Source organism: Budorcas taxicolor, chromosome 11, assembly GCF_023091745.1.
Source record: "Budorcas taxicolor isolate Tak-1 chromosome 11, Takin1.1, whole genome shotgun sequence".
NCBI lineage: Eukaryota > Metazoa > Chordata > Mammalia > Artiodactyla > Bovidae > Budorcas > Budorcas taxicolor.
In genome coordinates, this window is record NC_068920.1 from 74,083,219 (window position 1) to 74,155,307 (window position 72,089).

At 41.1% G+C, this 72,089-nt stretch overlaps 1 protein-coding gene across 1 annotated transcript; it reads right to left on the reverse strand.

Annotated features, from left to right (window-relative positions):
* Nucleotides 1–7,685: 7,685 nt before the first annotated feature.
* On the reverse strand, nt 7,686–54,346 carry SRD5A2 (steroid 5 alpha-reductase 2). The gene is made up of 5 exons (XM_052649622.1): nt 54,066–54,346; nt 26,632–26,795; nt 17,237–17,338; nt 13,453–13,603; nt 7,686–7,752 (listed from the first exon to the last, which is right to left on the reverse strand). Exons 1-5 carry the CDS (start codon nt 54,344–54,346, stop codon nt 7,686–7,688), a joined length of 765 nt encoding a protein of 254 aa, XP_052505582.1.
* Nucleotides 54,347–72,089: the final 17,743 nt, after the last annotated feature.

The following is a 72,089-nucleotide window of genomic DNA, read 5'->3' on the forward strand; positions in this document are numbered from 1 at the left end:
ACCCAACTAAAAGAAGGTAAATACCTAACAATAGAATTTCTGAATTATTAGGTAACCTATCTTTAACATTTTCAGGAATATTTCAGGAACCACCAAACTGTTTTCCAAAGACGCTGCACCATTTTATCTTTCCACCAGCAAATGTTTAAGGGCTCTGATTTCTTCACATCCTCATCAACCCCGTTATTACCTTTTTTATTATCATCGTTCTAGTGGGTGTGAAAAGCATCTAATTGTGATTGTGATTGCATTTCTCTAATGACTAATAATGTTGAGCTTCTCTTTATGTCCTTTTTGGGCATTTGTATATCTTTTTTAAAGAAATGTCTTTTCAAATCCTTTGTCCATTTTTAATTGGGTTATCTGTCCTTTTATTATTGAGCTGTAAGAGGTTTTTATATTCTGGATATAAGCCCCTTATCAGATACATGACTGACAACCCAGTCTGTGGGTTGCCTTTTTACTTTTTGGTGGTGTTCTTTGAAAGAAAAACTGAGCTGAAGAACTGATGCTTTTGAACTATGGTGTTGGAGAAGACTCTTAAGAGTCCCTGGGACTGCAAGGAGATCCAACCAGTCCATCCTAAAGGAAATCAGTCCTGAATATTCATTGGAAGGACTGATGCTGAAGCTGAAACTCCAATACTTTGGCCACCTGATGCGAATAACTGACTCATTGGAAAAGACCCTCATGCTGGGAATGATTGAAGGCAGGAGGAGAAGGGGACGACAGAGGATGAGATGGTTGGATGGCATCACCGACTCAATGGACATCAGCTTGAGTAAGCTCCGGGAATTGGTAATGGACAGGGAGGCCTGGTGTGCTGCAGTTTGTGGGGTCCCAAAGAGTCAGACACAACTGAGTGACTGCATTGAACTTTGAGGTACAAAAGATTTTGATTGTGATGAAGTTCAGGTGCCAATCTTCTCTAATATTCCTTGTGCTTTTTGCATCATATCTAAGAAATCACTGCCTAATCCAACATTGTAAAGATTTATTCCTGTGTTTGCTTCTATGGGGTTTTATAATTTAATTTCTTACATTTAGCTTTATGATTCACTTTGAGTTAATTTTTGTTTGTTGTACAAGGTAAGGATTCGAATCCCTTCTCCTGCATGTAGATATCCAGTTTTCTCAGTATAAATTTGCTTAATGAATGAAAAATTTGCTATGATGTGTCTTCAGCAATCACCAGGCATTTGGGTTTTCCTTACAGTGCTTACAGGCTAAAGCAAGATAATGAATCTATCAAGGCAGATTTGTCACAGGACAGAACAAATCTTTTACCTAACGTATTTCTATGGCTTTTAGGATGGAGGAGAGTGTGTTAGAACAGCTGACAAAGTGTGGTGGTGTTTCAGCTACATTAGGCTCTGCTGGTAATCCTGCTAGTCGCCAAGTTAGGGGGTGGAGAGTTAGAACATCCCTAGCACCTACAAATTTCAGAATAGGAATGCATCACATGTCAGTGAAGAGTAGGCTTCAGTTGCATTTAAGAGGACCAGATAAGGATTAGGTAGAGCCCCTAGAGTCCAAACGACTACTATACGGAAGGCTACAGGACTTGTTTTCTTCTTTTACATTTTTCTATCTCAAATTTTCAGTAAAGTATGTTGAGGGTTTTGCCCATATTTAAAGTTCATCTCTAGTTTCATAATGTGACATAGTGAGGGCTCAGTTGATGTGACAGCCCCTCCAAACCCTTCTCAGGCTCCCCACAAATACCATCTCACTATCTGCTATTTTTCCCTTCTGTTTTCTTTTCCTTTGTTTTCATTTCTTCTACTTTTCCTGTGTTATTTGGGGATTAAGGATTAACTGGTTTTTGTGATTGCTTTTCATTTTTTCTATTAGTTTATTATTTATATCTCTTTGTTAAATTGTTGCCCTAGAGCTTGTACAACATGTATCTTTAACTTAACACAGTTTATGTCTATACCTCTCTAGTGTAAGAATCTTACATTAAAGAATTAATTAACAAAATGAATTAATGGATTAATGAATTAATAAAATTTAATTGATTTTTATGGTACTTGCTTTCTGCTGCTAAGTCACTTCAGTCGTGTCCGACTCTGTGAGACCCCAGAGACGGCAGCCCACCAGACTCCCCCGTCCCTGGGATTCTCCAGGCAAGAACACTGGAGTGGGTTGCCATTTCCTTCTCCAATGCCTGAAACTGAAAAGTGAAAGTGAAGTCACTCAGTCGTGTCCGACCCTCAGCGACCCCATGGACTGGAGCCTTCCAGGCTCCTCCATCCATGGGATTTTCCAGGCAAGAGTACTGGAGTGCGGTGCCATTGCCTTCTCCGACTTGCTTTCTAGTCAGTGCTGAAAAATGCACCACAAAAGGATCGTCTTCTTCAGGACCTCTGGAGTAAAGGAAAACAAAGACAGTGCGGAAGGAAAACCTGCCCACTCTCGTTCCTCTGGCTGCTGTCCTCTCCCCACACTGGCCTCCCAGAACTTGGATGCTGCCACGCGCTTCTCGGAACAGTTCCTTTACCTCTTTCTGACAAGTGACACTGCTCCGCAGACTTAAAACCATCTTTATGAGGTGAGCGGACAGAAATACAATTAAACTATTTATCTCGAGGCACAGCCATATGGCTTATGTTTTAAGAAACTCAGCTTCTTCCCCTATAAAAAAGGAGCTCTGAGAAGGGCTTACTTTCTCTCTCAGAGGGAATTTTTTTTCCCCTGGGAGGGTAAGGCAAGGATCTGGATTATACAGACCTGGACACCAGGGAAAGGAAGAAACCATTCTGTCAGAAGGCCCCACTCCCAGGACCATTTGCCTCACTTCCCTGTCAACCATGCCCCACTTCCACCCCACTCATCCCAGGAAACCCTACCTTCTCCGCCCCCCCTTCGCTTTCTCTCTCTGTTCTCCCCTCCTCCCAGCCAGCCTGCCAGGTGGAGAGGATGATGGAAATCATCCTTCACCTGGACTCCAACTACACTGAGCAAAGCCGAGCCCTGTACCCACGAAGGCATTAATATGGTATAGTACATACTCTGGCCTTTTCCCAAAGAATATTTCACTCATCCAGACCCTAAGCTGTGGGTGTTAAATCACCCAAGCACCTACATGACTGTCTGGCACCATGCCTCCTTTATCATGGGAGAGTATAGATGCTATAAAACAATCAGCAACCTTCTCTAGAAGGTTTTGCTTTACATGTATTGTTACCCTGTGTATTTGCCATGCCTGGACCTCAGCCCACAGCTTAGTAGATAATCAAAAAGCTGGGCAAGAAAGGAAATGACTCCTCACAAATCCGTCTCTTCACAAGCCGAGAGTTTTCTCCCTTGCTTCTTGGCAAGTTGTCGTGTGGTTACCACGAGAAGTCAAGACAGTGATTGCAAAACTGTGGGACAGTAAAATCATAGGTTTATTAATTGGTTTTTGAAAGAGTTTAAACCACCTAAATCACTATTTAATCGCAAACTTCTCATTAGCAGTCTTTTCTCCTTCTGAACAAGGCAGAGCCGATGTTGCTCCATGTGAAGGTAAGTGTAGGGAACGGAGAAAGTTGTGACATTTACTGAACACACGTGTCTTCTCTCCTGCACCTTCATTTTATCAAATAGGTTCAAGATAAGGGCAGCAGCTGGATCCTCCCCACAGAGTGAGGGGAACAGTTTCCCCCAAAGCCCATAACAATCTGTGCATCTGAACTGTGGCACTGCAATTAAGCTCTGGCTATTTTTCTCCTGCAGTAGCTCTTCAGAAATCAGCCCGTAAAGGGCAAGAATAATGTCTAATTCAACACTATGTCCCCACTTCTCACCATTTTCACATCATAAGCATTGATAAGCGATCGCCGGGTATGTTCAGGCCTTAAATCCACACCTATCTAGGAAGGCTCTGCTGGGTCTCTCTTAGAAAAGCCTGCTGTGTTTAACGAAGAAAAAAAGACTTCTGACCCTTAAACGGACAAGATAAAACCACCTTGGAAGGCATTTAACACTGAGTTTTAGTGTCTCCATCTGTAACACGAAGGGGTGGGACTAGCTGATGTCCTAAATATGCTTTATCTCTTTAACTCAGAAAGCAAACAAAACATTACAACACCTCCTACAGGTCAGTAGGAAAACATTGCCTCCATGAACGTTTCAGGAAGAGCAAGACAGAGTAGCTGGTTAACTAAGCCAGTACTATTTTAGCCCTGATTTGAAAAGAAAAAACACTCCACCTAAAATAACCATATTTTTGTTGCACTTCACTGTTAGGAGAGAAGGGAAATATGTTTAGGGATGAGACTTTTATTGTATTCCTTCTGCATGCATATCCTAGACCTAAACAGAGAAAGCGAGTTGAAAAGCACTGAGAATACCTCGGCTGTCAAGAGACTATTTAAAATTACATGAAGCTGGGACTTCCCTGGGGGCCCAGGGGTTAAGACTTCCCCTCCCAGTGCCGGGGGTGCTAGTTCAATTCCTGGTCAGGGAGCTAAGAGCCAACATGCCTTGAAGCCAAGAACACCAAAGCATGAGAAACAGTGACAACAGCAACAACAAAACCAAAGCATACACTGGAAACAATATTGTAATAAATTCAATAAAGACTCTGAAAATGGTCCACATCAAAAAAAATCTAAAAACAAATAAAATTATATGAAGTTAATTATACCCTATATTTAAATTAAGAAATCATTGTAAACTGTAATTATAAGAGTTTCTTAAATTTCAAACATATGTATTAGACCTAAGTATAATAAATCAGAGTTGTCCTAAATAAAATTCTAAAGAACACCCTCTAGTGGCAAGAACATGAAACTGCTGAACAGCAGTTTCGTCCTGAGATTGCACACACTGAGCAAATAATAGCTACCATTTATTGAGCATTTAGGAGAAGGCGATGGCACCCCACTCCAGTACCCTTGCCTGGAAAATCCCATGGACGGAAGAGCCTGGTAGGCTGTAGTCCATGGGGTCGCGAAGGGTCAGACACAACTGAGCGACTTCACTTTCACTCTTCACTTTAATGCACCAGAGAAGGAAATAGCAACCCACTCCAGTGTTCTTGCCTGGAGAATCCCAGGGATGGCGGAACCTGGTGGGCTGCCGTCTATGGTGTCACACAGAGTCGGACACGACTGAAGCGACTTAGCAGCAGCAGCATTGAGCATTTATTACAAATCAAGGACTGGTCTGGGTATTATATATAGTGATAAGATAAAGGATCTCATAAAGGCAGTTTTAAGTGTCACAGAGAGAACCAGAAGTCATTTCACAGAGGCCAAGCTACACCTTAAGACTGACTTCACTGAGTGTGTTTTCCCCACTCCTCTATGTATTCCTAAACACCTGGAGGGGCATCCAGCCTTAGTACATTCTCCTGCACCTTTATTGTACCCGCTTGGAGTTCTCACCTGTAGTTGACAAGCTCTATAAGTCATATTTCTCTTTTATTTTCAGCTCAGGGCCCTGAATTTCAATTTGGCAAAATAGAGAAGGAAAAAAAGGAAGCAACACTCAGGGGGGAAAAAAAACACAGAATAAAAGGAAACAAACACAGCTCAATGCCTTAAATATTTATAAGTTTGGGGGTCTTTTAATTTTAAAAAATTACTTATCCATAATTCAAGAGTCATTTAAACAGCAAAACATGTATGTAAATGATTACAATTTATATTTTTCAGTCATATACATTTTCAGATCTTTTGAGTGTCCTATGTATTTTATCTAGTGAATTTCTGCACTTAGCACTACATCTGATGAAACTGGTGCTCACTTCTCAAAGAGATTTGCTAAAGATTACCAATGCTGGACACAAACCTAGACCTACAGAGACAGATATCATCATGCATTCTGATTAGGAGGGTTCAGTCCCTTCCTTAGAGAGCCCAAAGTTTCGGCATCCACTTGAGGGTGACCCCCCTCCACTGAGGTTGCAAATTCTGATGTCTACCAGCTGACCAGTCCCAGTTCTTGGCAGGCTCCACAGGCCCAGATTCTCCAATGTTCTAAAAGAAACTGGAAAATGAAAAAACCTCCTAATTTTTAAATTTTTGAAACTTTTAATGTAAAAAGAAAAAGAAAACCAAACTATGTTAAAACATTGTTGGGGCCAAACAAAGCAGGTTGTCTGCCTAGAGGTGTCCCTCTGGTTGTGAATTCCAGCCTCGTCTCCCAGGACTTCTAAAGACTGAGGTTCAAGGCGCCTCTTGGGGATTCCTTCTTGAACAGATCCTGGGGACTGTGGTGCAGAAACTCCAGAAGGGAAGAGATGCTGGGTGCTTCTGAGATGCTTCACCATCACTGTACACGTCTGGTCAGGGGAAATAGCGTACACTCTAATTCGGTACTTTCCATTGTCTGACACTCATTATTTGGCTATTTCCACCAGTTTCCAGGGCTTCTCTGGTGGCTCAGATGGTAAAGAATCCGCCTGCAATGCAGGAGACCTGGGTTCAGTTCCTGGGTTGGGAAGATCCCCTGGAGAAGGGTATGGCAACCCACTTCAGTATTCTTGCCTGAAGAATCCCCATGGACAGAGGACTCTGGCAGGCTATAGTCCATGGGGTCACAAAGAGACAGACACGACTGAGCAGCTAAGCACATACACACATCAGTTTCCAAACACATGAGAGTTTGCAGTCTATATGCAAAATACTTTCTCCCTCTGTGGTCAACCAGAGCCATCTCTTCTTCTTTGTGGTCATTAAAACCTGACCTTTGATAAAATCCACATCAGTTATCTGTGTTAGCCTATGCATGATATCTCTAATGGGGACTGTGAAATCTTCAGGAAGACAGAGGCACTAAGACAACATACAAATTTGAAATGAGGTTAATGTATTGTTGCATTTTCAGCAGACGAATGAAGAGAGAGTTCCTCTGCTCAAAGTCTACTTAATCATTTCACATATTTCATAATTAACTAAGGAAAAGGGAGAGGTGAGTAGGTTTTCATTTGGTAGGAGAATTGCTCTGGGTCTGTGCAGTTTCAGAATTTAAATTGCTGTTAATCTGTACAGGAGTTAAATGTGTGCTGCTGCTGCTGCCGCTAAGTCACTTCAGTCGTGTCCAACTCTGTGAGACCCCATAGAGGGCAGCCCACCAGGCTCCCCCGTCCCTGGGATTCTCCAGGCAAGAACCCTGGAGTGGGTTGCCATCCTCCTCCAATGCATGAAAGTGAAAAGTGGAAGTGAAGTCGCTCAGTCGTGTCCCACTCTTAGCGACCCCATGGACTGCAGCCTACCAGGCTCCTCCGTCCATGGGATTTGCCAGGCAAGAGTACTGGAGTGGGGTGCCATTGCCTTCTCTGAGTCAAATGTGCACCTTTAATAAATTCTATAAGCAATGCCCTCAATTCAAAGCTTTCTCGACTGCAGAAAGTCTTAACATTGATATAGAGTAGGTATAAAGCCACATGTACTTGCGTCATTCAAAAAAAAAAAAAAAATTGGAAAGTTTGCACTTTCTAGGAGGGATAGCTAAGAAGCAGATATCTCTGCATTAAAATGTGGGGCCTCATTCTTCAACAGGAGAGCAGCACAGAGACCCCCAGGGGGTTGGGAGGACACACCAGGGGGGCCCATGCAGACTCCTCAGGCCAGCTGCCAGGACGCCACACTACTATTACACATACATGGTGCGACTTAAAGAGTTACAGGTTCAGCAGCTTGATGCTTTTCAACAGGATCGTGGGAGCTTTGTTCCCTTGTTCTTTGGTTTCTTTAAAAGATGAATGGAATGAGGGCTCTTCGAGACTTGGGGTAGTCATCAAACATCTTGAGGTAGAATCTAAAAGACAAAAGAGGAATAATTATAAATACAATCAAGCAGTGGTCACTGGTTGAGGTTTGATCTGTTTGAAGTCCCTGTTACAAGTCAGCCTGCAGTTATTCGGGGCCTAACTTTTCCATCTGTCTATTTTCTTCCTCCCTCCAGCATCCTATCTCTTGCAAATGTTGAAGCTTCTCATGTTGGGAAATAAAAAACAGGAGCCAGAAATCAGCAGTAGTGTCTGTACCACATGGTGAGCCTACCTGATGCCACTGAGTTATAGATTTCATATAGTTAAAATGGGAAATTTTGTTATGTATATTTTACCCAGGAAAGAATATATAATAGCCGGAAAGAAGTACTCGGTGGATTCAACTGAGGCATACAGGAGCAAGAGATCCCAAAGAGCATGGTCAAGGTTAACTCTAGAGAACTGGCCAGGTTCGCAGGTAAAATATCCCTTCACAAGGCCTGGGGAAATGCCAAAAGAAAAAAAAAAAAAATTACCTTGTATTGTCTATTGAATTGTGTGTCCCCTAAAACATAGGCTGAAGTTCTAACTTCCAGTACCTGAGAAGATGACCTTATTTTGAAAACAGGGTCCTTGCAGATATAATTTATTAAGATAAGGTCCTACTGGAGCAAGGGGGGCCCTTAATCCAATATGACTGGTGTTCTCATGAGAAGGGGAAGAAGACACACAGAGACAGACACACTGGGGGAAAGCCTTGTGAAGACAGAGGCAGGGATGACAGGGATGCAGCAACAAGCCACGAACACCAAGGAATGCCTGTCCCCGCCAGAAGCTGGGAAGAGACAAACAAGGACTCTGCCCTCGAGCCTTCAGAGAGAGTGCAGTCCTCCCACACCTTAATTTCAGACTTCTGCCTCCAGAACTGCGAGAGAATACATTTCTGTTCTTTAAGCCGCTCAGTTAGTTCCTCTTTGGGCAGTCACGGGAGACTAATACATCTTGTAAAAATGGCTTTCTCTTTAAGTGACCAGGCTGTTCTCTTAACTAGTTGAAGCTGGTAGCTCATAAGCTATAATTAAACTAATACACTCTGTTCAAATATCATAGTTTGAAATGGCGGACAAACAGTGTTAATATGTCACAGGAGATGGCTGGTTTTCCATGCAGTGATGTGGGGTCTGCTGAGCTGCCTTTCACAAATCCCAGTTAGCCTTATAAAAATGATGCCCTCCAGCCTTCCCTCTGAAGCAGTCAACAGAGCAGGACAGGGCTTCAGTTTGGATTTTGTTGCTGCACTAGCTAGAACCCTCTGGTAGAACTGCCGCCTCCCCTGACCAGGCCCAGCACAGTCCATACTTATCAGTCTTCTACTGACTGCTGCCCTGTCCTTCCAGGGTGGGCAACAGGCCTACCTGAATGGGGCAGAATTATTTCACTGACCCCCTTCCAGGCTGAGGACCCCACCGGTGCCCTTCTCTACCAAGCCCAGGAGGGGGTAGAAATAAGTCATGAGGAGAGTTGCTGTTTCATTCATTTCTAGAAGGTTTCTGCATAAATCCCATTCCAAGGAAAAGAACCCATTCCTAGTTAAGCCTTCAAGACTATGATCTTGATCATTAGCTGGAATAAAATGCCTATGCAGGAGCCTAAAGGTTTCCTTCAGGGTCCTGATTCCAAGCCCGTTCTCCCTTTGGGCATCCTCCCCACTCCCCGCCCCACTATGTGTCCAGGAACAACAGGCTTTCTCTTTTCTCTAGCCCCATTCCAGAAAAGGGACCTGAAACTTGTCTTTAAAGCCTGATAGCAATTTAGTGTGTATTCCTTTCACTTTCAGTGATGCTTAACTTTTTGTCCCCACCCTATTGCAGGTGCAAGGATTCAGAGGGAGGTGGAAGCTGGTAAAGCTTTAGGCTAGACCAGTAGGTGAATGCTAAGTGTCTTCTGTCCAGTTCTTTGTGACCCTATGAACTATAGCCTGCCAGGCTCCTCTGTCCACAGAAGGGTCTAGCTCCTGCAGTTCCCAGAATTCCCCAGCAGATGACACAGTCCTGAAAGTGTCCCACACAGGTATCACACCAAATGGTTGACCCTATCTTCCCAGGAGAAATAAACACGGAAGGAATGAAGAGACAGAGCCAAAGCAAAAACATCACCCAGTTGTGCATGTGACCGGTGATGGAAGTAAAGTCTGATGCTGTAAAGAACAACATTGCATAGGAACCTGGAATGTTAGGTCCATGAATCAAGGTAAATTGGAAGTGGTCAAACGGGAGATAGCAAGAGTGAACATTGACAGTTTAGGAATCAGTGAACTAAAATGGACTGGAATGGGTGAATTTAACTCAGATGACCATTATATCTATTACTGTGAGCAAGTATCCCTTAGAAGAAATGGAGTAGCCCTCATAGACAACAAAAGAGCCTGAAATGCAGTTCTTGGGTACAATCTCAAAAATGACAGAATGATCTCTGTTAATTTCCAAGGCAAACCATTCAATATCACAGCAATCCAAGTCTATGCCCCAACAAGCAATGGTGAAGGAGTTGAAGTTGAACAGTTCTATGAAGACCTACAAGACCTTCTAGAACTAATACCCAAAAAAAGATGTCCTTTTCATTATAGGGGACTGGAATGCAAAAGTAGGAAGTAAAAAAATACCTGGAGTAACAGGCAAATTTGTCCTTGGAATACAGAATGAAGCAGGGCAAAGACTAATAGAGTTTTGCAAGTGAATGCACTGGTCATAGCAAATACCCTCTTCCAACAGCACAAGAGAAGACTCTACACATGGACATCACCAGATGGTCAACACCAAAATCAGATTGATTATATTCTTTGCAGCCAGAGATGGAGAAGCTCTATACAGTCAGCAAAACAAGATCCGGAGCTGACTGTGACTCAGATCATGAAACTCCTTACTGAAAAATTCAGACTTAAATTGAAGAAAGTAGGGAAAACCACTAGACCATTCAGGTGTGATCTCAGTCAAATTCATTATGATTATACAGTGGATGTGACAAATAGATTAAAGGGATTAGATCTGATAGACAGAGTGCCTGAAGAAATATGGATGGAGGTTTGTGACATGGTACAAGAGGCAAGAATCAAGACCATCCCTAAGAAAAAGAAATGCATGAAGGCAAAATGGTTGTCTGAGGAGGCCTTACAAATAGCTGAAAAAAGAAGAGAAGCTAAAGGCAAAGGAGAAAAGGAAAGACATACCCATTTGAATGCAGAGTTCCAAAGAAATGCAAGGAGAGATAAGAAAGCCTTCCTCAGTGATCAATGCAAAGAAATAGAGGAAAACAACAGAATGGGAATGACCAGAGATCTCTTCAAGAAAATTAGAGATATCAAGGGGACATTTTATGCAAAGATGGGCTCGATAAAGGACAGAAATGGTATGGACCTAACAGAAGCAGAAGATATTAAGATGAGGTGGCAAGAATATACAGAAGAACTATATGAAAAAGATCTTCATGACCCAGATAACCATGATGGTGTGATCACTCACCTAGAGCCAGACATTCTGGAATGCGAAGTCAAGTGGGCCTTAGGAAGCATCACTATGAACAAAGCTAGGGGAGGTGATGGAATTCCAGTTGACCTCTTTCAAATCCTAAAAGATGATGCTTTGAAAGTGCTTCACTCAATATGCCAGCAAATTCGGGAAACTCAGCAGTGGACACAGGACTGGAAAAGGTCAGTTTTCATTCCAATCCCAAAGAAAGGCAATGCCAAAGAATGCTCAAACTACCACACAATTGCACTCATGTCACACAATAGCAAACTAATGCCCCAAATTCTCCAATCCAGGCTTCAACAGTATGTGAACTGGGAACTTCCAGATGTTCAAGCTGGATTTAGAAATGTCAGAGGAACCGGAGATCAAATTACCAACATCCGTTGGATCATGGAAAAAGCAAGAGAGTTCCAGAAAAACATCTACTTCTGCTTTATTGACTATGCCAAAGCCTTTGACTGTGTGGATCACAACAAACTGTGGAAAATTCTGAAAGAGATGGGAACACCAGACCACCTTATCTGCCTCCTGAGAAATCTGTATGCAGGTCAAGAGGCAACAGTTAGAATTGGACATGGAACAAGAGACTGGTTCCAAATCAGGAAAGAAGTACATATATTGTCACTGTGCTTATTTAACTTATATGCAGAGTACACCATGTGAAATGTCAGGCTGGACAAGGCACAAGCTGGAATCAAGATTGCCAGGAGAAATATCAATAACCTCAGATATGCAGATGACACCATCCTTTTGATAGAAAGAGAACTAAAGAGGCTCTTGATGAAAGTGAAAAAGTTGGCTTAAAACTCAGCATTCAGAAAACTAAGATCATGGCATATGGTCCCACCACTTCATGGCAAATACATGGGGAAGCAATGGAAAACAGTGAGAGATTTTATTTTCTTGGGCTCCAAAATCACTTCAGATGGTGACTGTAGCCATAAAATTAAAACACGCTGCTCCTTAGAAGAAAAGGTATGACCAACCTAGGCAGCATATTAAAGAGCAGAGACATTACTTTGCCAACAAAGGTTCATCTAGTCAAAGCTATGGTTTTTCCAGTAGTTATGTATGGATGTGAGAGTTGGACTATAAAGAAAACTGAGCACCAAAGAATTGATGCTTTTGAACTGTGGTGTTGGAGAAGACTCTTGAGAGTCCCTTGGACTGCAAGGGGATCCAACCAGTCATTCCTAAAATTCTGAATATTCATTGGAAGGACTGATGCTGAAGATGAACTCCAATACTTTGGCCTGATGGGAAGAACTGACTCATTGGAAAAGACCCTCATGTTGGGAAAGATTGAAGGCAGGAGGAGAAGGGGACGACAGAGGATGAGATGGTTGGATGGCATCACTGACTCAATGGACATGAGTTTGAGCAAGCTCCAGGAGCTGGTGATGGACAGGGAGGCCTGGTGTGCGGCAGTTCATTGGGTCGCAAAGAATCAGACATGACTGAGCAACTGAACTGATCTTCCCAGGAAGCCAGCAATGACCTGGGTTATGATCTATAGAAGGTGGGGGCAGGGGAAGGAGGAGAGTACCAGAATAAACCCTGGTGTATTCGCAGACTCCAAGAAAAGAATTCTCAAGTTTCCAGGGCTCTGTGGTTACCTGAACTGTTAGCACCAAACCTAGAATTAAAAATAGCAGCCACACAAGGCTCAGAGCTAGTGCTTTTCCCCATTGACTCTCCATCCAAACTGTGCCTCAGAACTGCCTGGGAAGCTCTGGAAAGTGTGACCTGGTGTCCCAACCATGGAACACACTTGGAGAGTGTGGCCGCGGTGAACTGAAGCACCCCTTGTACCTCCTGACTCTTACCTGTAGCCCACAGCCAAACAGCAGCCATTGCCAGATAAGCCTGATAGGCGGCCACAGAGCCCGGTCAACTACCTCCCGGGGAAACCAAGTGCTTCTGTCTGGGAAGCCTTCTTCAACAGGCATGTGGCTTCACGAGTCACCTCTGTGCCCTGTCCTTGTGGAACTGTGTTTGTTCACAAGAAGGTAAAAAGTGTCACTGCTGCTGCCACCCAGCTAAATTCCAACGTCAGTGAAAACCTGAGACGTCAGAATTGACCCATTTGGGTTATCGTGTCAACCTTACCTTGTTAAAAAATAAATCTTTTCGGTTTCTACATCTGACTCCGTGTTTTAAGAAAAGCCTGTTTGGAGAAGAAAGCTATGTGGATGCTGCCGCCTTAATTGAAAATTTTACCTATGATGATGAAAAGCTCGCAGCCCAAGGAAACAAAGTGAGAAAAACGCAAATGCAAGCGCTGGGAGGGACCAAGAGGCCAGGGCATAGCCGATCCATTCAATGATCTCACCGAGGAAATTGGCTCCAGAAACGTACGTGAACAAGCCACCTGCGTGCGGAAGAATCAAGTCAGTCACCTGCACTCCATTATTGCCATGTTAGAACCTCTCTGCTTTGTTCCAAAACACATAAGGGCACCTAGGTCAAAGGCGGGGCTGGAAACCGCCTTCAGAGTCAGGGGAGTTTGGTGGAATCCTCTTGGGGAGAAGGGAAGACAGTGTCAGCATCCTGTAGTCCTCAGAACATCCTGGAAGGATGAGGAGTGACCCGAATCACTGGACGGGCTCCATCCGGACCTCTGGCAACTGCTGGACCACTGGCTCGGGGAAGGATGAGAAAGGAGGAGGGATGAGGTGCAGGAGATCCGGGCTTGTTTCATTCTATTAAGTAACATTTCCAGCCACCTCTGACCTCAGTCCTTCCCGGGGCACCCACACTGCCTCAGCCCACAGCAGGTCCACCATCACACAAAGTGAAACAGCACACTATGTGAAAACAATAAAAGCCTGGATTGAAGTGAGCAGCAGTAGAATTCTCCTTTGGTGTTTGCCCTCCCACTTCTGCAAAGCAGTACACTCCGTTCAAGTTTAAGTTCAGAGTGGGAGCTGCAGGGTTTTTCCCTCCTGGAGACTGGTGAAGTCTGTTTCTATTGATTTTAAAGGTTTCCTTTTCTATCCAACCACTATTTCTGATCTCTAAACTGTATCTATAAATCAACACATTTCTAATGATAGGAAATACATTTGCATTCAATATTTCTGCCCCACACTAACCTGGGAAAGCTTCACCCAAAACGATTTTTTTTCCCATACTTATACAAAGAATATTTTGTTTTTAAACCATTATCTAATATAACTTAATATTGGGTTGGCCAAAAGTTCACTCAGGTTTTTTGTAAGATGCTACAGGAAAATTCAAATGAACTTTTTGGCCAACCCAATTGTTGGAAACTAATCTTGACAATCTAGCTTTCAAGAATTTTCTCTGCTCTTCTCTATTTGTCTAGTTACTGAGTAAAGACTTAAAAAATAAAAGACCCTTAAAATTATCTTCCTTAAGGATGATACTGCATCAGCGGTTCCTGGCCTATAACTCCCCAGGCCCCAGGAAGAACTACTGGCTGATTGCAAAGGGTCTATAAATAGTCTGTGAATATAGCAAATAGTATACTTCAGCCTACAGTATTGTTTTTGTTGGATGTAGATACTGAAAGGATGTTGCTGCTGCTAAGTCGCTTCAGTCGTGTCCGACTCTGTGCGACCCCATAGATGGCAGCCCACCAGGCTCCCCCGTCCCTGGGATTCTCCAGGCAAGAACACTGGAGTGGGTTACCATTTCCTTCTCCAATGCATGAAAGTGAAAAGTGAAAGTGAAGTCGCTCAGTCGTGTCTGACTCGTAGCGACCCCATGGACTGCAGCCCACCAGGCTCCTCCGTCATGGGATTTTCCAGGTAGAGTACTACAGTGGGGTGCCATTGTCTTCTCTGGAAAGGATGTTCAGTTCAGTTCAGTCGCTCAGTCGTGTCCGACTCTTTGCGACTCCATGAATCGCAGCACGCCAGGCCTCTCTGTCCATCGCCAATTCCCGGAGTTCACTCAGACTCGCGTCCATCGAGTCAGTGATGCCATCCAGCCATCTCATCCTCTGTCGTCCCCCTCTCCTCCTGCCCCCAATCCCTCCCAGTATCAAAGTCTTTTCCAATGAGTCAACTCTTCGCATGAGGTGGCCAAAGTACTGGAGTTTCAGCTTTAGCATCTTTCCTTCCAAAGAAATCCCAGGGTTGATCTCTTTCAGAATGGACTGGTTGGATCTCCTTGCAGTCCAAGGGACTCTTAAGAGTCTTCTCCAACACCACAGTTCAAAAGCATTAGCCACAGTCAAATTCATTTAAGTGTTGCTGAATTCAAAGTTAGCTTTGTCATTATTTTTTAATCATAGATTAATCAGTGGATATTAGTATGTGCTAACATTGTGTTATAATTCAGTAATTTTTAAATGTAAATAAAGGGTTGTGTTTCGGAGAAGGCAATGGCACCCCATTCCAGTACTTTTGCCTGGAAAATCCCATGGACGGAGGAGCCTGATAGGCTGCAGTCCATGGGGTCACAAGTGAACAACTTCACTTTCACTTTTCACTTTCATGCATTGGAGAAGGAAATGGCAGCCCACTCCAGTGTCCTTGCCTGGAGAATCCCAGGGATGGGGGAGCCTGGTGGGCGCCCATCTATGGGGTCACACAGAGTCGGACATGACTGAAGCGACTTAGTAGCAAAGGGTTGTGTTTACATCAAAAAGGGTAGGAGCCACTGACCTACACAAATATTCATCTAAAAAAGTTGGAGAATCACTTGGGTGAATTCACTCCCACCTGCTTATATGTCAACCTCACACCCTGGTTACTTGGGAACCGTTAGACCTTCAAATATTCTGCACTTTTATCTCTGAAAATGCACTTGTAAGGCTTCCCATCCTAAGTTTTGATGAAGTAAATATGGTTCTCTACATCTTTAAGAACACACAAGTGGCAGGAAATAAACAAATGCTACCCCCTGACTGCTCACTAGTTCAGTCTAGTGAGACTTCTTGAAGAGGACAAATGTGGTGGTTGTGCATGATATGGCTTTATTTGCTAACCTAGGAAAGATCTGCACTCTACATACAAATGATCATTAATTTCTTGTGTCATCTTGACTGGGCCTTGTGGTGCCCAGATACTTGATTGATCATTATTTCTGGGTATGTCCGTGACAGTGTCTGGATCAAATTAACAGCTGAGTCAACAGACTGAGTAAAGCAGATTGTCTCCCCACCCCACGCCCAGACCCCAGATTGAGAGGCATCAATCCTCTGGAGGCTTGACCAAAACAAAAATCGGCTGAGGGAGAATTCGATCTCCGGTTTTGAGCTGAACATTGGTTTCCTGCACTCAGACTGGAACTTACACGGAAGCTCTCCTAGTTCTCAGGCCTTGAGAATTAGAAATTACACTACCTATTCTCTGGGGACTCCACGGTGGAGATGGCAGATTCTGGGATTTCTCAACCTCCACAGCCATGTGAGCCAATTCCTCATAATAAATCTCTTTTTTTATCCGTTGTGTGTGTGTGTGTGTGTGTGTGTGTGTGTGTGTGTGTTTAGTCATGTCCGACTCTTTTGCAACCCCATGACTATAGCCCACCAGGGTCCTCTGTCTGTGAGATTTTTCCAGGCAAGAATACTGGAGTAGGTTGCCATTGCCTCATCAAGGAGGTTGCCATTTCCTCCTTCCAGGCCTAGGAATTAAACCCCTGTCCTCCTGTGACTCCTGCATTGGCAGGTGGATTCTTTACCACTGAGCCACCTGGGAAGCCTATATTCAGTTGGTTCTACTTCTCTGGAGAACCCTAATACAGCACATGATAAACAGCAACTAAGAGACTGCCTACTTCCACCCGACCCCAAACCCCACGCTCCCCACACTGAGGGTATCATGATCATGAACCTTCCTGGGGGCTCTTCTCTTGCTCTTTCAGGTTCAGACCAGGAACACAAATGTGCAGCAGGAGGGGACATGGGGGAGAAGTCAGGGACGTGGTGGGATAGACTGCATCATCTGTGCCCTCTCTTTTGTTACTCATAGTGAAATTCCTGGGACAGGCTCTCAAGGAAGAGTGAGAATCTGGAGGGCAGGGGAGACATTACCTTGTGGAATCCTATAGGTGATTTCTCCGGGCTTCCTGAGCTGGCGCAATATATAGTCACTGTGAATGTTGATTCCCATTCCCAAAATGAATAAGAAGACACCTTGGCAAAGAAGAGAGGGAGAAGTTAACCATGTGTGCTGTTTTTGGTGTTTTCTCACAATCAAAGTGTTTTGTGGTTTGGTTTTGTTCGTTTGTTTGGTTTGGTTGTTTTCTAAAAAGTGAAGGGAAGGGCATTTGACCTCATATTCTAAGAATGCTACTAAAGCAAGAAAGGAGGGAGGGAGCAACGTACTCTGGTCCCAAATTTGAATGAAAGAGCTATGCTATTTCATAAGCCAAAAGACTGAAAATGCACAGTGTCAGGTGATAGAGATGAGTGAGAGAGGAGCAAATAAATGAATGAATAAACAGCAAGCCTTCAGCTCATTCAAAAACAATCAGACCATGGTCAGCAAACTTAACCACCAATTCGAATCCCTCCTCCTTGGCCACCCCCACTCTAGAGGCTGGAAGGCTGAGACGAGGTCTTGTGACCTAGTTCTGCTGAGACGGTGTAAAGGAAAGACTTATGGTGGTTTCCTTGGAACTCTTTTGCTTTTCTGATAAAGGAGGCAGGTGGGACCAGTGCCTCTACTGCTTCCCTCTTTCTTCGTTGCTAGGTGTGATGCCTGGAGCTACAGGAAATGTCTTGCAACCATGTGGTGACTGTCACGAGGACATGAGATAAATATGTTCAGGACAGTGGAGCAGAAAGTGCCTGGGATCTTAGTGACACCAGGAAGCAGCTGAAGGAATGCAGAAACCACCTACCTTTGGACAATCTTGTTATGTGAGAAATATAAATTCTTGATTATTTAAGTTACTAAGAGTTGGTTTAAAGCTCAACATTCAGAAAACTAAGATCATGGCATCCAGTCCCATCATGGCAAATAGATGGGAAAACAGAGGAAACAATGGCTGACTTTATTTTGGGGGGCTCCAGAATCACTGCAGATGGTGATTGCAGCCATGAAATTAAAAGACGCTTACTCCTTGGAAGGAAAGTTATGACCAACCTAGACAGCATATTAAAAAGCAGAGACATTACTTTGCTGACAAAGGTCCATATAGTCAAGGCTATGGTTTTCTCAATGGTCATGTATGGATGTGAGAGAAAGCTGAGCGCCAAAGAGTTGATGCTTTTGAACTGTGGTGTTGGAGAAGACTCTTGAGAGTCCCTTGGACTGCAAGGAGATCCAACCAGTCCATCCTAAAGGAGATCACTCCTGGGTGTTCATTGGAGGCACTGATGTTGAAGTTGAAACTCCAATACTTTGGCCACCTGATGTGAAGAGCTGACTCATTTGAAAAGACCTTGATGCTGAGAAAGATTGAGGGCAGGAGGAGAAGGGGACAATAGAGGATGAGATGGTTGGATGGGCTCACCGACTCAATGAACATGAGTTTGGGTGAACTCCGAGAGTTGGTGATGGACAGGGAGGCCTGGCGTGCTGCAATTCATGGGGTTGGAAAGAGTCGGACACGACTGAGCAACTGAACTGAACTGAAGAGTTGATTTTCTGTGACTTCTTGCTCAGAGTACTACTGACTGATATATCTACTCTTGTGGAAGTAGTTAGAGAGCTTGGCACCTAGCAAACCGATTTTCACACTGCACACTCCTCTTCCCCATTCACAGGCACAGAAAAGTCTGAGATGAGGAGAGCCAGGACTGTGTATGTTAGGTCTTATGCCATAGATCCCCAAGCCCAGCTCTCAGCCAAGTGTACGTGTGCTGATCAAATTACAACAGGCAAAAAGCAAGAACATTTGAATTAAAAGCAGTCACATCTACTCTCACCTCACTTGCTATGATATGAAACAATCATTTTCAATCTTGTCTAGTCAAAAGATTATTATCCTGGAGGGAAGGGACACCAGTGGAGGGAGCGCAGAGGATGGGATGGGGCGGAATAGCACACACAGCAATGAAAAAGCAGGCACCTTCGATCTGAGGTCTGTGTGTCCCTGGACAGGTCACTTAACTTCTCTGAGCCTCAGCTTTCTTATCTGTAAAATGTAGATTCTAATAGCACCTATCTTACAAGGATAATATGAGATTCATTCACATGTTTACTCTTTCATTCATTTATTCAAATAACAGTTGCTGAGTTCTTACTAGGTACCAAGCACTGTCTTAAACACCAGGGATGTAGTAGTGAGAAAAGCAGTCAAGGTGTCTGTTCTCATAGAGATTACATTTCAGTGGAGAAACACAGAAATGAATTAAAATAATGAAAAAATTTAAATCACATATCACTACAAAGCAGAAAATCAAAGTAGGATGATGAAACAGAGAGTGAATTGGGGTGGGGAGGAGGTGTCTCTACTTTAGATGAGGTCAGTATGGAAAGCTTTTCTGAAGATTTGGCATCTGCCCTATGGTTTGAATAATGAGAATACAAAGATCAGTATTTGCGGGGAGAGCTTTCTGGTAGAGGAACTAACAGATGCAAAGGTCCTAAGGATAGTATAGGTTTAGTATGTCTAGGAAACAGAAGGAAGGTGCTGAAGTTAATGCTTTAAGTTAGATGGCGGGAGGTGGGGGATGAGGAGATGAGAATAGGGTGATAATTTCAAAATTTCATTGGGCTCTATGGGCCACACTGAGAAGCTCGGATTTTTAAGAGCAACAGGAAGCCACTGGCAGGTTTTAAGCAGGCGAGAATAGGATCTGATGTCAGTTTATTACAAAAGAAGTACATGTGTCTTTTGGAAGATGAAATGCTTATTAGCAAAGATAAGAAAAACAAGACATTTTGTTCCTACCACCAATAAACACCTTGGTGCATATCCTTGAGATCTTCCTCTTATGTAATACCTCAGCATATTTCAGTTTCCATGATATTCCCAGAACTCTGCTTCTAGCGGTTCGTGTAAACCAAAGTTCAAAATAGGCACACATCTAACATCTGGTCATTACATCCTCTAAGGGCATTTATATTTAGCCCAGATCCCTACCTTTTATTTTTTTTTCAGGACACTGACTTCTTTAAAAGACTGAACAGTTCAGTTCAGATCAGTTGCTTAGTCCTGCCGATACTTTGCGACCCCATAGACTGCAGCACTCCAGGCTCCCCTGTCCATCACAAGGTCCCAGAGCATGCTCAAACTCAGGTCCATCGAGTTGGTGATGCCATCCAACCATCTCATCCTCTGTCGTCCCCTTCTCCTCCTGCCTTCAATCTTTCCCAGCATCAGGGTCTTCAAGGAGTCAGCTCTTCCCAACAGGTGGCCAAAGTACTGGTGTTTCAGCTTCAGCATCAGCCCTTCCAATGAATATTCAGGACTGATTCCTTTAGGATGGATTGGTTGGATCTCCTTGTAGTCCAAGGGACTCTCTAGAGTCTTCTCCAACACCGCAGTTCAAAAGCATCAATTTTTCAGTGCTTAACTGTGGAAAATTCTGAAAGAGATGGGAATACCAGACCACCTAACCTGCCTCTTGAGAAATCTGTATGCAGGTCAGGAACCAACAGTTAGAACTGGACATGGAACAATAGACTGGTTCCAAATAGGAAAAGGAGTACATCAAGGCTGTATATTGTCACCCTGCTTATTTAACTTCTATGCAGAGTACATCATGAGAAATGCTGGACTGGAAGAAACACAAGCTGGAATCAAGATTGCTGGGAGAAATATCAATAACCTCAGATATGCAGATGACACCACCCTTATGGCAGAAAGTGAAGAGGAACTAAAAAGCCTCTTGATGAAAGTGAAAGAGGAGAATGAAAAAGTTGGCTTAAAGCTCAACATTCAGAAAACGAAGATCATGGCATCCGGTCCCATCACTTCATGGGAAATAGATGGGGAAACAGTGGAAACAGTGTCAGACTTTATTTTGGGGGGGCTCCAAAATCACTGCAGATGGTGACTGCAGCCATGAAATTAAAAGATGCTTACTCCTTGGAAGAAAAGTTATGAGCATTCTAGATAGCATATTCAAAAGCAGAGACATTACTTTGCCGACTAAGGTCCGTCTAGTCAAGGCTATGGTTTTTCCTGTGGTCATGTATGGATGTGAGAGTTGGACTGTGAAGAAGGCTGAGCACCGAAGAATTGATGCTTTTGAACTGTGGTGTTGGAGAAGACTCTTGAGAGTCCCTTGGACTGCAAGGAGATCCAACCAGTCCTTTCTGAAGGAGATCAACCCTGGGATTTCTTTGGAAGGAATGACGCTAAAGCTGAAGCTCCAGTACTTTGGCCACCTCATGCGAAGAGTTGACTCATTGGAAAAGACTCTGATGCTGGGAGGGATTGGGAGCAGGAGGAGAAGGGGACGACCGAGGATGAGATGGCTGGATGGCATCACTGACTCGATGGACATGAGTCTGAGTGAACTCCAGGAAATGGTGATGGACAGGGAGGCCTGGTGTGCTGCGATTCATGGGGTCGCAAAGTCGGACACGACTGAGTGACTGAACTGAACTGAACTGAACTTTATAATCCAACTCTCACATCCATACATGACTACTGGAAAAACTGTAGCTTTGACTAGATGAATATTTGTTGGCAAAGTAATGTCTCTGCTTTTTAATATGCTGTATAGGTTGGTCATAGCTTTTCTTCCAAGGAGCAAGCATCTTTTAATTTTATGGCTGCAGTCACCATCTGCAGTGATTTTGGAGCCCAAGAAAATAAAATCTCTCTCTCACTGTTTTCCATTGTTTCCCCATCTATGCCATGAAGTGATGGGACCATATGCCGTGATCTTAGTTTTCTGAATGCTGAGTTTTAAGCCAACTTTTTCACTCTCCTCTTTCACTTTCATCAAGAGGGTCTTTAGTTCTTCTCTTTCTGACATAAGGGTGGTGTCATCTGTGTATTGAGGTTATTGATATTTCTCCTGGCAATCTTGATTCCAGCTTGTGCCTTGTCCAGCCTGACATTTCACATGGTGTACTCTGCATAAGTTAAATAAGCAGGGTGACAATATACGTACTTCTTTGTCGATTTGGAACCAGTCTGCTGTTCCATGTTCAGTTCTAACTGTTGCTTCTTGACCTGCATACAGATTTCTCAGGAGGCAGGAAAGGTGGTCTGGTGTTTCCATCTCTTGAAGAATTTTCCAGTTTGTTGTGATCCACACAGTCAAAGGCTTTGGCATAGTCAATAAAGCAGAAGTAGATGTTTTTCTGGAACTCTCTTGCTTTTTTGATGATCCAGCAGATGTTGGCAATTTGATCTTTGGTTCCTCTGCCATTTCTAAATCCAACTTGAACATCTGGAAGTTCACAGTTCACATACTGTTATGTGAGCATTTTGAGCATTACTTTGCTAGCGTGTGACATGAGTGCAATTGTGAAGTTTGAACATTCTTTGGCATTGCCTTTCTTTGGGATTGGAATGAAAACTGACCTTTTCCAGTCCTGTGTCCACTGCTGAGTTTCCCGAATTTGCTGGCATATTGAGTCAAGCACTTTCACAGCATCACCTTTTAGGATTTGAAAGAGGTCAACTGGAATTCCATCACCTCCCCTAGCTTTGTTCGTAGTGATGCTTCCTAAGGCCCATTTGACTTTGCATTCCAGAATGTCTGGCTCTAGGTAAGGGATAACACCATCATGGTTATCTGGGTCATGAAGAACTTTTTTGTATAGTTCTTCTGTATATTCTTGCCACCTCTTCTTAATATCTTCTGCTTCTGTTAGGTCCATACCATTTCTGTCCTTTATTGTGCCCATCTTTGCATAAAATGTCCCCTTGATATCTCTAATTTTCTTGAAGAGATCTCTGGTCATTCCCATTCTACTGTTTTCCTCTATTTCTTTGCACTCATCACTGAGGAAGGCTTTCTTATCTCTCCTTACTATTCTTTGGAACTCTACATTCAGATGGGTATATCTTTCCTTTTCTCCTTTGCCTTTAGCTTCTCTTCTTTTCTCAGCTATTTGTAAGGCCTCCTCAGACAATCATTTTGCCTTCTTGCATTTCTTTTCCTTCGGGATGGTCTTGATCTCTGCCTCTTGTACAATGTCACAAACCTCCTTCCATAGTTCTTCAGGCACTCTATCAGATCTAATCCCTTTAATCTATTTGTCACGTCCACTGTATAATAAGGTTATGCCTGAATGGTCTAGTGGTTTTCCCTGCTTTCTTCAATTTAAGTCTGAATTTTTCAGTAAAGAGTTCATGATCTGAGTCACAGTCAGCTCCGGGTCTTATTTTCCTGACTGTATAGAATGTCTCCATCTTTGCCTGCAAAGAATATAATCAATCTGATTTTGGTATTGACCATCTGGTGATGTTCACATGTAGAGTTTTCTTTTGTGCTGTTGGAAGACTGTGTTTGCTATGACCAGTGCGTTCACTTGGCAAAACTCTCTTAGCCTTTGCCCTGCTTCATTTTGTAGTAAGGCCAAAGTTGCCTGTTACTCCAGGTATTTCTTGACTTCCTACTTTTGCATTCCAGTCCCCTATGATGAAAAGGACACTTTTTAGGTGTTAGTTCTAGAAGGTCTTGTAGCTCTTCATAGAACTGTTCAACTTCAACTTCTTAACCATTGCTTGTTGGGGCATAGACTTGGATTACTGTGATATTGAATGGTTTGCCTTGGAAACAAACAGAGACATTCTGCCATTTTAAGATTGTATCCAGAACTGCATTTTGGGCTCTTTTGTCGACTATGATGGCTAGTCCTTTTCTTCTAAGGGATTCTTCACAATAGTAGATATAATGGTCATCTGAATTAAATTCACCCATTCCAGTCCATTTTGGTTCACTGATTCCTAAAATGTCGATGCTCACTCTTGCCATCTCCTGTTTGACCACTTCCAATATACCTTGATTCATAGATGTAACATTCCAGGTTCCTAAGCAATATTGTTCCTTACAGCATCAGACTTTTGTTTCCCATCACCAGTCACATCCACAACTGGGCTTTTTTTTTTTTTTCATTTTGGCTCCATATCTTAATTCTTTCTGGAGTTACTTCTCCACTCTTCTCCAGTAGCATATTGGGCACATACCAATGTGGGGAGTTCATCTTTCAGTGTCCTATCTTTTTACCTTTTCATACTGTTCATGGGGTTCTCAAGGCAAGAATACTGAAGTGGTTTCCCATTCTCTTCTCCAGTGGGCCACGTTTTGTCAGAACTCTCCACCATGACCCGTCCGTCTTGGATGGCCTTGTAGGGCATGGATCATAGTTTCATTGAGTTAGACAGGGTTGTTGTCCATGTGATCAGTTTGATTAGTTTTCTGTGATATTGGTCTTCATTCTGACTGCCCTCTAATCGATAAGGATAAGAGACTTATGGAAGCTTCCTGATGGGAGAGACTGACTGTGGGGGAAACTGGGTCTCATTCTGATCGGCAGGGCCATGCTCAGTAAATCTTTAATCCAATTTTCTATTGATGGGTGGGGCTCTGTTCCCTACCTGTTGTTTGACCTGAAACCAAAGTATGATGGAGGTAATGAAGATAATGGTGACCTCCTTCAAAAGGTCCCGTGCAAGCACTGCCACACTCAGTGCCCCTGACACTGCTGCAGGCCACCCCTGACCCACACCTCTGCTGGAGATTGCTGGACACTCACGGGCAAGTCTGGGTCAGTCTCTTGTGGGGTCACTGCTCCTTTCTTCTGGGTCCTGGTGCACACAAGGTTTTGTTTGAGCCCTCCAAGTGTCTCTGGTGGATATGGGGTTTGATTCTAAATGCGATTTCACCCTTCCTACCATCTTTCTGGGGCTTCTCCTTTGCCCTTGGACATGGGGTATCTTTTTTTGGTGGGATCCAACATTCTCCTGTCCATGGTTGTTCAGCCGCAAGTTTTAATTTTGGAGTTCTCGCAGGAGAAGATGAGTGCATGTCTTTCTACTCCACTATCTTGGATAAACTCCTCAAAGACTGGACAGTGGTCCCTCAAATGTCCTCCTTTCTAGATGAGACTGGCTTATTTCCTCATGGTGGCATTTAACTTATTTCTTTATTCTCTATATTTCCTACAAATTGGCATAAATCACTTTCCTGTGTGGTTATGGTACCAGTTTAATAACCATACAATTAGGTACATTTATTTATTTATTTGTTCTCAATGTTGAGGAACTTCATGTGGATTTTTAATTAAGTTATGAAGTTTCATGATTTAAAGGACAAAGCTATCTTAAAAGAAGATTTCTGCCCACCATCCCATTCTCTTTACTCTAAACCCTAGAGATACTCTTTTTAAAAAATAGTTTCTTTTTTTAATCAATCCAATATTTCCTCTTCCACTTTTAAATACACAAAAACAGTGTCCTATTTCTACACAAAAAGCAGCATGGTGTATACACTATGCACACTTTATTTTTACTTAACCATGTGTTCTAGAGATGTCTCCACATGAAAAAGAGACATTCTTTGCTTTCGTTTTGCTTTGGTTATTTTTCTGAGGCTTCAGAATATTCCATTGTGTGCAATACCAGTATTCATACAACCAATGCTCTGGCTATTCATGTGTTCAAATGTTCGCTCTGACTGCTGTGTGGAGGAGGGGCTACTGAAGGCCAGGACTTGAAGTAGGAAGGTTAACTTAAAGGTCACTGTGGCAGTCCAGGCAAGAGGTCATCCTTGTTCAGACCAGGATGAAGTTAGTGTGGTCATGGAGAACTGAGCTCAGTTGACACATGTTTTAGAACTAGAGGGAGCTGTTCTAAGCTGATGGAGAGAAGATGCGTGATGTAAAGAGAAGGACTAAAGATAATCTCTGCCTTTTTTCCTTTGAGCAAGAATAATGCACAAACAGTTGAACCTTTACTTCATTTAAAAAAAAAAAAACTTTAGTTCCTCTTGCAGATAATGAAAAATATTCAAGGATCATTGTTTTCTACTATTTTAGATAGGTGGTCAAGAAAGTCTCAATGAAGAGATGTGAACTGACAGAGACCTAAATAAAAGGAAGGACAAGTTCCCCAAGTATCTAGGGGTTGAGCATTTCAGACAGAGGGTGTAGTCTATAGAGCAGCTCTGGGCCAGGACAAACCTGACCATTTCAGGTCCAGCAGGAAGGCCACTGAGGCTACAGGACAGTGAATAAGATGGATGGAGATAGGAAACGAAGTCAGGCCAGGATCAAGAACATTTGGGTTTCACAGGCAGTGGTAAGGAATTTGTATTTTATCTTGAGAGTAACAGAAATGCATTGGAGGATTTTGAGATGGGGAATGCCATAGTGTTTTTAAAAGATCTCTCTGGCTGCTGTACAGAGAAAAGACCAGTGTGGAGATGGTCGTGGTAGGGGAAGGGGAATAGAATCCTTGAGTGTTCATTATAATAGGATGTGGAGAAGTGATGGTGATATAGCCTGTAGAAAGAGGCATTAACTAGGGTGTTAACTAGGATGTGGGTTAGAAGCAGTCAGGTTTACTTACCCAGGCTAAACCGTATGTCTGTGTACCACTCAGCAGGGTATTCAGCACAGTAAACCAGATAGTAGCCTTGGAGGAGTCCATTTCCCATGCAGAAGACAAAGCCTCTGAAAAGGAATACAACTGGAAACGGCCTCCCTCTAGTGAGCAGTGAATAAACAAATGTCCTGGGGTATACAGGGGAGAAAGGTCAGGATCCATTGTTAAAAAGATATCAAGCAATGAGATGAAACAACAGGCAATCACATTAAACCCATTTTTAAAAACCATTTCCCTTAAATGTATGCAATGAGAGACATTACTATTAATATCTAGTTCTGTGTGTGTTAGTAGCTCAGATGTGTCCAACTTTTTGTGATCCCATAGACTGTAGCCCACGAGGCTCCTCAGTCCATGGATTTCTCCAGGCAAGAATACTGGAGTGGTTGTCATTCCCTTCTCCAAGTGATCTTCCCAACCATGGATGGAACCCAGGTCTTCCACATTGCAGGCAGATTCTTTATCATGTAAGCCACCAGAACTTGCAATAGCTGGTTCTAGAGCAATCATCTATGCTATGATTTGTCTTGTTTCATTAAAATTCATAGTAGCCATCATTACAACAGCTTTGAAAGGCAAATTTCATCTTTATAAATTAATAAATTCAATCCTGTAAGCCCAGAACTGGAAATCATCTTTGTATAGATCTAGAAGTGAAATCCAGATTGTATTGGAGGAGGATAGAGCCAGGCTTATCCCATGCAGCAGTGCAATGGAATTTTTATAGCAGCCATACAATCATACGGCTTTCCATATGTCTCTCTAGTATTATTTAACTCCTGGTATTATAGCATTCCCCAGAAAGTGGGCTGCAGATCCCCTAGAGAAAAATAAATAAGAGATTCCTCTAAATGCTAGGAACTGTGAATATAGGGGAATCCAGGAGGACATTAAAAAATAAAAATAACTTCAAAATAAAAATTTGACCAAGATATAATGCTAAATACCAAACATCAAACTACATCATGCTTTTTATTTTTCTCCCTTGATGGTGCAGTATAACCATCATACAGTTTATAAACCTATATTAATAGATTAATGAGTTACTATCAAATATATACCCATAAAGTCATTAACCGAGTCAAGAAATGGAACATGGCCATCACCCAGAAGCCTCCTATAGGTCCTTCCTGTTAACAGTACCACCATCACACAAGAGGTAACCACCACCCTGATTCCTGTAATAATCATGTCTTTTGCTTCTTTACAATTTTGCCTCATTTGCATGCACCCCTAAAAATATACTTTGCTCACATTTAATTCCATATGAAAGGAAACACATCATTACGTTTCTAAGACTGAAGCACGTCATTGTGTGTAGCTATAGTTAATTAATTTTCATTGTTGTATATTATTGTCATGTGTGAGAATATATCACATGTATTTATCTATTTTACTTTGATGCATATGTGGGTTGCTTGCATAGTGTTTTATGTATTCAAAGATTATTTTCCCATTATTTTAATGATTTTTCACTTTATGTTTAAACCTTTGGAATTTATTTTGTTGCAAGAAGTTAGATAAAAATCAAATGCAATTTTTTCCTCTAATGCTAGTAAATATACTAAATATCTCTTTCCCACTGACACACGTTGCCATTGGTTGTGTCACACATTGCCATTGTTGTTCAGTCGCTAAATTGTGTCTGACTCTTTGTGACCCTATAGACTGCAGCACACCAGGCTCGCCTGTCCCTCATTATCTCCCAGAGTTTGCAAAATTCATGTCCATTCTGTCTGATGATACCATCCAACTATCTCATCCTCTGTCACCCCCGTCTCCTCACGCCCTCCATCTTTCCTAGCATCAAGGTCTTTTCCAGTGAGTCAATTCTTCGCATCAAGTGGCCAAAGTACTGGAGCTTCAGCTTCAGCACTAGTCCTTCCAATGAATATTTAGGGTTGATTTCCTTTAGGATTGACTGGTTTGATCTCCTTCTTGTCCAAGAGACTTCCAGGAACTCTTCTCCAGCACAACAGTTCAAAAGCATCAATTCTTTAGTGCTCAGCTTTTTTTATGATCCAATACACACATCTGAACATGACTACTGGAAAAACCATAGCTTTGACTATTATGGACTTTTACCAGCAAGGTGATATCTCTTCTTTTTATTATGCTGTCAAGGTTTGTCATAGCTTTTCTTCCAAGGAACAAGCATCTTTTAATTTCATGGCTGCAGTCACTGTTTGCTGTGATTTTGGAGCCTAAGAAAATATATTCTGCCACTGTTCCCATTTTTCCCCATCTAGCTGCTGTGAAGTGATGTCCCATCACTGGGGAAATAGTGGCTGACTTTATTTTTTTGGGCTCCAACATCACTGCAGATGGTGATTGCAGCCATGAAATTAAAAGACACTTACTCCTTGGAAGGAAAGTTATGACCAGCCTAGACAGCATATTAAAAAGCAGAGACATTACTTTGCCAACAAAGGTCCATCTAGTCAAAGCTATGGTTTTTCCAGTAGTCATGTATGAATGTGAGAGTTGGATTATAAAAAAAGCTGAGCACCAAAGAATTGATGCTTTTGAACTGTGGTGTTGGAGAAGACTCTTGAGAGTCCTTTGGACTGCAAGGAGATCTAACCAGTCCATCCTAAAGGAAATCAGTCCTGAATATTCATTGGAAGGACTGATGCTGAAGCTGAAACTCCAACACTTTGGCCACCTGATGCAAAGAGCTGACTCACTGGAAAAGACCCTGATGCTGGGGAAGATTGAGGGCAGGAGGAGAAGGGGATGACAGAGGATGAGATGGTTGGATGGCATCACCGACTCAATGGACATGAGTTTGAGTAAACTCTGGGAGTTGGTGATGGACAGGATGGCCTGGCGTGCTGCAGTCCATGGGGTCACAAAGAGTCAGACACTACTGAGTGACTGAACTGAATTGAACTGAACTGATGGGACTGGATGCCATGATCTTAGTTTTCTGAATGCTGAGTTTTAAGTCAGCTTTTTCACTCTCCTCTTCTACCTTCATCAACAGGCTCTTTAGTTCCTCTTCACTTTCTGCCATTAGGGTAATATCATCTGCATGTCTGAAGTTACTGATATTTCTCCTGGTAATCTTGATTCCAACTTGTGATTCATCTAGCCTGGCATTTCACATGATGTACTCTACATAGAAGTTTAATAAACAGGGTGACAGTATACAGACTTGACATACTCCTTTCCCAATTCAGAACCAGTCCATTGTTCCATGTCTGGTTCTAACTGTTGCTTCTTGACCTGCATACAGGTTTCTCAGGAGGCAGTCAGGTGGTCTGGTGTCCCCATCTCTTGAAGAATTTTCCATAGTTTGTTGTGATCCACATAGTCAAAGGCTTTAGTGTAGTCAATAAAGCAGAAATAGATGTTTTCTGTAATTCTCTTCATTTTTCTATGACCCCACAGATGTTGGCAATTTGATCTCTGGTTCCTCTGCCTTTTCTAAATCCAGCTTGAACATCTGGAAGTTCTCAATTCACATACTGTTGAAGCCTGGCTTGAAGAATTTTGAGCATTATTTTGCTAGCATGTGAAATGAGTGCAATTGTGTGGTAGTTTGAACATTCTTTGGCATTGCCTTTCTTTGAGATTGGAATGAAAACCAACCTCTTCCAGTCCTGTGGCCACTGCTGAGTTTTCCAAATTTGTTGGCATATTGAGTGCATCACTTAAAGAGAATCATCCTTTAGGCTTTGAAATAGCTCAGCTGGAATTTCATCACCTCCAGTAGCTTTATTTGTAGTGATGCTTCCTAAGGCCCACTTGACTTCACATTCCAGTATGTCTGGCTCTAAGTGAGTGACCACAATGTCATGGTTATTTGGGTCATTAAGACCTTTTTTGTACTATCCTTCTGTGTATTCTTACCACTTTTTCTTAATATCTTCTTCATCTTCAGGTCCATACCATTTCTTCCCTGTATTGAGCCCATCTTTGCATGAAATATTCCCTTTGTCTCTAATTTTCTTGAAGGGATCTTTAGTCTTTCCCATTCTATTGTTTTGCTCTGTTTATTTGCTTTGTTCACTTAAGAAGGCTTTCTTATCTCTCCTTGCTGTTTTCTGGAACACTGCATCCAGTTGGGTATATCTTTCCCTTTCTCCTTTGCCTTTCACTTCTCTTCTTTTCTCAGGTATTTGTGAGCCTTCGTCAGACTACAATTTTGCCTTCTTGCATTTCTTTTTCTTTGAGATGATTTTGGTCACCACCTCCTGTACAATGTTAATTTTTTTCCTAATGCTAGTAAATATACTAAATATCTCTTTCTCACAGACACACACTGTCATTGGTACTATACACGAATTTATCATACACATTGGTCCCTCTTCTAGACTCCTGTTTCTGTTCTATTGATTTATCTATAGTCAGTACTACACTTTTAATAATTGTACTTTTAAAATTTGTCTTGGACTTCCCTGGTGGTTTTGTGGTTAAGAATCCACCTGCCAATGCAGGGAAAAGTGAAAGTCAAAGTGTTAGTTCCTCAGTCAAGTCCAACTCTTTGTGATCCCATGGACAGTATGGACAGTAGACCACCAGGCTCCTCTGTCCATGGAATTCTCCAGGCAAGAAAACTGGAGTGGGTAGCCATTCCCTTCTCCAGCAGATCTTCCCAACCCAAGGATGGAACCTGGGTCTTCTGCATTGCAGGCAGATTCTTTACCATCTGAAGCACCAGGAAAGCCCACCAAGGCAGGGGACACAGGTTCAATCCTTGGTCTGAGAAGATCCCACATGTGCCAAAGAGCAACTAAGCCTGTGTGCCACAGTTACTGAAGCCCACACACCTAGGGCCCATGCTCCATGACAAGAGAAGCCACCACAATGAGAAGGCCACACACCACAACGAAGAGTAGCCCTTGCTGGCCGCAACTAGAGAAAGCCTATCTGCAGCAGCAAAGACCCAGTGCAGCCACAAATAAATAAATAAATTTTTTTTAAATAAAATATATTTTAATACTGGCTGGGGCTATTCTTATACCATTACTTTTCCTAAGGATTTTCAAGATGCCCTTCATTGTTTATTCTCCATGTGAACTTTAAAACCAACTTGTTAAACGCACACTCCCAAATGTCAGAAATACCATTGACCTTTGAACAATGGGGGTGGGAACTGCCTGGGTCAACTCAAATTTTTTTCACTAGTAAATCCTACAGTACTACACTATGTAAGGTTGGTTGAATTCATGGATGCAGTACCTCAGATAAGGAGGAATGGCATATACTGGGGAACCGTGGACATGGAGGACTGCCTATGAGTTATGCATGGATTTTCAATTGCTTGGAGGATCAGTGCCCCTAACAGCCACACTGTTCAAGAGCTCTGGGTACCAACCAAGGCTTGCAGCAACACAGGGAGCATTTAAGTAAGAAAAAGATTGAATCTCAGGAAGGATAACAAGCTTTGTGGTATTTTTAACTGACCTTAATCCCATCTTCCCCTTTCCAGCTCTGCACAGCCTTGAAAAGTAACAGCATCCATCCCTGGGTTTGGAGACAGCAAAACAGGGCTTGAGGTCTTTCAAAGCCTCATTTCCAAAGAGAAGTCATTATCTTACTTGTTTGGTGGGTCCCTGGTGAAGAATCCACTTAAAAGACTTATCTTTAGTCCCCCTCCCTCAGACTTACCCAGTGCTAAAAGTTTCTGGATTTGGGGAGTGTTTTTTAAAATATTTTAGCACCACAGTGGCCTGAGGCAGTGGATAACAGGTGGGACAATATTAGACTAATCAAAAAGCTTAAAAGGAAAGACTGAGAAATGAGATGCCCATAGGAGCTTTGATAATATCATACATTATCATGCATATGCTTAAAAGAAGACTTCGGGTTTCCTTGATGGTTCAGTGGTTGAGAATCCAACTGCCAATGCAGAGGAAACTGGTTCGATCCCTGATTAGGGAAGATTCTACATGCCACGTGGCAATGAAGCCCACAACTGCTGAGCCCATGCTCTGCAACAAGAGAAGCCACTGCAAGCACCCCTTGCTCACTGCAACTCGAGAGGGCCCACGTGCAGCAGTGAAGACCCAGCACAGCCACAGACAAATAAATAAATATCTTTTAAAAGACCTGAAAATTTCCTAAGCTCTCACTTCTGATTGACTTTGAGGTCTGAGCAAGTGCTAAGTGAAGCCAAAGCAGAATTGTAAACTACATGGGTGGTTGTTAGAGGACTTCTCTAAGATGCACACAGAGGACCTTGGCAAAGACTGGGAGAGTTTGGTTTCAGGTGTTTTAGGAAATCTCTGATCATTAACTAGTCACTAAGAAAACCAAGTAGTGACTTCAGCCACATCAACGAAGACAAAGGCGTCAAAGAATACTTTCAGAAAAGCTACTAGGCAAACAGTAACAACAAAAAACCTTAGGAGGCAGAGAGAATCTGATTTCCAGAGTAGTTACACAGTATTATAGTTTTCAACAATAAACGATGGAACATTCAAAGAAACAAGAGACTATGAGCCATTCATAGGGGAAAATGCAACCAACTAACATTGTCTCTGAGAAGACCAGACACTGGATTTACTAGGCAAAATTTTTAAATTAATTGTTTTAAAAATGTTCAAGGAGCTAAAAGAAACCATGTCTAAAGACTTAAATGAATTTATAAGAATGAGAGACTATCAAATAGAGAATACCAATAGAGATAGAAATTATAAAATGGAACCAAATAAAAATCTGAACTTGAAAAGTATAACAACTGAAATGAAAAATTCACTAGAGGGACTTAGCAGTAGACTTGAGCAGGCAGAAGAAAGAATCGATGAAGTTGAAGACAGTTTAATTGAATTATTCCAGTTTGAGGAATAGAGAAAAATAAACAGAGGTTCAGAAATCTGTAGGACACAGAGAGAATAATGACAAAGGGGCAGAAAGAATATTTGAAGAAGTAATGTCCAAAAACTTTTGAATTTGATGACAGACACTAATCAACACATCCAAGAAGTTCAGTGAATGCCACTGAACAGGTATCAAAATTTATGTGTATCATCACGGTTAAACTGATGAAAGCCAAAGATAAAGAGAGAATCTTGAAAACAGCAATAGAGAAGAAACTCATCACATTCAATAGAATAATCATGAAGGCAAGCAGGCAATGGAAAGGCATATTCAGTAGTCTGACAAAAAAAAAACACAACTGTCAATTTTTTACCAGGGAAAATGATCCTTCAAAAGCCAAGAAGGGAAAAAATATATGTATTGGACTTCATCAAAACCGTAATGATACATGTGTATGTAAAGTGGTTCTAAAGGCTAAAGAAAGGCTATTGAAAAAAAAAGTGTTGGCCTCCCAGTGTGGCACTGTAAGTGCCATCAGTACTCCCAAAACAGGCCCAAAGGCAAAGTCCTTGCCTTTTGAAAACCCAGGACATAGTGCATGCAGCCATTTTCCAAGTTAAAACATGTAACCACTCTTTAAACCATGTATGCCCCCTTCTGAACTTTCTAAGAATCTGAACAGAAAGTCAATACTCAATCACATTTCATCCAAAGGAGTATATATTACTCAGGACAGGCTCACTACTATAATAAACAACTCCCAAGAGGTTCCACATATTAAAAGCTCATTCCTTGCTTGTGTCATAGCACAGTGCTGTTCACAATGCTTTGCTCCATAATCACTGAAGATCCAGGCTCTTTCAGGGCATCTTCTTCCTCTGGCCAGCAGACAAAAACAGCATGGAGGATTGTGTAAAGGTTTTCTTAAGGGCCAGGCTGCAGACTAGAAGTAGCATATATTACTCCCACTTTCATTCCTTTGGCGCCACCCAACTGCAACAGTGACTGGTAAATGCAACCTATCTGCATGGGCAAAAAGCTCTGGAAAGCCGGGAGTCCTGGAGAACAAATCAAATCATTCTGATTGGAAAAACTTTGCTCTTGGAAAGCTGGGAACAGTCTAAAATGAGAGTTTCAGTGCAGAAAGTGGTAAGCACAACGAAGAGGGGAGGAGAAAACACCCAGGAGGCTGAGCATTAGTGCTGTGGAGGTTTGCAGGGGAGTTATACCTTCAGATCCCAGCATGACCTGAGACTCAGTTTCCCTGGGGTTTGGAACCTTTTCACTTTAATTCCCTCCTACACTTTTTATTGTAAATTTTCATTCCTCTGTGTTTGTTCTGAATCAAAGTCTGATAAGCGCTATGTAAATATAAAGTTTTCTGTCACTGCTAAGTAAATATTCATTTGGGGGGATGCTTATTGGAAAGGGTTAACTGAAATTCCACATCCAAATTAAACTAAAGAAAAAAACTTTAAAATTATACATCTGGCATAGACCATCTCATATTTGACTAAGTCTTCTTCAAACATAAATGCTATTGCTGAGATTATCAAGCCTATTGAAGACTTTTCACTTATGAAATTTTAGATTTCATTGTCAATCAAAATGAATTCAAATTCTATATATAAAATACAAGGCTTCCATGTATATATTTACTTGTTATGTATAGTAATAACTCCGTCCTCAACTCCATCTCCCCCTTTATCCACTACCCCATTTTCCTGCTTTGTTTTACAGGAAAACTCCTCAAAAGAGTTCTCTATACTTGCCATGTCTATGTCTGTTCCTCCTTTTGTCTTTCCTCTCCCCAACAGAAACTGATCTTGGTGAGACCTCCAGAGACCTCCATATTTTCAACTCCAAGAGCCAATTTTCAGCTCTCTTACTTGACAAGTTGATCACTCCATCCTTCTGTATACACTGTCTTCGTTCAGCTTCCAGCACACCACTTTCTCTTGATTCTTCTCCTACCTCACTGACTTCTCTTCATTTTCTTTTGCTGGTTTCTCTTCATTCCCTTGACTTTTAATTCGTGGAGTGCCCCAGGGCTAAGGACTCTTTCTGTCTGTATTTATAGCCCTGTAGATATGATCACATCTAGACTCATACCAGTTATTAATATTATCATCTATAATATGACAATTCCCAAATACATGCCTCCAGGCAGGATGTCTGCAGTCCTTGAACTCAGATTCATATAGCCAACTCCCTACTAGACATTTAGTTGAAAAGATTTCACAAATTTAATACACCCAAACCCCTGATTCCCCACTCATCCCCAAACCTGCATAACCCTGAACCTGCCCCATCTCAGTTCATTCTTCCATTTGCTTGGACTGAAGACATTGAATCATCATTGACTTCTTCCTCTTCTCTCTCTCTTTTTCTCTCTCATAATCCACATAGAACCTATTAGCAAATTCTACTAGCTCTACCCCCAAAATATTTCCAGAATTTGGCCACGTCTCATCAGTGCTCACAGAAAATTGTGTAGTACTAAATACTTACAATGGAAAATAGGAAAGGTCACAAAACCCCTACTTTAAAATCCTAGAAAAAAAGAGCATGATAAATCCAAAGGAAGGTAATAATAAAGATAAGAGCAAAAAATCAATAAAATTCAAAATATTAAAACAGCAATAAAATGAATTGTTTGAAAATATGAATAAAATTTACCTTTAAAGAGACTAATAAAGAAAAAAGAGAAAACATAATCAGGAAAGAAACAGAACCTGCAAACATCAAAAGGATATTAATGAAATACTATGAATAATTATGTGAAAGTGAAAGTTCCTCAGTCTTGTCTGACTCTTTACAACCCCATGGGCTATACAGTCCTTGGAATTCTCCAGGTCAGAATAGTGGAGCGGGCAGCCTTTCCCTTCTCCAGGGGATCTTCCCCACCCAAGGATTGAAACCAGGTCTTCGACATTGCAGGCTGATTCTTCACCAGCTGAGCACAGGGGAAGCCCAAGAATACTGGAGTGGGTAGCCTATTCCTTCTCCAACGGATCTTCCTGACCCAGGAATCAAACCAGGGTCTCCTGCATTGCAGGCAGATTCTTTACCAACTGAGCTATCAGGGAAGCCATGATACATGCATAAATTTGACAGTTTAGATGAAATGGATTAAATCCCTGAAAGATACAAGCTATCTAAACTTGCCCTAATGAAATAGACCATTTGACTAGCCCTATAGCTATTAAGGAAATTTAATTCATAACTTTAAAACTCCTCAAAAAAAACCCTCCAGGCCCAGACAGTTTCACTAGAGAATTCTACCAAACATTTAAAAATAATTTAATGCTAATTCTGCTCAATCTTCTCACTTTATAAGGCTAATGTTACTCTACCACAAAAACCAGACAAACACAGTACAAAGAAAAAAGTATTACGAGCTACTAAAACCCATGATTACAGACACGAAAATTTTTAACAAACTATTAAGAAATAGAACTCAACAATATATAAAAATAATTATACAACATGATCAAGCAAGTAAGATTTATCCCAGGGATGCAAGACTGGTTCAATATTCAAAATCAACCAATGCAATTCAACTTTTTAACAGAAAAATAAAAGGAATATTATGATCATATCAATCATTGTAAAAAAAAGTTGATGAAATTCAACCCTCACTAATGATAAAAACACTGAGAAATAGGAATAAAGAGAAACTTTCTGAACTTTTTCTGTAGATAAAGTCCATCTACAGCCAACATTATACTGAATGATCAATGACTAAATGTTTTCCCTCTGAGATCATAAAGAAGACAAGATGTCTTCTCTCTCTACTCCCATTTAACAAAGTGCTGGAAATTCTAATCAGAGCAATAAGGCAAGAAAAAATTTAAAAGCATACAGATCAGAAGGGAAGAAATAAAATTGTTCTTGTTTGAAAATGACATGATTGTCTCTATCAGTTTGGTTCAGTTCAGCCACTCAGTCGTGTCCAACTCTTTGCAACCCCATGAACCGCAGCACGCCAGGCCTCCCTGTCCATCACCAACTCCTGGAGTTCACTCAGACTCACGTCCATCGACTGTCTCTAAAGAACATCTCAAAAAACTATCCATAAAAGTAAAAATTCATAAACTGGACTTCACCAAAAAGTTTTGGTTTTCATAAGACCCTGTTAAGAGAATGAAAAGATAAATTACACAATTGGGGGAAATATCTGCAAACCACATATCTTACAAAGAACTAGAATTTAGAATACATAAAGAACTCTCTCTTAACTCTCTCTTTGGTACCAACTTTTAAAGGAAGTCACATCAAAAAAATTTAGAGATGTATATTTTCAACTACCACAATGATCTTGGCAACTTAACTCCTCTGAAGCTCAGTTTCCCATTTATAAAAGGATAATAACAACCAAACTCAGAAAGTTGTTGAAAGAATTAAACAGTATGATTAATGTAACTGGCACTTATTAGAATTTAATGGCTAAGTGTTTCTTTCCAAACCAAGGAAATATATCATCAGAGTGTCTCTGTATAAAGGGCCAGCCTAAGACAATGTGAAAATGATCTTTGAGCCCTAGTCTTTGTCTGCTCATAATATATCCCCTATGGGTCCCTCTCCTGCTGCTTCCCTCTTTCTCCTCCCCCAATCTCAGGATTCCAGACATGCATGGCACAGACATACATGGCCATATCCCAAAAGATTTATTTTTCCTGCAAATCCCCCAGTCTCAAATCTTTTCTTTCCAGTTCTTTTATTGAAACCTCCCATTTTTTTGTCCCACTTTCTCAGGGTGCTCTACTTCCTATTATCTTCTAAGTGACACCTAAAACCTATGGGCAATAATCTCTCAGAAGTGGGAGTTAGCATCTGTTATGAGAACATTTGCAACCGATTCTAGGTGACTAGGAAAAAGACCCAAGTATCCTTCTCAAAAACTCTTATACCAAAATAGAAGATGAAATATCAGTATTATCCCTGAAAGAAAGTTGAGCCTGTCCCTCATTCATGCTTTGCATAAATACTTTAACAAATAGTAATCAGATGCCACTCACCCTACCTAACATCAGCTCCAGTGTGAAAATGAGAATTGCAATTATGGAGAAGAGAGGTCATTTCACAACCTGAGACACTTGGGGAAAGGAGAATTCTAGATAGAGATTTTCCTTGTGGAGGTTCCCTATGGCATTGGGTATCCCTAGAGAACATGAAGGCCCTGCCTGAGTGAAAGGAGAAATAGTGAGGCAAGAATCCTAAAATAGATGTGGAAGGACAGAGAAAGCATTTTTCTCAAGGTCTTAATGATTGCCTTGCAAGTAGTAACAAAAATCATCTCACAGGTGGCTTTCTCTGGCTCATCCCCTCTTTAGTTCAGTTCAGTCGCTCAGTCGTATCCAACTCTTTGCGACCCCATGAATTGCAGCACTCCAGGCCTCCCTGTCCATCACAAACTCCCGGAGTTCACTCAGATTCACGTCCATCGAGTCAGTGACACCATCCAGCCATCTCATCCTCTGTTGTCCCCTTCTCTTCCTGCCCCCAATCCCTCCCAGCATCAAAGGCTTTTCCAATGAGTCAACTCTTCGCATGAGGTGGCCAAAGTACTGGAGTTTCAGCTTTAGCATCAGTCCTTCCAAAGGAATCCCAGGGCTGATCTCCTTCAGAATGGACTGGTTGGATCTCCTTGCAGTCCAAGGGACTCTCAAGAGTCTTCTCCAACACCACAGTTCAAAAGCATCAATTCTTCGGCGCTCAGCCTTCTTCACAGTCCAACTCTCACATCCATACATGACTACTGAACCTTAGTCAGCAAAGTAATGTCTCTACTTTTGAATATGTTATCTAGGTTGGTCTTAACTTTTCTTCCAAGGAGTAAGCGTCTTTTAATTTCATGGCTGCAGTCACCATCTGCAGTGGCAGATAAAGAGTAGTCAGTGACTCAAGATTTCCTGTTACCTTTCCTTGGAATTTTTGAAAACTGCTTGGAATTCTTTACCTAGCTCTCTGGAGATACACTGCTTTAAACCAAAGAAAATACTTGAATGATAGGATTTCAGACATATTTCAAGGCCACAGAAAGAATTATTGGGGCAAATGTTTTTTTGATACCAATCAGATTGTGTTTACATAGGCTTATTCTGTTAATGCACCCTGATGTCCTGAGAAGAAGGTATTTATTCTGAGTGTGTGTGTGTGTGTGTGTGTGTTACTATTGTTAGCCCAGTGAAGAATACGAAGCTTACAGCGGTGTGGTAGTTTTCCTAAGGCCACACAGTTACAAAGGGACAGCAGAAATGAGATTTAAAAGAAGGTCTTCTGCTTCAAAACAACTCACTCATTTCTAATTGGAAAGGAAAATTAAGATCAAAATATCCAATTGGAAAAAAATTCCACATGCCCTTCAAAAGAATCCTTGTTTGGTTTTTCAGTCATTTTAGTCCAAGGATCTTGTTGCGTCTCTGGTAGTCATTCGTTGGCGTCTGTCACCCAACATTCATTCTTCCTCCTTAGGTAACTACCCTGGTTCTCCACCAGGGACCCACTTCCTTCCCATCTTACTCTGTGAAAAGGTTCATTCTCAGCCAATCAGAACAAGGATACTACACTGGCTATTTCAGAGACAGGCATATAAACTCCAATAAGGTTTGGCTTATGATTTTTCTAAAACTCTTCTTTTCCACATGCCCTGGATCTGAGAGGATGTGCTTAGTCGCTCAGTCATGTCCAACTCTTTGTGACCCCATGGAGGATATACACTCTTAGATGCTACAGTTGTCTTGTTACCACCAAATGACAGCCTTTCTGAAAACAGAGCCAGTAAAAGAAGTAGAACCAACAGCTGCAGAGAGAAACCAGATCTTGATGATATCTTTGGAACCACTAAATCAATCTGGACCTGAAGTTAGAATTTTCCAGTCATGAAAGGTAATTAATTCAGATTTTACTTAAACCTACTTGAATTTTCTGTCACTTGAAACTGAAAGAGTCCTGATTAATACAACACTACACTGTTCTCTTGTAAAATGAGCATCAAACTTTTCCATATTTAAAGCCAGAATTGGTGAAGGTTTTGAGTTGCGTTTGATCATAAAATAGAGTTTCCCCAAAGTTATTTTCTTGGAGCAGAACTCACCAAGAGGCCTTTCCTTGTAGGAGCCTTTCTGAACGCCAAAGAGCATTAGGCCAACCAGTCCTCTGAGCCCTTGGCCTACTTCCCCAAGTGCTTCCCAAGAAATGATGAACAGTCACTTGTCTATAGACTCAGATGATACCTATTAATGTGAGTAATGGTTTTGGACATCTTAGAGAGTGGGAAGTAACAGGTCAAATGCAAAAGTGACTAAATTCAGAATGAGTCCGTGGTGCATGCCATCCAAGCTTATGTTTAATTATGGACGTTGTGTTGTGGTTTGAAGGCTGGCCCCCAAAATATGTTTATGCCTTACTCCCCAGAATTTGTGACTATTACTTCATTATAGCAAAAGAGTGAATATTCTTACATGGCAAACGATGAGATTAAATTAAGGATCTTGAGAAGATGAAGCTATCCTGGATAATCTGAATAGACGCTAAATGCTGTCACATGTATCCTTACACAAGAAAGGAGCAGAAGAGAGGAAAGATACACAGAGAAAAAGGAAATGGGAAGATAGAACATAGATAAGCCAAGAAATGTAGGCAACTGCTGAAGCTTAACGAGCCAAGGAAGGATCTCCCTTTAGAGATTCCACAGGGAACCCAGCTGACGCCTTCTGGCCTCCAAAAGGACAAGAGAGAAAAATTTCAGACTTCTGTTCTCCAGAATGATGACAGAAAAAATTTCTGTTGTTTTAAGCCATCCAGTTTGTGGTAATTTATTATAGCAACTACAGAGAACCAGTCACCTTGTTAGATGACTAATTTCAGTTCAGACATCCTGTAAGGGAACTGCCAGCAAAGAATCACATACAACTAATATTTATACAATGCTTACTATGCTCCAGGTACTGTTCTAAGTACTTTGCACATATTAACTCATTTAATCTTTACGGCAACCCTAGGAGATAGGTAATATTGTAATTATCCTCTGTGCAGATGAAGAAAGCAAGGCACAGTGAGATTAAATTAGCCCCAATTGGTACAGCTATGAAATATCACAGTTGAGATCCAAGTCCAGATGGAACTATTTTCAGAGTTTATGTTCTTGAGCACTTTGCTCTATTGCATTCACTGTACAAAAAAAATGCCAGTTTCACGGGGATTTGTCTACATTGGAGGCTCTCACCTTTGGTTGCATATTCAAATCACCCAATGCTAAAGGTGAAGAGGCACATTGAAGATAAATAACTCAGGATCAAGGGCATAGGATTGGGAGCCTCAGCAGCACTTAAGAATCGCCCCAGATGACTCCAACGTGTAGCCAGGGTTAAAAACCACTGACTTCATACCTCCAATGGCAAATTTAACAAACTTTTCAAATTGGCAGTGACCAGATGTTTTGGTTTCTCCAAATGTACACATAGAGAAATTAGAGTATTTTTTAAGGGCCTCAATTCAATAAAACTACTTTTTTCCCCCTGCAGTAGAATGGTTGATCATTTTTCATTAGGGTTGTACCATGGGAAAAATTCCAGAACAGATAGGTTCCATTGTCAACCTCTTGCAAATATCATCTGGTGTGAATTATCTGGTGGTCATGAGCCAATAGATATATTAAAATTATGAAAAATGTTGAGATGACCAGCTCATGAAGACCTAAAACATAGTATACCATTTTTAAGTTTCCTGTTTATATTGTCTGTTAATATTTTTGTCCTGGTAGTATTGAGAGAACTTGGAATTGCTCATTCATTCAATTTTCCTCTTTCTTTCTGCCTCTACATCAAAATAGAAGTTCAGTCTGAATAGCCAATTAATTACCAAAGTTTTAAGAAACTGAGGATTCTTCTGAGTGATGGAATGAGTAATCATCATTGAGGTACAACCTCCTACAAGAGACAGGCTACAGACCACTGACCCTGTTCATTTATTTGTTTGTTTGTTCCTAAGATCAAGATCTTACTGTACTAATAGACCCAGATGGATCTCTTGACCTGAGTAACTAATCAATTAATTTGAATAACTAGTTTATCTCTTCTTTTTAAGTTGACAGGTTTGGTGTGTGTTTTGGCATTGTGTAAACACACCTGCTCAGCCACTCATGATAAATGACCATGACCAAAATAACAAATTGTAAATTGTGACATTGGGTGGTTTTCACCTTGAAATACAAAGTTCAGCAAGCTTACCAAGTTAAGCTAAGGACAAGACATGTTCACTGTTGGACACAAATACATCATTTCTCTAAGCTACAACTTTGTATCCTATATTTCTCGTTGTTTGCAAAAACAAAACTGCGGTTTTCTAATTCTAGCTGTTTGACTTTACACTGTAGCCCAGTTTTATAGGGATTCTGATGTCATTCCGAATGGTCCAGCAATAGAGCCCATCACCACCAGCCAGAATGAAAAACTTGTAATACATGGGACACTGGGTAGAGTACTCAACAAGGCCTTGGATCAGAGGAGAGAATTAATTAGCTCTTGCACTAGCGCTCTTCTAGAAGTACCTAGAAAATCAGATCAAGATCTGAAACGGCCAAATTACTTCCAAGGAACTTAACTGCACCCCAGAACAAAGCTCAAGAATATTTATAGGAATACAAAAATATGCAATAGCCAGCAAGGTACAATGTGCCAAGATGTACTTAGTTGTTCAGTCATGACTCTTTCTGACCCCATGCACCAAGTTCCTCTGTCCAGATTACCTGGCATGCAAAGAAGCAGGAAAACACAGATGTTAGAATTACCAGACAATGACATCAAAGCTGCTATTATAATTGTATTTCATATGTACGTAAAATTAAGTAAAGACATAGAAAATAGCAAAAAAGGCCAAAATCGAACTTCTAGACACGGAAACTGCAATGTCTGAGATTGGAAACAGGATTAATAATACATAAGATATCACAGAATAAAAGACTGTACACTTGAAGACAGCAACAGAAACTATCCAAAAGAAACACACTGAAAAAAATCTTAAAGAGTGATAAAAGCATCAGTGATCTGTAAGACAGTTTCATAAAAGAGGAAAAAGATCAGGGAAAAGACAGGTTTCTTTTTGGAAATGATGTAAGCAAGATAACAGGGGAGCAACATATTTACAGTACTGAAAGTAAATAGCTGCAATCTAGAATGTTATACCTAGAATTATATACCTTCAGAAATAAAGGAGATATAAAGACATTTTCAGATATTCAAAATATGAAAAAAGAATTGTCCTAAAAAATTAAATTCTTCAGGCAAAAGAAAAAATAAGATAGAAATATAGATCAACATTCAAAAGTAAAGAACATCAGAAATGGCAAATACGTGATTTTATCATTTAAATCCCTTTAAAAGATAATTGACTGTTTAAACAAAAATAAGAGCAATATGTTGAAGCTTCTTATGGCATGTGTGGGAGTAAAACAAATACAACAGCATAAAGGTCAACAGGGGAGAAATGGAAGTATATTATTTCATATTCCTATACATGAAGTGGTATAATATCACTTGAAAGTAAATGGTGATATAAAATGGAATAAAATAACACTCAATTCAAAAGACGGAAGATAGAGGGAAAATATGAACAAATAACAGAGAGACAAATAGAAACAAATATCAATATGATGGATTTCAACCAACCTACAAAAATCTCTGCTTTTAATTGGAAGGACTGATGCTGAAGTTGAAGCTCCAATACTTTGGCCAACTGATATGAAGAGCCGACTCATTAGAAAATTCCTGATGCTGGGAAAGACTGAAGGCAGGAGGAGAAGGGGATGACAGAGGACAAGATAGTTGGATGACATCACCAACTCACTGGATATGAGTTTGAGCAAGCTCCTGGAGATGGTAAAGGACAGGGAAGCCTGGTGTGCTGCAGTCCATGGGGTCACAAAGAGTCAGACACAGTTGAAAGACTGAGCAATAGAACAACAACTTTAAACACAACTCCATTTTAAGGAATCTTCAATACCCTAACTCAAAGGGTCAAAATGAAAGATGACAATTTTAGAAGTTAGTGATGTCATAGTGGCTTAGTGGGGGAGATCATGGAGTGGTGACTTTCCCCTCAAAGCAATGCTTATTGGTAAAAAGATCTTTCCTTTTAATTTATCATTTTATTGAAGTATAGTTGATTTAGAGTGTTGTGTTAATTTCTGCTGTACCACAAAATGACTCAGTTAAACACATATATATTCTTTTTTATATTCTTTTCCATTATGGTTTATCACAAGATATTGCTTATATTAATAGTTTCTTGTGCTATACAGTAGGACCTTGTGTTTATCCATTCTTGTAGAAATGTCTTGATCTCTATTGGCATTTAACTATATAGCTAGCAAGGTAACTTAAAATCTCATGATGTCAGTATTATTCCTTCTATTCGGTATAGTTCTGCTGCTGCTGCCAAGTCGCTTCAGTCGTGTCCGACTCTGTGTGATGCCGTAGACGGCAGCCCACCAGGCTCCCCCGTCCCTGGGATTCTCCAGGCAAGAACACTGGAGTGGGCTGCCATTTCCTTCTCCAATGCATGAAAGTGAAAAGTGAAAGTGAAGTAGCTCAGTCGTGTCTGACTCTCAGTGACCCCATGGACTGCAGCCTTCCAGGTTCCTCTGAACGTGGGATTTTCCAGGCAAGAGTACTGGAGTGGGGTACCATTGCCTTCTCCGATTACATATTAGGTATAGTGAGAGTTATACAATTAAACACTTTGAAAATATTACATACAAATCTATAAACCAAAATTATCAGCTATTCATATCACTTTAATTAACATTAATTCATAAGTGTTGATAGGGATTTCTCAGAGCATATTCATTTTGCACTATTTCTTCACTAAATGACCTTATACATTATACTTATTTTCATCAGACACAGATCCAAGACACAGATTTGAAGTATACATAATATTCAATCATATTAGTTACAATCAGCCCTTAATAGTACAGCATTTAAGTAACTTCCAGTATTCTACAGTTGTGAACCATAACACCATAATTTTATGTAAATTGTTTCTTTCTTTTGGACTATTTCCCTTGAGTATCCTCCCCAAGTGAAATTTCTGGGGGAAGAAAGTGAACAGCTATTCAGCTACTGTTAAACATCGCCTCACAGAAAGTCTAAACAATTGTCAGTGACACAAAACCACACATACACACAGTTTTTTCATAGGTCTACTTAATAGTTTTTTTAATCTTCATTGAGATATAATTAATAATCAACTGCACATATTTAAAGCATGCAGTTTGATAAATTTTAAAACAGTCATGACATCAAAATAATGAACATATCCATCTCCACCAAAATTTTGTTCATCCTCCTCATAATCTCATGCTTCTGTCTCTCCCTTTGTCCCCAGGAAATCACTGATGTCCTTCATGTTCCATAGATGGGTTTGGATTTCACAGAGTTGTATACAAATGGAGTCATAAAGCATGCACTCTCTTTTTGCTTGGCTTCTTTACCCAGAATAATTATTCTGAACTTCATCCTTGTAGCTCACATCAATAGTTCATTCATTTTTATGATGGAGTACTAATTCAATTATTTGGCTATACCAGTTTGTTTACTCATTTACTTTTTGATGGACATTTGGGTGGTTTCCAGTTTTTGGCTACTACAAAGAAAGCTGCTAGAAACATTTGTATACAAGTCTTTGTGTCAACATATGCTTCTATGTTGCTTGGAAAAAGAGCTAGCAATGGAATGGGCAGGTCACATGGTATGTTTATATTTAACTGTTTAAGAGAGTTCAAAATGTTTTCCAAAGAGATTGCCATTTCACATTCCTATCAACAATGTATAAGTGTTCTAGTCTTCCACATCCTCAGTAGCACTTGGTACATTTAGTCTTTTTAATGTAGCCATTCTAATGGAAACATACTGGTATCCCATTGTAGTTTGATTAGCATTTCCCTAATGACTAATGTCATGTGACATCACATGTGATGTGAGATGTGAGATTGTATGTGTATGTGTATGTGTATGTATGTGAGAGTTGGACTATAAAGAAAGCTGAGCAGTGAAGAATTGATGCTTTTGAACTGTGGTGTTGGAGAAGACTCTTGAGAGTCCCTTGGACTGCAAGGAGATCCAACCAGTCCATCCTAAAGGAAATCAGTCCTAAATATTCATTGGAAGGACTGATGCTGAAGCTGAAACTCCAATATTTTGGCCACCTGATGCAAAGAACTGAATCACTGGAAAAGACCCTGATGCTGGGAAAGATTGAAGGCAGGAGGAAAAGGGGACAACAGAGGACAAGATGGGTGGATGGCATCACCAACTCAAAGGACATGAGTTTGAGTAAACTCCAGGAGCTAGCGATGGACAGGGAGGCCTGGTGTGCTGCAGTCCATGGGGTTGCAAAGAATCAGACACGACCGAGTGACTGAACTGAACTGAACTGAATGACTAATGATGTTGAGCATCTTTCCCTGTTTTTATTTGCCATTCATATGTTTTCTTTAGCAGAGTATTTTTTCATATCATGAGGTGCAGGAGCAATTTCATTAGAGAAAGAAAAGTATTTTTAACAATTGGTACTGGAACAATTGGCTATCCATATGCAAAAGAAAGAACTTTGATTCATATTTCTAACCCTATATAAAAATTAACCCAAAATAGGTCATAGACAAAAATGTAGAACCTGAAGCAATAAATCTTTTATAAGAAAATAAGAGAAAATCTATGTGACCTTAGACTAGATAAAGGTTTCTTAGATCTAATTGCATGAAAAGAAATAGAAAAACTGGACTTCATCAAAATTAAAAACCTCTGTTTTTCAAAAGATACAGTTAAGAGAATGAAAAAAGATAAGTCATGCAGACCAGGAGAAACTAATTTCAAAGCACATATTTGGTAAAGAACTTGTATCTAGAATATATAAGAATTTTCAAAATTCAATAACAAGAAAACAAAGGACCTAACACACTAGGATTTAGATTTGTTTATCAGATAGGGAACTTTTAGTAAGTAAAGAACATTCACTGGGAGACTGAAGTGAGACCAAGCAGTGCTGTTGAAAGAGGACAGATAGAGGCGGGAGCAAGAAACAGAGAATGCACACAGAAAAGGATTTGGGATTTTTCACTGTCAAATAGGAAAACTGTCAAAAGCAAATGGCCTTACTTTCTTCACAGTAACTTTTAGGATCAGCCTTGACAACATGAAGTAAGTATAACGGGAGAATCTTGAAAATAGTCCAGAACTGATTTAAGGCTTGGATAGTAGGATCAGATATTATGGCATGATAAAAGAGAGATTTGATATTAAAAAGAGGAGACATATTCTAAGCTGGAGCACACATGGCGCATAGGGCAATTTTAAGTCCTAGGTTACCAAACAGCCCCCTTTCCCTGACTGAACGTCTCATTCCCACTCACAAACCTGGGAATAGACCATCCTTTAAGGACCAGCTAAGTGCTTGCTCATCACTCCCCTTCACTCCCACCAATCACCACAATCAGGCAGAGCACAATTGTTTGCGAAACCACATTAATAACAGCAATTGTCTCAAGGACAAAATGAGATAACTGATATAAAACACATAACATAATTCCAGGAACACCCGGAGCTCAATAAATGTTGGTTTCTCCTTCCTTTATCCCCCTTCCATAACCAAATGGAAGGCAAATTGCACTGCTGGCCCCAGTTCAGAGGGTTTTAAAATTTAGAGCTCCTATGCTAAGCTGAGTCTCCTCAAAGGCTGTTGGGTTGAGCACAGCAACTTTTTAAACATCTTGAATCCAGCCTTTGATATCCCCATTGCCATATGTGGCAAGGAGTCAAAAAGCAAAATGGGAAGGGTCCCAGGTTCCAGAACCAACTTGCCAGGCTCTGGCAAAAATCAACAGGCAGACAATTTTCATGGTCTACCTGGTAACAGAAAACACTCATGTTCCCCCTCATGCTTACTGAGGGCCCTTCAGTTGAGTATCCCTCCTGGCCTTTCCACTCCCCCTCATGTATTTCCTCTCAGGAAAAGAGGAATAAATGATAAATTTGAAAGCAGGACCGCTCAAGGAATGTTTGCAGCTCAGGCCTTCTCTCATTCCGCTGTCTTTCCAGAACAGGCACTCCTGCGTAATGCCTGTGGTAGTTAGTCATCGTTGTTGCTGAGTATTTCTGAGAGGCAGTGTAAAGATCCAAAATGGAAACCATGTTGCCCCAAACCAGCTTTACCACTAATAAGGGTGGTAATTTGTCTCTAGTTGCCTAATTCCTGGGTCTCTTAGTTGACTATGAACCTAGGTGGGGAAAAGGGGTGTCATTATTTATTGGGCTTCCTCAAAACCCACCCACCTATTTGCACACTTAGACAGGGATCAGAGACCTCAGCACGTTCAGCAGCATGACCACGGTCCACATGCCCCTCAATTTGCATTTTCCCACCCATCCTCTGGACCTCTCACACTGACACTGCCACCACCAAGCTTTCACACCAGATGGAGTGTCAGACACACCATGATGCATTTTCCTGCCTTCCTACTGGAGGGCAAGGACCAGCTAGTGTACTTCTTTTGTGTGTTCCCCCTAGAGCCCAGCACAGTTCTGAGCTAGTGGAACTCTGAAAAAGAATTGGGAGACCCAAGTTCAAGCCCCACTCTGCCCCTTCCTCACTATGTAACTTCATACACATCACTTCACCAACAAGGATCGCTGTTTCCTTATCATGATTGTTCTTTTAAGTGACATTAAATTAGACTTAAAACAAGTAAGAAGTTGGTCCCTTCTTCAATGTGGTAAAAGTGGTCACGATCTCTAAACCTTGTTTACATCTCTGGCAAACATGGCTGTATATGTTTCAGATGTGCTTATGATGTCACCCCATTTAGAATGTAAACTCCAAGGCTCCTACTATTTCCCACAGAGGTTCAAATAAAGGACTCAGAACCCAGGAATCCTCAAAAAATGAGATTTACTACCAAATTCCGATTAAAAGGTAGCAGAATTTTCCTAGACTATGTCCACTGCTTTGATACAGGATTTAACACAATTTTATGATATAATTTAACAGAGAACTAAATGTAAAGCTATGCTACTCATGATTTTCTTAAGGAAGGACTGGCAAAATATGACCCACAGGCCAAATACAGCCCACTACCTGTTTTTGTAAATGAAGTTTTACTGGAACATTACCACACTCGCTTCTCTACATACTGTCTGTGTTTTCATGCTACAATAGCAGAGTTGAGTACCTACTGTAGCAGAGATTTTATGACTGCAAAGTCTCAAATAGCTACCATCTAGCTTTTCTACAGAAAAAGCTTGCTGACCCCCATTTTAAAGAATCTCTCAGTTAATCTTAATTGATCCAAATTATGCCTCACGAATGTCCTTAACACATGATTAAGTGACCACAAGAATTCAGTTTATTCCATGTGGGCCTCTCTTCTCAGTGTGTAAAAGGAGAGATTTGTTAAGATGGTTTCCAATGTCCACATTAATCATCGTTCTGATTTTCAGCCAATAACTAATTTCCTTCACAAGGTTTGATTACTTCTGAATATTTGAGACGTGTCCAGGTCATGAGATTGGTGAAGCATTGACAGGGCACAGGAGACTCACGTCCCAGTCCCTTCTTTGCCCCTAACTGACTAAACTCTGTGGTCCTCTGCTTCTATGAAATGAGGAGCCTGGACAAATGTGACATTTCTTTAAAACAGAGAATTATGATTAAGTGTGTGAAGTGCCTCAGGGAAGGCCACCCTGGCTGCTGTGAAAGCCCAAGGAATGGTACCACATCTTGATTTACAAAAGGAGAAAGGACTCAGAGAAGGCTTCTTGGAGGAAGTGATGATCTGAGTCTTGAAGGATGGAGGATTCATGCCCTGGAGGATGAACTGAACAATCAAGCAAAAAGACCTTTTACTGAAGCCCTCATTGTACTTGGCTGAATAGAAAACATCATTAGTTTCAGCATCTAAACTACAGAAAAGTTCTCTCCAAATTCAAATAGATTCTAATGTGTGCATTACCCTCTGCTTCTGGACATGCCTCATGGAAGATCAAATTGCCACCAACTTTTTACAAAATAGTCACCTTTTTTTGAAAAGAGATTTTTCTTTTTCATCTAAGCACCAAGGTCACACCCAAGTCTTGAAAAAACTTCAGCTTCCCCCAGGCTCAGGTGGTATGATGACTATTGCATGAAACACCATGGCAAGTTGAGAAAATGATCAATCAGGGATTAGGGGTAAAGTATCGTTTCAGGCTATAATCAAGGTCAACAAGAGGTGAGAAAATTCTGACTTTAAACAACTTTAGACGTGGGATTAGGCAACATGCTTACACAGCAGTCATTTTCATGTAGCTAAACCATCCGAATATCTACAACAATAGATTCTGAAGGGAAGAGAATGATCTGAGTTGACCTGGCCATGCAATCTCAGCAATGATTCCTAAGTAATTGCTAGCTCTCCCACATTTCTGACTGCCTTTACTGATGTCAGAAGAAGAGTTCATTCATGCATTCAACAAATTTTAGTGACTACCAGCTACGTACCAGCACTTTCTACACGAAGACACAGCCATGAACAAATGAGACAAACACCTATGCCCTTGTGAAATTCACATTATAGTATGTCATCCTTGTATGGAGAAAGGTACAAAGAGTTTCACCTTCTATCCTATGGGACATATTGCTTTCTGAATAGTCCCCAAAGGACATTTTGCAGAAGAGTCTAAGCCACAGATAATCCAGCCTTCTTGTGAACACTTTTTCCCTCATCATATTCTCTGTATCATAGCTATGCAAAGGACAGGATAAAACCAAGACAGTCTGGAGCTTTTTTTTTAATGTGCCCTCACTATCAACCCAAATGACTTTTAAAACTTAAAGCCAAAATACTCATATCTTTGAACCACTTCTGGGAATCCTGGCTAAAAGAATGGTCCTGACTTCTGAAAAAATATTAGATGCCAAAATGTACATCATAGCCTTATTTAACCTAGCCTAAACAAAAAGACAAATTGTCCCATTTAATAAAATGTTTATGTAAAAATTATTTAAATTATTTCAAAAACTATAAATTAATGGATAGATAAATGATTGTTTTTAGGATAAGTGAAGTAACAAGCAACCACTAAGATGATATTTATAAAGATTCTGTGATAATGTGGGAAATTTTTATTATGGACAGTACTCAGGTAGAACTAAAATCTATATATATTCAATATAGCAAGCATGCATAAAAATCTACCAAGAAAAATTAAAGCCTTGATGGAAATGTCCCAAAACATTAACAATTAATGTACTCAGGTGCTGAAATTATTGAAATTTTTCTACTTTTGTACTTTTCATAATTTCTATTCATTACTTTTATAACTTAAAAACTAACTTTAAACCTAAATATAGTTTTTTAAAAGGCAAGAACAAGACAGCAAGAACAAATATAAAACAGTTTATTGTGGTAGCTAAGAGCCTGAGCTCTGGATTCAAACTCCATGGACCTAAATCCTAGTTCCCTGGTTACTGTGTGACCTTGGGCAAGTTATTTAATCATTTTTTGGCCCCAGTTTCCCACCTGCAAAATGGAGGTGATAATAGAACTTCCTTAATGGGCTGGTATGAGGACTATAGATAACTCAAGTAGTGCTTGGAGAAACCCCTTGTAAGCACTCAAAATGATAACAGATTCAATAGTCCAGTGGACTCAAACAAAGAGTTCACACCAGGGGAATGATGTACAAAACATCACATCTTCATTCCTTAGGGACAACTCATTCAGCCAGAGTTGTGTTTTCAGTGGGAATTTTCCTGCAGGCAGACTTAGTCCCCAGATCCTTTACTTACATTTTAAATTTCCCCTGAATAAGATGAACAGTATGTCGATATTCATCTTATGAGTAATTACTTCCTTGCTTCTTTTAATGTACTTGTCATAATTTATTAAGGAAAAGTACCTTTTGGCTTTAAAAACAAGTCTAAAATTCTTTGTTAAAAGGATTGTTGAAAACACTAATCTTTACTGCAAGATGAAATGAATTCATAAAAATATTGTTTATGGTGCTAAAAGTAACTTTCTGATAAAAATCACATTTTTTCTGTTAAATATGCTTTCAGAAAACAAGCGAAATCAAAAACTGGTCTCTAACCTTCTGCATCTAATGTCTTTCTTTCTGTGCAAATTAAACCACTTAAATCTGGGTAAAATAAAATCCAAAAAGGACAACCATTTATAAAATGGTTGCTTGGCAATAATTATTAAAAGAGTGAGAATTCAGTTAAAATTGCATAAATATTAAATCTGGTTAAGATCCAGAGGATAAGCAGAGGTTATAAGAAAAGACAGTTTAAAACTTGTTCTTCTACACTTCCTTTTCCCAAAATGAGGCATCACTTTTCCCTTATGATCCATTATGAGAGAGGACGATGCCTTTCAGCTTTGAGACAAATTGTTTACCCTAATGCCTAACCTAGATTTCCTTGATTTTTTGATCCCATAAATTCTCTATTCAAAAAAGGCTGTGCTTCTGTTCCAGTTCTTGGTTTGGTTTGGCAACTTTTCTCTGTCTATGAATTCTGTTTTCTCCTTGCAGAGTATCTACCCGTTTAACATGGTTGGAAGGTCTTGAGCCACGGAGTTTCGCAGGCTATTTTAAATTGGCTGGGCACTAGCTGTATCATGTTCATTCAGCCACTTAACCTTAAACAGCCTCAGTTTCTTTGTCTGTAAAATGGGCACAGTAAATGCATATCTCACAAGGTTACAACGGGGCTAAATGGGACTGCAGGTGGCAAATGACTAGGCATGGTGGGCAGCTAAATCAAGCGCTTGTTCCTTTCCCTATGAGTCTCTTTTGAGCAGTCATTCGCCAAATCCGGAAATCCCTTGGTTTCTTTCCTTCTTTCCGTCTCACACCAGAAGGTAAATTTCTCCTGAACTTGGGATTTTTTTTCATTCAGAAGAACATTAAGTTAACTTCAACTCATTAACACTTATGTACCAGGGGAACATGAAGCGAGTTGGTGGTGAGCGCGCTCCCTTTTCCGAGGGCCCGGAGAAGTGGGACTCCTCAGGCCCGGGGGTTCCCATTGCATTCTCTTTCCCACCATTTAAGTCTGGCTCTGCCCATCTCCCTGCCGAGATAAGTTGAGCCAGAGCCTCTGAGCTACATTTCCTTCGGGAAATGCCAATATTTGGGCTCCCTCAAGACCTCAAAACCAGCCCGCCCGCACCCTGTAAAGGAAAGGTGAAGAAGGAATGAGAAGGGGAGATGGGCAAGACGCCACAGGTAACACGGGATCGCGCGGAATCGGAGAGGTTACCGCTGGGCCAACAGCTCTGCCCAGCTTGAGCTTTCCAGGTCGCCTCCCGCCCCGCTCTTCCCCCAGCGCAGTCGAAGGATACGAAGCAGACCTGAGAAGCGCTCGGAGCGGTGGAGAGCGGAGGCGGCGTCTGCCCGAGATCGCTTCTCCCCCAGCCCGCGTCCGGCCCGCAGCCCCTGCTCTGTCGGACGCTCCCCCGGCCCCGCACTCCTTACAGCCGCCCGCACCTCCCCTCTGCGAGCCTCCAGGCGCCCCGCGCGCTGTGCTCCTGGACGCCGGGAGCCTGGCGGTGCGCTCCACTCCGCGCTCTCAAAGGAAAACGCTACCTGTGGAAGTAATGTGCGCAGAAGAGGCCCAGAAGCACAGTCGCAGGCGGACCCAAAAGAGAGCTGGGCTGCCCTGCGAGTATCCCCGCGGGCACCGCGAAGGAGGGCAGCTCCTGCAGGAACCAGGCGGCGCGGGCGGGCAGACGGATAGCCACCGGCATCAGGTTCTCCGAGTACTTCCCGTAGCCGGAGGGCTCCGCGAGGTACAGGACCAGTGCCCCCAGGGCGGCCAAAGTGGCACTCCCTGCCAGCACCGGACTCTGCTGGCAGCGAACAGACATTGCTCCGTGTTCCCTGCCGGTGGCCGCTAGCAGCGCAGAAGAGAGTGAGGCCCCCACGGTCCCTTTATGGAGAGCTAGACGCCACCCCGCGTCCGCCCCTTCGGCCTTGGCTCACGCCCCTGCATCCTACCTCCCATCCCGGTGCGGTCAGCCCTGGCTAGGCTCGCAGCGATGCCCCTTTCGCAAGGCTGGCACTTTGGGAAGCAGCCAGGCGGAGAATGGACGAAGGCTTTCGTGGAGCCAACGTCGTGTCCTGGGCCCTTCTATTAGCCCATTTTAGCGCCTTCGCCCGCTAGCGCGCCCTCTCATCGTCTGCCACCCTTCTCAGCTTCTAAGCGCCCTTTGAAGATCTGTTCTTCACCCATCAACCTCTGAAGTTGCAACTTCTGAGACTAGGAAATAAGAGAAAAGCACAGGTACGAGTTAGCCAGGGTGATTCTGCGGCCGTAACACACACTGCGTGGTCGCCACGCAACCCCCACCCACTGACCATCAGCACCAGGGTCTTCCCAACTCCTCCGGTTCTGTGTGCTCCTTCGTTCTCCTGCTTCCACTCAGCCCTGCATCCTTCCTTCGACCCTGGGCCCAGCATCCGGGCACTTCCTGCATCCCCCAGGCTTTCTGTGTCCCGGAGCCGCGTTCTTTGGTTAGTGACCCCTCCGCACCGCCTTGCCCCCAGATAGTTACCAGCCTCTCCCCATCTCTACTGCCCCCGCGGTCTTTCTGCATTAAAGAGGCTTGTCTCTCATCTAATGTGGATGAATCGAGTTCCACATAATGTTGCCATTCGAAGGGCAACTGCGCTCTGAACTCCTAAGACGCATTTCTTTCTCTCTCTCCCTTCTCTCTGCCGTGCTTCTCATCCTTCACCCTTTCCTTCACTATCGGTTTCTTCTTCCCTTCTCTGAGAATTTCCTGGTGGTCCAGTGGTTAGGACTGTGCACTTGCATTGCAGGGGGCAGCGGTTTGATCCCTGGTCGGGAAACTAAATCAGCATGCCACTGGGCATGGTCTATATATATATATATATATATATATATATATATATATATATATATATATCATTTTCCCATCTCTGATTCCAGACCCAGGCTTCCTTGACTGCATTCTTCATCTGCTTTGTGTTCCCTTTTTCCTCTTCTTTCTTTAACCCAGTTTCCTCCACCCAGGGTGGCCTCCTCTTCCCACCTACTGTTTATCTTCTTGTCTTCTTGTCCCACCTGCCTTGATTGCTTCATCCCTATTAATTTTCTCCTCTTGTCCCTACTTCAAGCTCCACCCCAATCTTTCTCTTTCCCTCCACCTGCTTTCTTGGGTGCTTTCTTCCTCCTCCTCCCTTTGCTCCCACTAACTGCCTCTCAGGAGCCCCATTCATATTTCTCCATCCACTCCTGCCATTTCCTAACAGGTATTCCAATGAAAGGCACACAGTGTTTCAATTGTTCAGTTTGAGGCTATTTCCTGATTCCTGGTGTATGGTAATGCTTTAATGTGACAGGGAGTCCTCTGCTTGCTGAAGAGGTATTTATCACTTTCCTGTTAGGTTAAAAATTAAATTGTAATTATGCTGCAGTTTCAGTTGATCACCATGTAGGACCTGTCCATGGAGTGACCAGACGTCAGCTCTCACAGCTACCTAGAGTTGTGTCTGCATTGGCTTTCCAGATCCAGTTCCAGATTCCTCATTTACTACCTTCTAGTTGAGAACTCTCAAATCTAGATCTCCAGCAAAGACTGGAACTTCTCATCTGCATTTCCTCCTTGCTGGACAACTCCACTTGGATTTCCTTCAGAGACCTCAAATTCCACCCTACCCAAAAATAAACTCATTTATCTTCCCTCCACTCTCCTCCATCCACACCCAGATCCTCCCTGTGTGTTCCCCGTTTCCTCTTGTCTGTTCAGTACAGCCAGAGCCTCCCTGGAGGCTGGCTTGCAGACTGGGAAACTAGATTTCTTGGTACCATACCATATCACAATAATAGGTAATGTGACATTTTAAGCCCAATTTGATGGAATACTTTTTTTTTAATGAAATTTCTCCCGTCTCAATTCTCCCTTCTTACAACTTTGCCCAATTTTGGTTCTCATCATCTTTTTTCCACTACTGTGTCAGTCAGCTTTTGCTGCATAACAAACTGTTGTAAAAGTCAGTTATCTTCAGATCATGCATCTGGGAATCAGATAGAGGTCAGGAGTTCTAGGCTAAGCTAGGCTGATCTTAACTATGCTCACTCATTCATCTGTGTTGCAACTGAGAGAGGCCTGCTCCAAGCTGGGTTTGGATGGAGAACCTTAGCTGAGACAGCTCTGTTCCACATGGCTCTCATCCTAGCATAAGTGAGCTAGCCCCATCACATCTATACAATGTCAATAACAGAAGCATAAAAGGGCAATCCCACTGCTGGGCATACACACCAAGGAAACCAGAATTGAAAGAGACACGTGTACCCCAGTGTTCATTGCAGCACTGTTTATAATAGCCAGGACATGAAAGCAATCTAGGTGTCCATCAGCAGATGAATGGATAAGAAAGCTGTGGTACATATACAAAATGGAGTATTACTCAGCCATTAAAAAGAATACATTTGAATCAGTTCTAATGAGGTGGATGAAACTGGAGCCGATTATACAGAGTGAGATAAGCCAGAAAGAAAAACACCAATACAGTATACTAACACATATATATGGAATTTAGAAAGATGGTAATGATAATCCTGTATGCGAGACAGCAAAAGAGACACAGATGTAAAGAACAGACTTTTGGACTCTGTGGGAGAGGGAGAGGGTTGGATGACTTGGGAGAATGGCATTGAAACATGTATACTATCATGTAAGAAACGAATCTCCAGTCTAGGTTCGATATAGGATACAGGATGCTTGGGGCTGGTGCACTGGGATGACCCAGAGAGATGATACGGGGAGGGTGGTGGGAGGGGGGTTCAGGATTGGGAACTCCTATACACCCGTGGCGGATTCATGTCAATGTGTGGCAAAACCAATACAGTATTGTAAAGTAAAAATAAATAAATAAATAAAGAGGAAAAAAAAAAAAAGGACAAGAAACACACAAGACCTCTTGAGGCTCAGGCCAAAAGCTAGTACACTGTTACTTTCTATTTGTTCTATTGTCCAGATCAAGTCACATGATGGATTCCAAGGTCAGAGTAGGAGAGTATTGCAGTTACACTGCAAAGGACAGGGATGTGGGGAGAGGCAGAATGGAACCAATAATGTAACTGCTCCATATTACATGCACAAAGAAAGTGCCCAAATTCGAAATAGACAACTTGGTTGATTGGCACAACCTGAATACATTCTTGCAACCAGCACCTAAATCAGGAAATTGATTACTAGCATAACAGAAGCTCCTGTCAGGCCTCCTCACGTCCCCTCTCAGAATAACTACCACCCTGACTTGTTACACCATAATTATTTATGCCAGCTTTTGAAACTTACATAAATATAATCATAGAGCATTTACTTTTTGTGTGTTTTAGTGGTACTGAAGATTTGTTTTAATCTGGCAGACGCGGAAATGACCATCATGAAGGAAGTTTATACTCACCAATCCCTAGAAACAGGAGACACAGCAAGCCACACAGCACCATACAGGGAAGACTCAGGATCAGTCAGGAGGCAGAGGGAGTGAGAGGAAAATGTGCACAAGATCTTTTATTGAGGTTTCTTCAGGAAGGACAGGACAGGGTTAGGGAAGCAGGTTTAGGATTGGCTAGTTTGAATATTTTCCATGTGCTCTTGAGTGTAGGGGCTAATTCTATTTGTCTGGTATCTGGCACTGGGGTGATTAGGACAGGGGAATAATGGTCCAGAGTATGAGAGCTTGATGTAAGAGGCAGTTGGGGTATGGCTGGTGTGTGTGTCAGAGAAAGAAAGAGAAATCACCTGGAAAATTCAGCAGTGATCCCAGAAGGTCATGCTTTAGTGATAGAATTAATTTATTTTTAAAGCGAAGACCACATTCCTAACAAAATGTTAAATCAATTCTCCCAAAAGATCAAGATGAGTAACAAGTAATTTAACAAGGTCCAACCCTCTTTAAAGGAAGATAGTTAAAACAGACATGTGACAATGTAGACTTCACAATAATCAGCATCCCCCAAGTTGCTAGACATGTTGTGTTGACTTCCAATTCCAACTACTCAAGTTGAGCCAAACTTCATAGGTTTAGGACACAGTCCTCCACAAGACTGCCCTCACTTCAGACACAAGTAAGTTCAGGGGTCTGCAGACCACAATACTTCTGAACAACTCACCACAATGTGGGGGTTCCCACTAATCCTTCAGGTTCAATAATTCACTAGAGCAACTCACAGAACTCAGGAAAGCACTATATTGATGATTACAGCTTTACTGTAGCAAGAAGACATAAATCAGAACCAGTCAAAAGAAGAGATTATGTCAGGGGGAGGGGGTCTCAACATGAAGTTTTCTTGTCCTCTCCCCATGGACTCAGGATCTACTGCCTTCTCAGTACATCAATGTGTAACAATATGCAGTGTCTTGCCTACCAAGAAAGCTTATCCAAGCTTTGGTGTCCGTATTTTTCAGTAAGGTTTCATTCACAATCAGTTGAATCATTGGCCAGGTGACTGAACTCAATTTCCAGCCCACTTGGCTCCTCAGAGGTCAGGCTGATATTATGTGGCTCAAAATGCTAACCTTCTAATCACACTGTTGGTCATTCTGGCATGGCCAGCCCTCATTCTGAGTTATCTACTTAGTATAAACTATTAGGGCCTCCATTAATAACAAAATACTCCTATTACTCAGGAAACTCCAAGGATTTAGAGGCATTTAGAGGATTTAGAGGATTTACAAAATGGGGAAAGACCAACCAAACTCTTCATCCCAAGGGTTTAGAGGTTATCCACAAGTGGCTAGCATAAACACTCGATCACTCTTTGGATAAATTTAATTCTTCACCACACATATGTCAAAAAAAGGCAATGCCAAAGAATGCTCAAACTACCACACAATTGCACTCATCTCACACACTAGTAAAGTAATGCTGAAAATTCTCCAAGCCAGGCTTCAGCAATATGTGAACCATGAACTTCCTGATGTTCAGGCTGGTTTTAGAAAAGGCAGAGGAACCAGAGATCAAATTGGCAACATCTGCTGGATCATCAAAAAAGCAAGAGAGTTCCAGAAAAACATCTACTTCTGCTTTATTGACTATACCAAAGCCTTTGACTGTGTGGATTACAATAAACTGTGGAAAATTCTGAAAGAGATGGGAATCCCAGACCACCTGACCTGCCTCTTGAGAAACCTATATGCAGGTCAGGAAGCAACAGTTAGAACTGGACATGGAACAACAGACTGGTTCCAAATAGGAAAAGGAGTACGTCAAGGCTGTATATTGTCACCCTGCTTATTTAACTTCTATGCAGAGTACATCATGAGAAATGCTGGGCTGGAGGAAGCACAAGCTGGAATCAAGATTGCTGGGAGAAATACCAATAACCTCAGATATGCAGATGACACCACCCTTATGGAAGAAAGTGAAGAGGAGCTAAAAAGCCTCTTGATGAAAGTAAAAGAGGAGAGTGAAGAAGTTGGCTCAAACCTCAACGTTCAGAAAACGAAGATCATGGCATCTGGTCCCATCACTTCATGGCAAATCGATGGGGAAACAGTGTCAGACTTCATCTTTTTGGGCTCCAAAATCACTGCAGATGGTGACTGTAGCCATGAAATTAAAAGATGCTTACTCCTTGGAAGAAAAGTTATAACCAACCTAGATAGCATATTGAAAAGCAGAGACATTACTTTGCCAACAAAGGTCCATCTTGTCAAGGCTATGGTTTTTCCAGTGGTCATGTATGGATGTGAGAGTTGGACTGTGAAGAAAGCTGAGTGCCAAAGAATTGATGCTTTTGAACTGTGGTGTTGGAGAAGACTCTTGAGAGTCCCTTGGACTGCAAGGAGATCCAACCAGTCCATTCTGAAGGAGATCAGCCCTGGGATTTCTTTGGAAGGACTGATGCTAAAGCTGAAACTCCAGTACTTTGGCCACCTCATGCGAAGAGTTGACTCATTGGAAAAGATTCTGATGCTGGGAGGGATTGGGGGCAGGAGGGAAAGGGGATGACAGAGGATGAGATGGCTGGATGGCATCATCAAGTCGATGGACGTGAGTTTGAGTGAACTCCGGGAGTTGGTGATGGACAGGGTGGCCTGGTGTGCTGCAATTCATGGGGTTGCAAAGAGTCGGACACAACTGAGCTACTGAACTGAACTGAACACATATGTCAAGAAGCAAAAAGAGTGTGTCACATAACTAAGAAGAAAACCAATCAATAGAAACAGACCTACTAATGAGAGATATTGGATTAACAGACAAATACTCTAAAATACCTATTTTAAGTATACTCAATATGTATTTAAGGATTTCTTAAATGAGCATAATGAGATAAATGGAAGATATAAGAATGGAATTTATATTAATAACAATGAAAAAAGTTGGAAGTGAAAAATTCCCTGGGTGTGATTAATCATAGGTTAGACATTTCACAACAAAAGATTAATGAATTTGAAGACTTTGTAATAAAAACTATCTAAAAGAAAGCACACAGAGAAAACTATATTGGGGTTGTAGGGGGAGGCGGAAATAAATGGAGATTCGGTGGCCTGTGGGACGATATCAAAAAGTCTAACATATATGTAATAGAATCCCATAAAAAGAAGAGAGATGGAAAATAAATTGAGGAAACAATATTTGAAGACTTTCCATATTTTATTAGAACTCCATCTTACAGATTCAAGAACCTTGATAAACCTCAACCAAGATGAACACATGCACTCAAATTACACAAGGTATATTATAACCAAATTTCTGAGACCCAGTCATATAGGGGAAACTCTTAAAAGTAGCCAGAAGAAAGGACATATAGGAACAAAGGCAGTAAGTACAACAGATTTCTCAGAAAATATGCAGGCCAGAAGACAATGAAATATTTAAAGTGCTGAAAGAAAATTTTTTTAATCAAGAATTTCATATCCAGCGAAAATATCCTTCAAAAATGAAGATAGGGCGATTTGCTGCCAGACATCATGATGGACTAATATTCACATGCACACACACACACAGCAGAAAGCAATGATAAAAATCTAAGAGGAAAAACTACCTGAAGGTACTGGAGAATAAAGAGCAGCAGATACTGATGGGGCATTTGTGTTCACATGGAAGGGGGATGTGGACAGCTATAGGCATAAGTGCCTCTTCTGATGCTCTTAGCCTGGACTAAGTGCAATTTGACTAGTCTACACAGCAGCGACAAGGACACATGGGGAAAAAACCTACCATATTCCTGGGAAGCAAAGAGCCAGAGAGGGAATTCACAAATTCTTTCTACTGCATCTGCTCACATGAAGAACAGACTCAAAGCAATTCAGCTGAAGACAAAAGTTCTGAATGGAGACAGGAGAAACGAAATTTGAAGTTCAAGCCCAGCCAAGGAAATTACCATCTAAAACAAAGGGAATGATATTCATAAGAGAAAAATAATAGAACCCATAATCTCTACAATGTAACAGACATGGACAAGAGAGACAGATGGGGACATTAAAAGTAGGCAAAGAAATCATGGCTGATATATTTCCAAATTTGATAAAACAGAAATAATGCTGTAAAAATTACAGGAGTGCAGATATCTTTTTGATATCCAGTTTTCATACTTTTAGTATATATACCCCAAAGTGGGAGTGCTAGATCTTATGACAGTTCTATTTTTAATTTTTGAGGACCCTCCATATAGTTTTCCATAGTCGCTAAACTAATTTACATTCCCAGTAACAGTGTACAAGGGTTCCCTTTTCTCCTCATCTTTGTCAACACTTATTATCTCTTTTCTTCTTGATGATAACCATTCTAGCAGGTGTGAAGTTATATCTCATCATGGTTTTGATTTTCTTTTCCTTGATGGTTAGTGATGTTAAGCATATTATCATTTGTCTATTAGCCATTTGTATTTCTTTTTGCAAAAGTTTCTATTTGGTTGCTCTGTCCATTCTTTAATTGAGTTGTCTGAACTCACATCTGTGAGTTCTTTATATATTTTGGATATTAACCTCTTGTCCAGTATACGAGCTGCATATATTTTCTCCATTCCATATGTTGCCTTCATTTTGTTGATTGGTCCTTTTGCTGTGCAGAAGACTTTTTGTTTGATATAGTCCCATTTGTTAATTTTTTTCTTTGTTGCTTGTGCTTTGGATGTCATATCAAAAAAAGTAATTACCAAGATTCATGTCAAGAAGCTTCCTCCCTGTTTTCTTTTAGGAATTATGGCATCAGGTCTTATGTTATAGTCCTTAACCCACTGCAAGTTAATTTTTAAGTAGTATAATAAAGGTGTCCAATTTAATTTTTCTGCATTTCCAGCTTTCCCAGCACCACTTATTAAAGAGACTGTCCCTTCCCAGTTGAGTGCTGTCTCCCTTGTTAAATACCAGTTGATTGTATATGCAGAAGATTATTTCTGGGCCTGCTGTTGCATTCCACAGGTCTGTCTATTTTAATACCCATACATACTGTTTCAAATATTGTATATTTGTATTATAGCTTGATTTTCAACAAAAGTTACCAAACCTATTCAATAGAGAAAATGGTGCTGGAAAGTTGGATCTTTCTATGGAAAAAATAAACCTCAACTCTTCCCTTATATTATATAGAAAATCAACTTTTAAAATAGATTATAGATCTAAATGTTTGAGTTAAAACTAATAAAATTCTAGAAGAGAACACAGCATAAAATCTTTGTGACATTGAGTTAGATAAAGATTTCTTAAACGAGACACTCTGAAAAGTGAAGTATAAAAGAAAAATTATAAATATCAACTTCATCAAGTTTAAAAACTTTTTCCTTTTTCCAAAGATGCAGTGAAGATTAAATGGCAAGCCATACACTTGGAAAACATTTTTACCATACATATATTTAACAAAGGAATTGTATCCAGAGTACATAAATAACTTTTACAATTCAATAATTAGATGACATAAAGCACAATTAAAATGGGCAAAATATTTTAATAGACATTTCACAAAGATCTACAAATATCCAATAAACACATGAAAATATGCTCAACATTATTAGTCATCAGAAAGATGTAAGCTAACACACAACGTGATACTACTACATTCCCACAAGAGTATTTACAATTTAAAAGAGTGAAAATTCCAAGTGTTGACAAGGATATGCAACAACTTGAAATCTCATACACTGAGGTGTAAAATAGTACAACCACTTTGGGAAACAGTATATAGTACCTTATAAAGTTAAACACACATTTATCATGTGATCCAGTAATTCCTCTCATTTAAGTATTTACCCAAGAAGAAAGGAAACTTACGTGTCCACACAAAACATGTAATTGAGTGTTTAAAGCAACATTGTTCATTATAGTCCAAAACTGTAAGCAACTCAAATGTTCATCAACAGGTGAATGATTTTTAAAAAAATTGTGGTATAGCTATACTTTGGACCACTATTCATCAATGCAAAGGAAACATATATACAATAATGTGGGCGAATCTCAAAAACACTAGCCAGAAAGTCACACAAATGTTAGGTATCTGGTAGGGAGGAGTGTGAGATTTGGGGAAGGGTAAACGCACATGCAGTCTGCGGTCCTGCCTCTTGTCTTCATAGCAGCCCTCACTGTAACACTAGCAATCTTCTCTCTTCTAAGTGTTGCTTATAGAAACAAGCTCAGGAAATGTAATTGAAAGAGGGAAGACTTGAAGTATTTTTGCTCCCCCACTTCATTCTGGGTAAGCCAGTTCAATCCAAGAGAAAAGTATTAGTTAGTCTAATAGGGTTACAGGTCAAGGCTATGTTCTCCAAGGAAACTTTACCAATGAAATTAATATTTTGATTTCTGTTGTTATTATAGAGCTTTATGAGAAATGGATTTTTAAAAGGCAGGTTACACAATTAAGTGAATGGCATAAATATCTAAATTTTTATTTATTTATTTATTTCAGAGGTTGTGCGTTTTTTTTATTTTTTCCCCCTGCAACTAACTTTTATTTTTTATATAAATTTATTTATTTTAATTGGAGGCTAATTACTTTACAATATTGTAATGGTTTTGCCATACATTGACATGAATCCACCATGGGTGTACACGTGTTCCCCATCCTGAACCCCTCTCCCACCTCCCTCCCCATACCATTCCTCTGGGTCATCCCAGTGCAATCATTTCACATATGATATTATACATGTTTCAATGCCATTCTCCCAAATCATCCCACCCTCTCCCTCTCCCACAGAGTCCAAAAGATTGTTCTATACATCTGTGTCTCTTTTGCTATCTCACATACAGGGTTATCGTTACCATCTTCTAAATTCCATATGTATGCGTTAGTATACTGTATTGGTGTTTTTCTTTCTGGCTTACTTCACTCTGTATAATAGGCTCCAGTTTCATGCACCCCATTAGAATTGATTTAAATGTATTCTTTTTAATGACTGAGTAATACTCCATTGTGTATATGTACCACAGCTTTCTTATCCATTTGTCTGCTGATGGACATCTAGGTTGCTTCCATGTCCTGGCTATCATAAACAGTGCTGCAAGGAACATTGGGGTACACGTATCTCTTTCAATTCTGGTTTCCTCGGTGTGTATGCCAAGCAGTGGGATTGCTGGGTCGTAACAGAAGAGCTAAAACAAACAGACGAAACTGCCTCAGAAGTATCTAAATTTTTAGATTCAGGAATTCTTATTTATGTAACACCAAAATTCATCTTATCTGCTTGGGAAATTCCTAAGCATCCTTCCAAACCTAGCTTACACTGACCTTTCCTATCTTTTCCAGAAAGAATTAATTACTCTCTCTTCCATGTGTTCATGGTACTTTCTGCATCTGTACTAAATCACTTGCCACATTTCTCACAAGTTTCTGTTCACATGGCCATTTCTTCTGTTATAATGTGAGCTCCTTAAAAGCAGTACAGCATAACTGTTAAGATAATAGACTTGCAACTAAACATGAGTTCTTTCCCCTACTGTAATATTGAGTTGTATTACTTTGAGCATCTGATAACCTTTCTGAGACTGATTTTCTACATTAGTAAAATAGGTATGATAATACTATAATCAGCAGTAATTTTCAAGATATAAGTGACAGAAACCAATCTCAAATTAGCTTAAGCAAGACATATATATATTATATATTTATATTCATATTAGAAAGTCCAAAAGGTAGCTTCAAGCAAAGGTAGCTTCCGCCTTGGATCCAGGGTTCCAAACATCATCACTAGACTCTCCCACTCATCATCTAATAGCTTTGCTTTCTTCTGCTTCATCCTCAGGCAGGATATTCCAGCAGCTCCAGATTTAGCCATGCCTTAGTTCTTGCAATGACAACCCACTCCAGTACTCTTGCCTGGAAAATCCCATGGACAGAGGAGCCTGGTAGGCTGCAGTCCATGGGGTCACAAAGAGTCGGACACGACTAAGCGACTTCACTTTCACTTTTCACTTTCTTGCATTGGAGAAGGAAATGGCAATCCACTCCAGTGTTCTTCCCTGGAGAATCCCAGGGATGGGGGAGCCTGGTGGGCTGCCATCTATGGGGTTGCACAGAGTTGGACACAACTGAAGCAACTTAGCAGCAGCAGCAGCAGCAGCAGTTCTTGCAATATAAGAAGTATATTCCTCTATGAAGGGATCATTCCCCTAAAAGAATTCAACAACTGATTAAGTCATGTTCCTAGAAGAAACACTCTCCAAAGGTACATCATGTACCCTTCACGGAGTACATCATGTGACCATGCTGTGGCCAGGAAGCTTTCATTGATAATCCCACAAGAACTAAAGTTTACATGGGGTGTGCGTATGTGCATGCACATGCTGGGATGGAAGTTAGTCACAGTTTAGTGCAGAAAATAGAAACTACTTGAATTATTTCTAGCAGAAAGATTTGTCACACAGGGAATTAAAAAATTGTTGGAAGGGGCTGGAGTAAATTCAAGACACTGCTACTAGGCTTCAAAATCACCTCACTACTGACTTCATAGTCACACCACTGCAACTGAGATGCAGAAGACTAGAAACCACCATCAGCATTTTAATATGTCCCATGAAGCTGGTGAACACACAGTGGAAAGTAGGTTCTGGCAGCTACTAACGCTTGCTTTTGCAGAGCCCTCACATGGCCACCACCAGGACAAGTAGGCTGACCATCTCCCTCTCATATTCTAAGCCTCAGGGGAGTGTCTCTCACTGGAAGAACCTAAATCATGTCCAGAACCCCAACAGCAAGGGAATGTTCTTCAGGCCAGTCCAGGAAAGGAGATCAGAGAAGGGAGGGATTTGGATGTTGACCACCAACAAACAATACTGAACACTGGCAACCAAAACTAATAGATCAGATAACTGGTTTTAAATTTCTATTTAATACACACTTTGCGATTTTACACTTGACCAACTAATATATATAAATTATAACTCACAATTTTTTCTGTGTATAACTAACTTCTTTTTTTTCAGGTTTTTTTTTCTTACTCATGTCTGTTGATTTTTTTTAATTGGAGGATAATTGCTTTACAATGTTGTGTTGGTTTCTGCTGTACAACAGTCTGAATCAGATGTGGTTATATAACTTAATGTATTTGCAGTGCAGGGGAAGAGTTCACTTCTTAGTTCTAACGATTATTGTTATATAGTAGCTAAATCATTATAAACAAAAATATCAGGACATCTATCTATCACCTGTGTTTAGCTGCTCAGTCATGTCTGATTCTTTGTGACCCCATGGACTGTAGCTCTCCAGACTTCTTTGTCCATGGGGATTCTTCAGGCAAAAATACTGGAGTGGGTTGCCATGCCCTCCTCAAGGGGATCTTTCTGACCCAGAGACCAAATCCAGGTCTCCCACATTGCAGGAGGATTTTTTAGTGTCTGAGCCACCAAGGAAGCCCATGAATACTGGAGTGGGTAGCCTATCCCTTCTCCAGGGGATCTTTCCAACCCAGGAATCAAACCAGGGTCTCCTGCATTGCAGTGGATTCTATCATCTAACAACTTTAACTCATTCTTCAAAAGCCTACTAACTGAAAAGATGTTAAATGGGTAAACATTCCATTAATTTCAATGAGAAAAATCAAGATACACTTCAAGCCAAAATACACAAATAATTTCACCAAAAAAAGTGTTAATTCATATTGAAGTAACATTATATACACAATATACAGCATTAAAAAAATTTTTTTGGCCATGCCATGAAGCTTGTAGGATCTTAGTTCCCCAGTCAGGAATTGAACCCATGCCTCCTGCAGGGGAAGCAAGGAGTCCTATCCACTGGACCACCAGGGAGTTCCCAATATTTAATGATTTTTAAAAGAATAAATAAAATGTGTACTTGCAATGCAATTTAAAGAAGGTTTATTGTACTCACTAAAGAAGGAAAAGAAAAACTGATAATAAGTGGTAGTTGGTGCAGCTTGGAAGGCAGAGTTTTCTTTCTGCATCATTATGTTCATAAATATTTTAACATTTGATGGAATGTGGATAGCTTACATTCAAAATGTACTCAACAATGAAAAGAAAAATATAATTGGAACAAAATAAAATAAAAACTAAGTATAAGAACATTTTGAAACATATGGAACCATACACATATATAGGAGACTAGAGAATCATGCTGCTTCTTCACCCTTCTTGCTTAACATATGTGCATGCATGCATGCTCGGTTGCTTCATTCGTGTCTGACTCTTTGTGATCCCATGGACTGTGGCCTGCCAAGCTCCTCTGTTCATGGGATTTCCCTGCAAAAATACTAGAGGGGGTTGCCATGCTCTTAGGGGATCTGCCTAACCCAGGGATCAAACCCGTGTCTCCTGCATCTCCTGCATTGCAGATGGATTCTTTTACCACTGAGACACTGGGGTAACCCTTAGCATATGTACATAAGGCAAAATGTTTGGGGCTCTTCCAAATAAGTTGTGCAAATCTGTTCCATGTGCAATTTTCTGATTACAAACTGTTCTGTCAAGTAAATTGATGAGTCTTTGCCTAAAATCATAATGAAGTATTATTTCTTTATGGCATTTACTTAATGTGTTTCATGGTGAAAAGAATCATTGAGGGGAGGGCTCTATATGGTAATGTAAGAAGATCCTGAACTCACCTCTTCCCATGGACCCAACCAATCTACAACTACATTTGGAATAATTCCCTTGGAAAGAGACCTGGAAACTAGATGAACAGAGCCTCTACAAGAAAGTGTAAAAAGACAGAATTGAGACACATTGAAGAGGCAGAGGGATGATCTTGCCAAGGGAAAGGCTTATCCCAACTGTGGTGATTCACAATCAAAAATGATCACTCCTCAGAGATCTCTTCTCTGAGGACTGAAGGATTCAAACTCCATATCAGGCACCCCAACCTCTAGATCATACACAGGAGAGATAAGCCTCCAAAACAATTGGCTTTGAAAACCAATGAGGAATACACTCAGAAAAGTTAGAAAATTACAGGGATTAGAAAAACCCACTCTTAAATGCCTCATGTGCAAATTCACCCAACCACTAAAACCAGTATCAGTTCAGTTCGGTTCATTTCAGTTCAGTACAGTCGCTCAGTCGTGTCCGACTCTTTGTGACCCCATGAATTGCAGCACGCCAAGCCTCCCTGTCCATCACCAACTCCCAGAGTTCACTCAGACTAACATCCATTGACTTGGTGATGCCATTCAGCCTTCTCATTCTCTGTCGTCCCCTTCTCCTCCTGCCCTCAATCCCTCCCAGAATCAGGGTCTTTGCCAATGAGTCAACTCTTCGCATGAGGTGGCCAAAGTACTGGAGTTTCAGCTTCAGCATCAGTCCTTCCAAAGAACACCCAGGACTGATCTCCTTTAGAATGGACTGGTTGGATCTCCTTGAAGTCCAAGGGTATCTCAAGAGTCTTCTCCAACACCACAGTTCAAAAGCATCAATTCTTTGGCATTCAGCTTTCTTCACAGTCCAACTCTCACATCCATACATGACCACTGGAAAAACCATAGCCTTGACTAGACGGACCTTTGTTGGCAAAGTAATGTCTCTGCTTTTGAATATGCTGTCTAGGTTGGTCATAACTTTCCTTCCAAGGAGTAAGCGTCTTTTAATTTCATTGCTGCAATCACCATCTGCAGTGATTTTGGAGCCCCAAAAAATAAAGTCTGACACTGTTTCCACTGTTTCCCCATCTACTTCCCATGAAGTGATGGGACCAGATGCCATGATCTTCCTTTTCTGAATGTTGAGCTTTAAGCCAACTTTTTCATTCTCCACTTTCGCTTTCATCAAGAGGCTTTTTAGCTCCTCTTCACTTTCTTCCATAAGGGTGGTGTCATCTGCATATCTGAGGTTATTGATATTTCTCCTGGCAATCTTGATTCCAGCTTGTGTTTCTTCCAGCCCAGCATTTCTCATGATGTACTCTGCATAGAAGTTAAATAAGCAGGGTGACAATATACAGCCTTGACGTACTCCTTTTCCTATTTGGAACCAATCTGTTGTTTCATGTCCAGTTCTAACTGTTCCTTCCTGACCTGCATACAGGTTTCTCAAGAGGCAGGTCAGGTGGTTTGGTATTCCTATCTCCCTCAGAATTTTCCACAGTTGATTGTGATCCACACAGTCAAAGGCTTTGGCATAGTCAAGAAAGCAGAAATAGATGTTTTTCTGGAACTCTCTTGCTTTTTTGATGATCCAGCAGATGTTGGCAATTTGATCTCTGGTTCCTTTGCCTTTTCTAAAACCAGCTTGAACATCTGGAAGTTCATGGTTCATGTACTGCTGAAGCCTGGCTTGGAGAATTTTAAACATTACTTTACTAGCATGTGAGATGAGTGCAATTGTGCAGTAGTTTGAGCATTCTTTGGCATTGCCTTTCTTTGGGATTGGAATGAAAACACATTTTCCAGTCCTGTGACCACCACTGAATTTTCCAAATGTGCTGTCATATTGAGTGTAGCACTGTCTCAGCATTGTCTTTCAGGATAGAAACACCATGTTGAAAAGCACATGGACCAAAGGTAAAGGACACCCACTTAGTAATCTCAAAACATCAGCCAGAGGTAGAAACCAGTTGAAATGATTCCTGGAGACTGAGACACTGGCAGGACCATTTTTGCCATGTCAGGCTACCTTGCTAAAAATAGAAACATCTTATATCATTTTGAAATTCTCCCTTTAATCTCTTAGTGTGGGTGGATGTACCCCACTGAGAGTCCTGCCCACTTCTGGGCCCTGGTTACATGTTGCAGCAGCTCAATTGATAGGCCCACCAGCATACACAGTAGGCAAGTGCAGGCCCCCAGCCAATTCAGGGGCTAACCCCACCCCTCAGAGAATTCAGGGTCTAACCCCACCCATCAGCACAATGCAGCAGCCATGATTGAGTTCTGCAACTGGTCCAGGGGGAAGCTCCACCCACCAGTACATCCCAACAGCTGTGACTTGGCCCCCACAGCCATTCTGGGATCAATCCCATACCCCAGTGCACCACAGCAGCAGCCACAGCCCCAAAACAGCACAAACGCACATGCAGCACACATGGGGGACACTCCTTGAGCACCTGGCTCTGGTGGCCAGGCAAGATTGCACCTCTGACCCCCACAGTGCATCTCCTAAATAAGGCTACTGCTTTAAGACTGAGAGAAAAGCTGATATACCTAATACATGGAAGCAGAAAATCTGGCAAAATGAGAATAGAGGGACATATGTCCAATTCAAAAGATTAAGACAAAACCTCAGAAAAAGGGCTAAATAAAATGGAGATAAAAAAACTACCTGCTAAAGAGTACTTCATAAACCACTCATTTTGTTCTAAAGAATTGATGAACAGCAACAGAAAAAAAGTTAATGAACATAGTGATAATTTCAATAAAGAGAGAAAATACAAGAAAAGGCTAAACAGAAGTTGTAACTGAACTGAAAAATACTATAGAAGGATTTAACAGCAGACCAGATGTGGTAGAAGAATAAATCAGTGAGCTGGAAAACAAAACAAAGGATCCCACCCAAACAGAGCAAAAACATGGAAAAAAAAAGTTTAAGTGGAGATATTTTAAGGGACTTTGGGGACATCATCAAGTGGAATAATATTCACATTATGGGGATTCCAGCAGGAAATGATAAAGGAGAACCAGAACATTTTCTTGAAGAAATAGTGGCTGAAATCTCCCTAATCTAGGGAAGGAAACAAAAATCCACATTGAGGAAGCCCAGAGAGTTCAGAAAAAGATGAACTCAAAAAGACACACATCAAGACACACTGTATTGGGGTTCTAGAAGGAGAATAGAGAGAGGAGAATGTTGAAATGTATTTGAAGAAATTATGGCTGAAAATGTCCCAAACCTAAAGAAGGAAACAGATATCCAGAAACAGGAAGCTCAGAGGGTCCCAAGCAAGATGATCCAAAACAGACCCATGTCAAGCCATATCATAATTAAAACGGCAAAAGTTAAAGATAAAGAGAATTCTAAAGGTGGCAAGAGTAAAACAAACAGTCACATACAAGGGAACCTCCATAAGGCTATCAGCTGATAACTTGCAGAAACTTTGCAGGCGAGAAAGGAGAGGCATGATACATTCGAAGTCCTGACAGGGAAAAACCTGCAAACTAGGACAATCCTGTTGTTCAGTCGCTAAGTCGTGTCCAACACTTTGTGACCCTATGAACTGCAGCACACCAGGCTTCCAAATGAGTTTGAGCAAAAC

Bases quoted from the DNA above. Each gene is read 5' to 3' on its own strand.
- SRD5A2 (XM_052649622.1), bottom strand. From the start codon at position 54,346: ATGTCTGTTCGCTGCCAGCAGAGTCCGGTGCTGGCAGGGAGTGCCACT. The intron at 13,604-17,236 runs GTAATGTCTCCC...TTCCGCACGCAG, and splicing joins CACCTATAGGATTCCACAAG to GTGGCTTGTTCACGTACGTT. The intron at 7,753-13,452 runs GTAAAATTTTCA...TTTGTCTTTTAG, and splicing joins CGAGCTTTTCATCATCATAG to ATTCTACCTCAAGATGTTTG.